The sequence below is a fragment of the Neolamprologus multifasciatus genome, chromosome 1 (genome assembly GCF_963576455.1).
Source record: "Neolamprologus multifasciatus chromosome 1, fNeoMul1.2, whole genome shotgun sequence".
In the NCBI taxonomy this organism is placed as follows: Eukaryota; Metazoa; Chordata; class Actinopteri; order Cichliformes; family Cichlidae; genus Neolamprologus; species Neolamprologus multifasciatus.
Genome location: NC_140439.1, coordinates 11,383,606 through 11,455,694, shown reverse-complemented (window position 1 = coordinate 11,455,694; position 72,089 = coordinate 11,383,606). Strand labels below are relative to the sequence as shown.

Below are 72,089 nucleotides of genomic sequence, written 5' to 3'. Positions count from 1 at the left end.
CTGTAATGAAGCCTCAGTGAAGGTCTACCAAGGAGGCTGGAGCAGTCAGCCAAGTCGGCCTGCGGTCTCATTCAGACAACCACCTCGCCTTCGCCAGCTACCCAAGCCTCAGTCACTGGGTGGGATGGTCAGGAGATCTAATCCAGCAAAGCGGAGGTTGGAGGTTTGAGGAGGACTGCGCTAGATGTGGTTAGTGTGGGACACCAAGTAGGGCCATCACTTATTTGGTGCCACAAAAGGGCAAAGGCGGCCTTTCCTGTTCTTTCACGCTGGTCTCCTGGCTTGCTGATGAGTGGAGCTCGCCACAAACAAGACAACTCCAAAAAAGCCCAGACGAAAACTTTACAAATACTGTGTTTCCAGAAAAACAAACACTCCTAAATTGTTTCAAAGTGGAGCTTGGACTATTAACATACGTGAATTCCTCTCACTTTCCATTGGCACGGCACACTTCTTTGCAAATATACAAACACACACAGACTTGCTTAACCACTGCGGCTTCCTCCATACACACAATACACCCACCACAATGACCTGGCGAGGCCTACACTGAGCTGGAGCGTATATTTACTCCACAGCAATTTACCCTTGGGCTTTGACAGCTCATCGTTTATGCCACTGTGGCGTTGCAGGGGCACCACTCCCTGTCTGCCTGTCCATCTGTCCATCTGCCTGTCAGAGTGGCAGACCGGCGACCGAACGATGATCCTGGATCACAGCCTGAAACGGAGTCAGAGGCGTTGTGAGGTCACAAGAGAAGCTGGCATATATTCACGCTGCTCTCTGGCAAAAGCAGTTTCGAATGTTTTAACAAAAACCCTACGAAGCACAGCTGTCTCTAATGGTCGATTGAAGTTCATTATAAACATGCTGCTCTTTTCTTAATGGACTTTTTAGCTTACATTAGCTGCGTCACTCTGGATATTAGTGTTGATCTGTCAGTGGGTTGCTCGACTGGTGCAAAGCGTTGACCCAGACTAAATTATCTGAGTAACTATTAACTCAATTGCCATGCATTTGTTTGTACAGACATTAATGGTCCCCAGAGGAGAAAACCTACTGACTTTGGCATTTTTCTATCTTATTTTGCATCTACAGTGAATTATCTCAATGACTATTGAGTGAATTGTAATGAAATGTGGTACAGCACTTCATTTCCCTCTGGGGAAGAATTAATTGTGACTTTTCGTAGCGGCATAATAAATTAAAAGAATTAATTGGTACATTTTTTTTCACTTTGTGCAGTTATGACATCCTCATCAGCCTTTGCTGTTTTTTCAGTTAGTGTGCTCAAATGCTAAAGTGAGATGATAAATATGCTGATACGCTACACCCGATATACATCAGCACGTTAGCATTGTCACTGTGACCATGCAAAACAGTCTCTAAGCAGTTAGTGCAAAAGTTGCCACACAGTTTAAGGAGATATCATGAAATTCTTATCTAAATAACTCATTAAAATACAAAATCGTATCTAATAATTCATGTTAATGAACATGTCACTTGTCCTTGTCATTATTAAGAGAGAATATTTCGAAAACCCACACGAAGCAGTGTTTTGTTTTCTACTTATTCTTTGTCATAACTTATTCTTGGCATTCGTTGTTTTCATTTTTTTGGTTTGGTTTAGCCAAGAATAAAACTGCTCTGTTGGTGTTAGGCACCAAAACCACATCATCATGTCATACCGCATTATATTTTAAAATACAGTGATTCCCATTCATTTTAGTTTTGTCTGTTTCCTTCTTTCAATATAAATGGGGGGGGGGGGGGGGGGGGGATTAAGAGGAAGTTTTAAAAATATAAATTAGAACAATGTTGGTTCATGCAAATGTTTATTTTCTGTGCTTCTGGTTACTAGACACAACATTTCGTTGGTAGTGTAGGCTGTTGCTGCTTGTGTCTGGTTGGTTGGTAGACTTTTCTTAGCTTAAATTTGGGACTTAATTGTGTTATCCTGTTAAATTAACACTGTCTATTAACTATAGGTGGGACTGATAACCAGAGATGGGCAGTAACACGTTACTGTAATCTGATTACCTTTTTTAAGTAACGAGTAAAGTAAGCGATTACTATTGCAAAAACGGTAATTAGATTACCGTTACTTTCCCGTAGGAACGCTGCGTTACTGCGTTACTAAAACCGTGATTTTTTTTGGCGAGAATGTCTCATGACAGTGACGTAAGCGAGTGCGACGTTCGTGACAACAGCTGTGTGCAGAGCAACAATGGATAATATATCGAGTGCGGGAGAGAGTATGAGCATGCAGCGTTTAAAGCGTGAAAGCACTGACCTTACTTTAAGTTTGATTCCATAAAAAGTGACAAAAACATTAGTGTCCGTTGTGCGTGGGAAGAAAACTTCTTTTTACACCGAAAAAAACCCTAAACAAGCTCCGAGTGCGCAACGATGTAATGGGAAATTCACAGAGAAACCCGCGGATTCTTCCACTGACCGCTGCGGCACACCTGCACCAGAGCACAACTCCGCCTACCGCACTCCTGCTTTACAGGTGAAAATAGAGCAACAGGACCGCTTGTCTTTGACTTTATTTATTTTCTGCTGTGTTTTACTTGCATCAATTTGAAAGAGTGAGTGTTAACACACACAAAAAAATATTTTATGTGCTGGAATGTGCAGAAAATAGGTTTACATATTAAACAAATTTCTTCCAGTCAGAGAATGTTGCATATAATTAAATTTTTGCTTGATGCATAAAGTTAAAAGATTAAAACTAATAAAACAAGTTTTAAAAAAAGGGACTTTTCCATTTGATTACATTTTGTATGATGGATTATGCAGAAAAAGTAGAATTGGACTGACAGATCTATCGCTTTATCACCTATTCAGGTTGTAAATCGTGTTTTTAAAAAGTAACTAAGTAACTAAGTATTTAATTACTTTTGAAAATGAATAATCAGTAAAGTAACGGGATTACTTTTTGGGGGAAGTAATCAGTAATTAGTTCCTGCTTACTTTTTTCAAGTAACTTGACCAACACTGCTGATAACACTTTATTAGCCTATAGCTGCTACCATTACCTTGATGATAACTTAACAGGTGGCTAATGTGAGTAATTGCTAATAGTTAAGTGGCTAACATAGCCAGGTTCATGAAAACTGTTCAATAGTTGAATTTTGTTGAATCTCCAGCTTTACTGACCTTCTTCATAAAGACTGGGCTGTCAATCTTGAAGATGCTTCAGCAAATGTGTTATAGTACTGTTCAGCTGCTAGTGGTGGGAGGGGCCTGTGCCTGCCTGTCTAGGTGCTGTGTTGAGTTGTGTGTCAGAGGAGGCAAAGAAGGTGCCTTTAGTATTGATAATGAAGCAAACGAGTATCTAATCACTTAATGATTTTTAGTACTCTTTTTTCCCCCCACAACAATACTGTATATACATCCTGTCTGCACTAACAAATAAACTAAAAAAAATAAACAAAGGTTTGCTGCATTTTCAGAATTTTGGCATCTAAAGGTTTGGTGACATTCCTGCTCTGAGCTGCTGCAAGTACTTTTCTTTATACTTTAAAGCTCAATACATGAGGCCCTGTCGTGCTGACTGTCACGAAGAAAAATGAGAATTTGTATTATTGTAAACAAATAAATGAATTGCACTTTGTGATAGTTTTACCATTTCTTGTGAGCCCACTGAACTACTGGCAAGTATTATTTTCCTAATATGCAGTTTGATGTCGACAGTATACAGCACTTCTGACATATCGACATATCCACTTTTTGTGCTTTGAATTTTCCTCAAACATAATACAATATTTACATTTTTCAGAATATTTCACAAAAATGTGATCTTTTGGTTTTACAGAGAGACATGTGACCCTAAAAGCTCCTACCTAAAACGTTTGACTTCAAAAGCTTGAATATGATGTTGTCAACGAGTTTGCAACACTTCCTTCTCTTATTCCTTCTTCTTTTGTGAGCCGCAGTTTTAAATTCATCATCTGTACCGCTACATTGTAGGTTGATGTAACAACAGCACTGAACATGCCTGAATGTCTTATTGAAGTAATTAGGCTGCCTTAACCTTTAATCTCACTAAATTCCTCCACCTCACTAGATGAAACGCCCTTGGCCTAGCTCAAAATTGTCAATTACGCCTGTCAGATGGAGAATGGTAACCAAGCCAATTTCCTCTCTCCCTCTCTTTCTTCTCCTGAATTACTTTGTCTTTCTTTTCACTCTGATGTTGTTCTGCCCTCTTTTCATTCTCCCGCTGCTAGAGCCGAAACAGCATAGAAGGCTGCTGCTTTTGTGTGACTATAATTGCACATTTCATAATGACACTAAGCAGACATAGACACAGATAAAGAGAGACGGATAAGAGGGAGAGCTGTAGAGCGGGAGATTGTGTCCCCAGAGTACCCTGTGTTTCCAGCTTAATTGATGACAACCACAAGTGAAGTTTGGAACCTCTGAGCTCCTTTCTGTCAACATTTCAAGGAAGTGAGAGAGCACGGACTCCATTGTATTGGGATGATGTTAAAGTAGAAGCTATGTTTTGTCCCAATCCCTGCAGTTGTGGGGCTGGAATGTTTTCCGCATAGCAATCTGCGAGAAGCTAATTTAAAGACGCCCGTTTCACATAGTAAACAAGGCATTTACAGCCTGTGTGGTAGCGTTCAACAAGTTGATCCCAGTGCCAGTTACAGTGCTTAAGATTTAAAGGCGGCACATTACGACGGTATAATCACACAACAGGTACCCAGTCTTTCATATGGTCAGAAGTGGAGGGTAAAGTGCATTTCGACAGCAAGTGCTCCCAGCTATGAATTAAAAAGGGAGGGGAAAAATGAGTGCTCTTTGACTGCATGTTGCTTCTCTCCTTTCTCTCTCTCGCTCTCTCTGGGATCTGGCAAGCCAAGCCCGATGTTAAGTGGCTTCTTGAGTTTATCCAGTGAGGTCAGAGGGAAAATAAAAACATCACGCGAGAGCTACAATTACAGCCCTCGAACATGACAAGCGTCTGTTTTTGTGCTTTTGACTAAGGGCCCACTTTTAATGGTTGGTTCTGACTGCAAGATAAACAAACAGTCAAAGGGTTAGCACAACCCCCGTCTACAGGCGCTAGCCAACCCCAGCCAGCGAGAGAGCCAGAGAAGCTAAACTCTGCCGCAGCGCTAGGCAGCAACAGCAGAAGCAGCAGTGGTTTTGGCGGCAGGGTAAATTACAGCATGGAGCAAAGCTGTGGTTTGTATACAGCATACTAACACACTCACTCGCTTTTCCTTTCACTCTTTCTCTGTCTCACACACGCTCAGAGCCGCTCTGCTCCTCAGTCCTCTCTGAGTCTTTTACACAACCCTTCAGATTAGACGCGCACACACGCATGCAGTCACTTGGGTGGGCTCTTCCCACAGGTGTCTCCGAAGCAAGGCCGGCAATCAACATTGCCTCTGGCAAGACATCCAGCCTACAACCCTACTGATCTCATCAAGAGACCAGTAATCTCCTAAATTAGTGGTTCCAAATCCAGTGGGAAACTCTAAGCTAATGGGATCTCATTATACGGAGAATAAAAAGAATCCCATCAGGTGACATTTACATGTTGCATCATTCTGTATTCTCAGCCAGGAAGGCCCGAGGGACTAATCAGAGATCAGTTCAGCTAGGTTTCCTCTTAGACCGACACCCCATTTGGAACAATGAGATAAATTATGGCAAATGTTGTTTGTAGGGTTACAGCGGTGTCATTACAGCTCAAGTTCTAGGTGATCACATTGTGAATAACAGACTGGTGCACTTGGTGCTCACCCAGGCCAGCTCTATTTATTAGTGGAGGTGGTTAATGTGCACATTATGCTAGTATAATCTTCTGTGGGTTTTACAATAACAAACTGATTAATTTCATTCCACAAAATGTTCTCTTAGGACACACTCTAGCATGTTTAAACCTTTGCTCGAATTGGATCAAATATGCCAACCAACATTGACGGTGATCTGCTTGAGTAGCTATGCTGCTTCAGCTTGCTATAGGCACCAGGATGGAGGGTGGCTGGAAGGAAGTTTGTAAAAGTGTGAAAACAGAGCTAGGCTAAGAAAAAACCCTGCTTGCTTGTAACGAGCTTCAGCCACTGTTGCATTTACCGTGTTGTTATAAATGCTTTACCTCGACATGCGCGATACAGCATGTTTCCATTCAAATAATTGGTTTAGTACATACTGTGTACCTACTAGTGGAAGTGAATAAATTTTGACAGGGTCAAATGAAACATTTACTGGAAGTAGTATTTGCAGTGTTGGACTTGGAGACAAGATGGCAATCACTAAAGGTAGCTAGTATCTAGTGTTCCATTTTAAATACACTATTCAGGTATTCTTAGTACACATTATGTTGCTGTTCTTGATGGCATGAATATGCTCAGAGTGGCTTGTTTAAGTTTGGAAGTGTATGGTTTGAGACACAGGAATAGACTGTAGGACATCATCTATCTCTCATATCAGACTGGATGTGACAGGGGCTTAACCCTTAGATGCACACGTGGTGTCAAAAATGACCCCATGGGTTGTTTTTCTTCAAAATCTTTAAAATGCAAAGTTGTAATATATTCATATTCCAGGTATTCCTCATAAAATATGTTTGTAACATGAGGCCATTTGCATTTTTATTTATTTTTTCATTAATTTAAAAAAAATGCAGTTTTTGTATCACTACCCCACTCTTCCACAAGTGGGGTCCTAAATGACCCCAAGCAGTTCCTATGGAATCTTCTATGAAACTTTCATTCTTAGCAACTCTGACTGACCCACTTACACTTCTGATGGATCAAGAATTAATTTTTACACAGTAACATGCATGATTTATAGTCAGGGCTGCACATAAGTGGTCTGCAGGTGCGCATTGGCTGTCAAAATAAAAGTATTCCCGGAAATTCAGAGAATACGCGCTTCTTTTGCGGTGGAGGAACACCAAACTTCTTATCTGGTGCGCGTCTTTTATTTTGACAGCAAATGTGCACCTGCAGACCATTTATGTGCAGCCCTGTTTATAGTTTCCTGTGCATTTCAAACATTGTCCTTTCTGATGTTTTAAATATTATATTTTGAATATTAATATTTAAAGTAACATGGCTGCTATGAGGCCAGCTAGGATCCCCGTGGACCTACAAATGATCTAGGACTGATGGGATGAAGAGCCCATTGGAGGCTTTGACTCAGAACCTGATATCGCAGATATAGAGGACCCAGACTATTGTCCCCTCCCACTGAAAAAAGGCCAGTCAGATACAGAGGAGTCCTCTGATGAGTCCTCTGAAGAGGAAATGGATATTGAGTCTAACAGAATGAGCCCCTCTTACTGTTCTAGCCACAATATTCTGAATTAGTCGGCCAGGGCTTGCACCTGGGTTTAGTACTGTCTCCCCAATAGATGCATGGAAGATGTTCATGTCTGTTAATATAATAGAAGAGGTGCTGACATGCACAAACATGGAGGCACGAAGAGTAGCCACAGACAGGGGAAAAGAGTGGAAAAATGTAATCAAACATAAGCTCCTGGCCTTCATTTGATTGACTATTCTTGCAGGAAGTGAGAAGAACTGGGATGTACCAGTTGGTGTGTTTTTGGGAGTCCTCTGCATAACCCATTGTACAAGGCCACTATGTCAATTCAAAGATTTGAAGATATTCGCCATTTCTTGCACTTTGATGACAAGAGGACCAGAGCCTACCGACTGAAAACAAACCACATGGCAGCTTTCCGCTACATATGGGGCCTGTTCCTGGTCAACTGCAGGCAGAAATTCATCCTCAGTGATTGTGTTACAGTGGATGAACAACTTGTGCCTTTCATATGCAGAGCAAGCATACAAAAGTGATACAAGTGATACAAAAACTGCAATTTCTTAAAATTAATGAAAAAATAAATAAAAATGCAAAGGGCCTCATGTCACAAACATGTTTTATGAGGAATACCTCAAATATGAGAATGTTACAAGTCTTAGTTTTAAAGATTTTGAAGAATAACAACCGAGTTTATACCAAAATGCATTGTTTCTATTTGGGGTCATTTTTGACCCCACTCGTGGAAGAGTGTAGGTATTGGTAGGTTGTGCATCCAAGGGTTAAACATACCCTTCATGTATAGGGTGGTAATAGGTGAAGGTATTAGGGCTGGGTATCGTCACTGATTTCTAGAATCGATTCAATTCCGATTCACAGGGTCCCGAATCGATTCGATCCACGATTCGATTTAATTCGATTCGATTCGATTTAATTCGATTCGATTCACTTTGATTTGAATCTGGGAAATTTTGACAGTCAGAAATATTATAATTCAGATCAGTACATTTACATATTTTTGTATCTATAAAAAGGAAGCTGACACACCAAGACTTTATCAAAGGTGTGAGCATCACAGCAGAGGCCTTTGTGTCAAAGTAGCTGAAGATAAAACACAGAAAAACATGAAGGTGATTTTCCTGTTCTGGGATTTTATAAAAATTTTCTGCAGTAGATCAAAAACGAAAGAAAACCATTAATCAACACATGAACATTACCTCTGAAGTTACAGCGGTTTTATTAGAGACAAGGCTGAGCGTTTTGCATTTTGCATAATTTTAAAAAGTTTAAATTTGTTCGGTATTGAACGGCAGAAATTAGGTTTTATTTTCGGAAGTATATAAAACGAAAAAAAAAAAAACGTCGGCCGACAGCGCTGTAAACAACGGTAGACTTGTGCATAACAAGCAAGCGAATAATGCAGAAAACAGTACAGAGAGAGAGAGCGCGCAAGAGAGCGAGCATGCGAGAGAGAGCTGTGCATCGTGGTCGAAGCAAAACAATAAAAGTCAGAGTGAATTCATGACGTTGTTTATGTGAAGCCTAGTTTGGATCTTCTTTTGCTGCTGGTTCGGTCAATATTGTTTGGAGAGAGATAAAACTAACAGCTTTAGAATCAGCGCATAAAGGGCGTGAACACAAAGCGCTGACCGCCGACAGATCAGAATCAGCGCGCTGTCGGCTTTCAGCCCCGACTGTGAGAAAGGCAACATCTCACTGATTCTGATCCGCGGTTGGGCTGTGTGTTTAAGTCTTTGTGCAGAATCCATGTTCCTGCTCTCATTTACTGTCTTAGCTGTTTGGTGGTTGTTGAAATTTTGTGAGATTTCACCAGAGATTCTGGCATTTCGGGCAAAATAAATTTATATTAAAAAATCGATTCAGGATTTTAATGAATCGATTTTACGTTATCCAAGCCAGAATCGATTTTAATCGATAAATCGATTATAAAAACCCACCCCTAGAAGGTATAGTCTGATGCTAGCTGGTTAGCATGCTAACAATATCTCTTCAATACAATACCCTCTGAGGAACCAAGGAAAAATGGTCTTTTAGTTTAACTTTTTCTACACTGTCCACTACAGAGGACACAATGAATAGGCTCTGAGACAAAGTTGTAGTTTTAACATCTTCACATTTTGTTGATTGCTTTTCCTAATTTTTGAAAATTTTAAACTGTTTTAAAAATAATAGGTGAACTTCAATTTGATCTACCAAAACAGAACACAACTAAAAAGATCATTTTACAGTATTTGACAGTAGCTAGAATTATCTTTGAACTACAAAATCACTGCATTCAAAAGTGACACTAAGTAGTGTTATATTACAAATGTTGAGGTGGGTTCTGTTGCAGACTAAGCTGAAGACATCAACTATCACCCAATTTGATCCTATTGGGAGAACTCAGTCTTCCCTTTGCCTGTTGACAGTGACATTAGATCACAGACAGAACTACACAGAGAGGTATTTCTCTCTCCACAGTGATTCAACTGAGTCATTTCGTTGTGTAGGTAAGGTTAAGTCACAATACAGCTGAAAAATTCTGAAAATTAGAAGCCTGCTGAGAGCATCGATCGTGTCTCACACCCTGTACTCCATAATCCACAATTAACGCGTGTCCCTTTAACGGTAACATTATATTATTACAACCTTACATTGTTGAGCAGCAGTGCAATGCCCGACATGGAGAACATACAAAGAATTCATTTAGAAGTGTGGCTGATAGAAGTGAAAATGGCTAACCCATAGTGTACTGAGGAAACGCTGCAGTTTGAGCTTCTCCTCCCCTGTGCCTCATTGACTTTGAATGTGTAAACAAACTCGTCTTTGAACACGCTTTCTCTGTCTTTGTGCTGTGTTCACACCTGCTGCCGAGTTCCTGTAACAGATGCATCCATACTTTAGGGTCATTGTGCACACTCCTGCACAGTGTCGTTAGCACACAGCTACATATGCACGGGCATGCTGTATATTCTCACACACACACACACACACACACACACACACACACACACACACACACACACACACACACACACACACACACACAGTCACCGCAATTAACCGTGTGTTATTGTGTACATGTGCACACAGCAAAAACACAGATACACACAAGTACGCGCTGGCAGAAACACACCCAAACACCCACACACCTGCTGCTTATCCTCCTCCACAGCCCCTTGTGTTAATGGATGGGAGTCTAATTACTACTCGCACACTAGGACTACTTTCTCCACACTTGTCTCCCAGGACATGTGTGCATGTTCGTGTGTGTATGTGTGTACGAGTGTGTCTGAGAGAGCGGTGGGGTTAGCTGCTGTCAGCACGGAGCTCTCACACACACTGCTCATTAGCAGACTTTCTCTCTTCTTCTCATTTCACACAGAAACACTCTAGACTTCATACAAAACCCTGTTAAACATGGCGCAGTGCTCAGCTGAGCATCAAAACACGTAGTAGCAGCTTGGCTTTGCATACACATTTTTATTTTAAGATGCAGTTTATTTCCTCTCTCCCCTTCTGCCTTATTCTCTCACAGAGATAGCTGGAGAAAAGAGGCAGAAAGAGATGATTGGTGTGCCTAAAGCAAGACACAAAACCAGACAGACACTTCCTCATTCAACCACCACAGCACTGGTTAAAAATAACGACAAGGAACTGTGAGCTGCTGACTCCCTCTCTCACGGTACTAATGCACATATCTGCATGTGCACACACACACACAGCGCTGGTGGTGGCTGAGGTATTCTGAGTCTGTGTTTTGACACGGTCTCGTCTGTGACGCAGTCTGTGTTGTACCATAAACTGTCTCTGTACTAGAGTGACCTCCCCCACCACTTCCTCTGTGCCTCTGTGTGTTTCATCTCCCCTGTGGCTTTCAGGCTCGAGGTCTAAGTGGAGCACAGAGAGCAGATAGGTCTTCAGAGGAAAGACTGCTATTGAGAACGTCTGTTCTCAATAGCAGTCTCACAAAAACAAAAGCCACCTGGCTCCTAGCAGCAGGACGGCATCACAGTCGGTGCAAAAGATTCCGAAGCGAGACGCACTGGGAAAAAAAGTTCAAAGACTTCAAACAATTAACACTTTTTCATTCACAACAGATTCGAATTTGCAGCTTTTTAGTATGTTAGCAAAGTTGGTGTTCAAATAGTGGTTTAAGTCTCAAGTCCACGTGGTCATATGACATAAGGGTTCACTAAGGTCACAGGTTGCAGGCATTGGTTGGTGGTGGTTACTTTTATGGGTAAAATCGCAGGTAAGACACGTGTATTTACTGGGAGGGATTCTCTTCTTCTGTGCAGGCTCTCGTGCTGGTAAGGTCTCTTGAAATCCACAGGCGAGTATTTCTTTGTGAGCTAGAGTGGGTCAGGCAGGTTTCGTCAGAATCTTTAATGAAGGAGAATAAGTTGGGTCAACTGGTTAGCAAGTAAACCAAGAAGGCTAACTTACACTACCACACCAAGCAGCTTCACAGTCCCGTGAGGAATGGAGAGGAGAACCACAGGCCCAGTGCCGGTGGAAACTGGGCCTGCAATGCCCACTTGCGGGAGGGTTACGCAGAGTTCATACTCTACACATGTGCACATGATGGAGAGAGTAGAGATAGAGGTAGAAGTTAAGAAGGTTAGGGGTGACCATGACAGACAGAAATCTGCATATGCTCTGTGCTACGTTGCCAAGCACCTGCTCATAAAAAGGTCCACACTGGAGGCCTAATTATCCTTTCAACTAATGCAGTTCTAATCAATTATGAATACTGAGAAACTCTGATGTTTATATTTTTGGTAAATGGGTATGACCTGTGTTTTCAGTCTGCCACGCCGCATGGTGACGGACGCATTAATGCAGCTCGTATTAATAACTGTTGTAATAGCAGGCTTGACTCCAAGTGATCCTACTAAAAAATAATAGTTATTATTATATCAACTTCACTTTCAAATGCTCCCATTTTGCAGCTTAATGACCGAACACTTCAAATGAGATTCTGTCAGAACTAATTTTCTCATCCTCCACGGTCGTTAGCGGGTTGTTTTTTGTTTTTTTTTACACCTGTACCTTTTCTCTTTATTTTTGTGTGAAATACCCAATGCGTCATGTATTCCAGCCAAGAAAATAAGAGTTATTTTCATGTACATAATTTACTTACGCCCCATTACTAAAACGTATACTTCGTGCTTTCAATTCACTGCCGTAGAGGAGGCAGTTGTGGCGAGCAGCAGGTTTACACTGAAGACGGCTTTGTAAATTCAGTGTTGCCCAGAAACGTCCCAGTCAGAGTTCTTGAATTCTCCATTTAGCATTTATATACTGGAAGTTTGTCATCGGTGGAACTTTGGGTAGTGACTGAAAGAATGAGACTAGTGGTAGGAAGTGGTGGGAATAAGCCTTCTCCAAAAGAGTGGTTGGCCTCTCTCTTAGGGTGAAGAGTGCAGTGATTTGAGGGGGGCTCAGAGTACAGCCGCTTCTCCTCCACATTGAGAGGAGCCAGTCTAGGTGGTTCAGGGATGTCTTCTGGACGCCCTACTGGGTGAGGTGTTCTGGGGGTGTCCTACTGGGAAGAGGCCCTGGGGTTTACCAGCTCCACCCAAGAGATTACATGTCTCTTGGTGTTCCCCCAGGTAAGCTGGAGAAGGTGTTTGGGGAGAGGTCTGAGTTTCTCTGCTTAGACTCATGCCCCATGACTTGGGCCAAGAAAAGCGCAAGAAGATAGATGGATGGTACTTGCCAGTTGAGGTGGTTTAGAGATCTGGCAAGGATGCCTCCTGGGTTTTCATTTAGTCTACTTAGTACAGAATAATCAGCCATTTTTGCACAGGCAGCAGTCAAGTTTTCAGCTTTAACTATTTATGGTGTAAATGTTGTTCTCCCACTGGTTACAGGATAATGACACATCTGCATTTAGATTGGCTCCCTATAAGCCTCGCTTTCACTGTGCCACTCTGTCTGCCACTGAGTACCAAATCTCCCTGAAAAAGAAGGCTGGTTGTGCAACCAAGACAGGAAGATGACAGTGCTTTTGTTTTCCCTGGTAGCTACTGGTAGCTGGGATGGTGGATGAAACAATTTAAATAATTGTGGGAAGCAGGAAAAGAAAAAGAGTCCGAGGAAGCGAGGAAGGCAAGGAGGAGGAACAATAAAAACTGACCTCAGGCAGGCATTCAGTCAATAAAGAGAGCTCTCGAAACTATTCAAACACTGGATTTGATTAGATCACTAACTTAGTCTCTTTATTACTGTAGTACGGATTGTTCTTATACGGGATGCCATCCAGTCTTTGGGACAGAGGCAGAAGGAGTGCCACTTTAATAATGATAACATGGTATTCTTGTGTTTGTAGAGGTTTGTTGATGGGACTACACATTTGATCAAATTTGAATCTCAAGTCACAGCTTTAAGTACTTCACTACTTACTTGAATAACTCTTCCTTTACTGCTTCCTTTCTGCTGTCTCATACGCGGAGCTGCAGCTTAGCTTTAGCATCTCTTAAGGATCCCTCAAGTGAACAAAAAGCTGCCAAAGTCGCAACCTCTGAATGAGTCGGTGGTACAAAAAGCAGCAGTGGCAGTGCACAGTTAAAGACTAAAACACAGGGATTGAGTCTTACAGATGGCTGTGCCAGCAGAGTATAGATTCATCTCTGTCTGACTGACCTCATCAGCTACTCGCTGTTGATCGGCGATGCAGAAGGAGGGGCAGACGGAGGGTGGGCAGAGACCAGCACCCGAGTGGACCCCCGGACCGCTCGATTGCTCAGCCAAGTCGAAAATGTGTTCTCAGATCTTTGCCTGACATGTTGTCCTCCGGGGTTAGGCCTCTGCGTTTGTGCGTTTGGTGTGTTTTTGTGCGAGTGTGTGTGTGTACATCACAGAAGAGAGGAAGCTGTGTTTGGCAGGGATTCACACTGATCATCTTTGACTGCTCTGTGATCGTGTGTGTGTGTGTGTGTCTGTGGTTTAAAGGGCACAGAGGTTTGTTTGTATAAAGCAGAGCAATTTGACAGTTTTACACAGGCCCGCTGCAGACATGAACTATCAGATTAAAGGGTCACGTGACCATCATACCTAACATCATAGGCACTTTCATATTTGCACACAAGTAAGACATTTAAAGCACGCTCAGCTCGTGTTCACATGTGAAAATCTGACCACTTTAATTGGTGATGACAGGAATAGAGACCATGTGATTACACTAACGTGCTTAAATAAGTGTGTGTGAAAGGTAGGAAATAGCTCAGGTGCGTGTGTGTGTTTCAAGTCAGCGTGGAGGCAGCGAAAGCATGATGCCTCCCTTGGCCTGTTTCCAGCTGGAACACTGTGTCAGATTGAGCGACCTTCGGCTGACAGGCCCAGGAGTTCACTGGACCGTGCATGTGTGCGGCAGAATCCGCGATTGTACAGTCATGCATGTGTGCGATTGTGTGTTGCGAATATGGGTGAATGCACCCACGTGTGATTCTGCCTGTGTGTTTGTGTGTCACACATCCATTGTGTGTGCATGTGTGCGCGCGAGTCTCCCAAGGTAGCAATCCATCTTGACAGTCTGCGTAGCCCCATCACATCACTGTCACGCCACTCTCTCACTCAGACAAGTGATGGAAGGAGTCCAGAGGGAGAGAGGGGGGGGGGATGGAGTGAATGACGGAGATGGACGACAGATCACATCGGACTCATCGGGAAAAAGTGCTGTGACACACAAACACTCCTCTATGTAGAGAGAGAGGAGGGGGGCGCGTGGCCGTCAAGGCGAAACAAAACAAAAGCGAGTCAGCCTCCATCTCATCCGTGGATATTGGCTTAATTGGAAGCCTCCGTTGATTGGATTTCCTCAGAGGCAAGTGGCATGCAGCTTCAATTTCCTCGGGTTTCAGCGGTGAGGAAAGATGAACTTGTGCATCGAAGTGATGACAGATTTCCCCCCTCTCTTTTTTTTTCTCTGCAGAGACAAAGCTTTTTGCTGAAGAGACCGCCAACAAAAGCTTCATGTTAGATGTCATTTGCAATCTCAAGAAGCCCTTCACACCAAATTATTTCTGCTGACTGCAAAGTTAGCTTCAGGATAATCTATAAAACATGATGTGGATTTTTCTGCATTGCTTTGTCTGTAATGCTGTCAAACATACCTGCACGCAGTTTAGTAGATTACCTTTTGTCCATAGCGATGAATGTTTTAAAAATCGGTTTTGCGGAAAGTGTGCACCAAAGTTGACCCTGTGAAGCAGAGCGACTCAAGCTAGAGGGGGGAAACACTTGTCTGAAGACGGCAGCTTTCGGATAACCCCAGCGGGGTTGCTGTCAGAAGAATGAGGCTGCCAGATCCTGGGCTCCGTCAGCTCGGCCTGGCTCGAACTTGTCATGTTAGAGGCTGTTTTGCTTACCTATTTGCTTGAAAATCAAGTTTTAGTTCACTGTACACCCTTATGAAATGGGATGATATGTTGACTGTCTGGACAAATTTCTGAGGTTTTATCTAGTTGACCTACTAATAACCTTTGATAATGTTGGGAAAGTTGATTCCAGCCATGATACCGGTTCCTCACATAAATTGTTTTGTATTGATTGAGACGAGGTTGAATCTGGGAGATGATGAAATGACATAACATGAGAAATCGTATTAAAATAAATATCAACGACTTATCTTGGGATTTAACAGCAGACATATGCCAGCACGCCAGAAGAATATCCAATTAGTTTTCTCTTAAAGAATTAATTAACAATTAACTTTGTTGAAAAACGCACAGTGTGCAGGCTGGCTTTGTGCTGAATACCCAGCGTAGTTTATAATTCTCCAACTGATGCCGTTTTGCTGCTACATGTAGCGATAAGCTTCAGCTGTTTACAAAGACTGAATGGTTTGTCTATTGGATTAGTATGGTATTAGTCTCAGAGTACCATTCTCGACTATTCAAGAGTTATAGATCATTTTCTTTTTAAGGGAGATAAATAAATGTAAAATTAGACTGCCACTGTGCCGTAGTTGTTATTCGAGTACTTTGAAGTGCTTGTTAGAGTCTTCATTACAGCCTGTAAACTTTGAGGAAAAGATACAGTGTAGTTTTTGAAACTGTTTGTCTTTATGTTTTAATGAGCTTTGGCTGCATAATTGTAATCTGTATAATTATATGGTTGTCATGAAATTTTGACTGTTTGAACTGTTGTTGAGCGAGGACAGACAGACACTTAACAGAAAGATATTGAAATTAAATCACTTTGGTTTTAAATTTGGTTTTAAATCTGTAAAATTTGCTTACTTACTTGTGAATTATCTTAGCAACATCGCTCCATTCCAGTGATGGGTTGTAATAACTTCCCTGACCTTTTATCATATGACTCGTATTGCAATCACACTAAGTATAACACTTGCTAAACACCAGCATGCTAGCACGGTGACATTGATCCTTGGCATGGCTGTATGCACCGAGCTCTGCTGATTCTCAGAGGTGGTCTGTCTGTTCAGATCAGTCACGGGGTCGTACAGGAGGAGGTATTCCCTAAGCCTGTGCTATTTCCTGATCTGTTCACTGTTGGGTGAACTATCTGCGCTGATATTGTTTTCCTCCTTTGTGCATTGTGTTTTTGTGTCAAAGCCTCCAGACAGCTGTGAAACTATGGTGACACCTGTGCAGATCTCAACGGGGACCCTGCTCGCTCAGCCTTGGCAACAGGGCTAAGCACCGTAGCTCTCAGAGGAAACCAAATTAAAGTATCGGTGAGGACTTCTGAAGGGAAGTTAGCAACTTGCGCCGTTTAAGCTCCCAGTATCCCGATGCTGAAGAATTTCTGCCATGCTGGGATTGTTTTTTTTTTTTCGTCACCGCTCGGGAAATTCAGTCTCATAACAAACTCCACAATCATTTGACGAAATCCAGCCACGCTCACTAATATGAATTCCTTGTATCGGAGATTGAGGTTTATGTTCCCCAAACGTGGTGTTTGGCCCGGCCTGCTCAGCGCTGTGCCAGAAAATGTGATCTTGCTTGTGTTTCAGAGTAATGATTTACGAAATTGCACGGTCTAAACTTTCATGACTTCATTTCCTCTCCTGGTGTGTTGTCACTCAGCTGTAAATGTAATCAGTTCGTTGTCCAATTATATTCAAACCCAGCCTGTCAGTGTCGTTCAGAAGAGCAGGACTGCAGTTAACGGAGACAGTGGGGAGACTTGGCTTGTTCGCCTTGTGAGCTGCTGCTTTTAATCGAATATCTTCTGAATAGCATCCAGATTGCGCCTGCACTTCTTCATCCAATCCTTTCATGTGTTTAGCTGCTTACGGCGCGCAAGCAAAATCTCCTTGATACCCTTGGCTTTTTCAACCTTTGCTCAAAATGTGGAGCACAGATGGTCAATCCTGGAACCACGTGTGAAAAGGCTTCCCCCCCCCCCTTTTTTTTTTTTAATGCTAGTATCATCCAGAAGTGCAAGAGAAATAAAAGAGAATGAGAGGAACTCAGCATGAAATCTTAATACGCCATAAATTATTCCCATCGGCCAGAGGACTATATTTAAGTGGTCTTTGCAGCCTTCCTTTCATCATAATTGCTTTTGTTTGTTTGGTGTGTGAAAGCGTCGCGGTGAAGCTGTTTAACAGAAATCTAGCGGCGCAGGCGCATAATTCAAGCACTGTGGGGAAAACGTATTTGAGATCTTCATCAGCGTAGACAAGCAGGAAAATTGCAATCGCACGCCGTGATTTATTAGTTTCATTAATTTATGTTGATTTGCTTAATCACTTTCAGAGTGTGTCAAGCCCATATCACACTGATGTTTACAGCCCTGGCACTCGGCAAGGCGAGGTGTTATAATACTGATGTCAGATAATTAAACTGGAGTGCTGAATGTGTAATGAGGTTTAATTGGAAACAATGAAGCACTGCAATCAACATTTTATCAATCAGGAATCGGAATGCATCGTGAATTGATCCAAGGAGAAGAGCGCCGGCTGCCCTTCTTTCATGTGGGCGCGAGCAGAGACGTGAGGAAAGCAGCCTCTTCCTCTCTGTCTTCCTCACCAGACAAATTTCCATTTGCTCCTGATTAAATTTGCCACTCTTTGAGTTTTAATGTATTTACTCTTTCTCTCCTCCCATCAGCTGTCTCCTTCCACTTGTATTTGTTAGTGCGGCAGCTGGAACAAGATGCTGTTCTTACACTACATGCTGCTAAAGAAGTGAGGGTATTTTTAACTAGAAGCTCTGTGTCAGTTGCCAAGCACTGAGGGGCTTGTGTGAAGTCTTGTGCCCGGAGGGGCTTTGGTTGTATCTCTGTGTGGCAAAAACAAGTAGAGAAATAGTGGAGTAGTCAAAGGGAGATGACTTTTTTTCTAGCAAGGTTCTAGAGTTGACACTTAGAAATGTATCACAGGGGTGCCTCCAGAGACACCTGGCTTTTTTCTTCTTCTTCTTTTTCTTTGCTCTATAGGCAGATGTGGGATGGATCGACGTGTGGGTTTACTGCTACTGTTGCCACAAGAAATGTTCCCCCCACCAACCTTGACAACAGCTCAGCATATTAAACATCTGGAATCCCTGCAGCATGTTCACACTCGCTCCTTCTCCATTTCTTAGTGTGTTTTAAAGGTTTTTTCTGTCCAGCAGCATGCCCGTGTTCATGTGAGATATACACCCACCAGACACTTTATTAAGTACACCTTGCTAATATTGCGTTGGACCCAGTTTTTCCTTCAGAGCTGCTTTAATTCTTTGTAGGGTAGATTAAAGAAGCTGCTGGAAACATTGCTCAGTGATTTTGGCCTATAATGACATCATAGCATCGCACAGTTGTGACATCCCAGATCTCAAATCTATTGGATTGAGACTGTGGAAACCAACAAGAAACCAGTTTAAGATTATTTAAGTTTTGTTGAGTTTTGTGCCGCTCAAACAAGTAAATTTAGATCATGCAACATTTTTCCAGTCTTCTGTTGTCCACTTTTGGGGAACTGTAGCATCAATTTCCTGTTCCTAGCTGATAGAAGTGGCACCTGGTGTGGTCTTCTGCTGTGTCAAGGTTTGATGTGCTGTGCAGAGATCCTCTTCTGCATACCTTGGTCATAACAAGCGCTTATTTGAGTTACTCCTGGTTTTCTATTAGCCCGAAGCTTCTCCTGTGACATCTGCCATCAAAGAGGGATTTTCACCAAGAGAACTGGATATTGGATGTTTTTTGCTTATTCAGACCATTCTCTGTAAGCTTTGAGATTATTATGTAGGAAAATTCCAGCAGAACAGCATGTTCTGAAATATTCAGACCATCTTATTTGGCAACAACAACAACAATGCTACGTTCAAAATCAGTTAAATCACCTTTCCTCCTCATTCTGAGTCTCACTTTAAGCTTCATTGCTTTGAGTTACTGCCATGTGATGGGTTGATGAGATAGTTGCACGAAAGAGCAGCAGAACAGGCGTTCCCAATAAAGTGCTCATGAGTGAGTATTGAATCAATTTTACATTTGCTGTTTTTTGGTGAATGTTAATATTCTCCCTATTATGTAGACACTGATTCGACATTTTCAAAACTCTCTACTTGCCTGACTAAATCAGATCACATTAATGGCTTCAGAATGCTTGGGCTTTCTATTTTGCTAATGGTTTCATGAGAAACATATGGTCCCACAAATGTATCTTTAGCTGCGTCATTTTATCATATTGAAACATCTGCATTCAAATATTGAGGATCGCTTTGTTTGCATAAATAACGGGGGTGGCATCTACAGTCATTTTCAGTATCCATTCATTTTCCAATTACCTTTTGCATTTATTAAATAATTAATATATATGAATGAATGATGATTTATTCTGAATCAGTGATGGCATATTCTTAACAACTATTCAATACCTTGACATTCTGTTTATTTTCATATGAAACAAAGAAAAGAAACACAATTGTTGCTACTCCACTACCATTTCAATTAACCACCTAGCTTATTGGCTACTGTAAGGTCCTTCTGGAAGATGTTTTGATGTTGGAAGTTGTTTTTCATAATAAAACTGAAATGAGTGGCTGAATCTTTAATGATTTTGTGTATTTCACTGAGGTTAAGATGAAAACTAAAATAGCATTTTAAAGAAAGTGTGTGGGTTAGTAAACAAAATGAGGAGCTTTAGTGATTAATAACATTGTTTTTCTTGAGAGGACTATGTCATTTTGACCGTGTCGTCTTACCTCCGAGCATATAAATCTAAACCATTTAAAAGAAAAACACAGTCATCTTCAGCTTTTTTTAACCACGCAACCTGATATAAGGAAGCCAATGAATGCTCTATTCATTTTAGTATATGACTAATTCTGACATGTGTGTTTTCACATACACCGAAATCACTGACACAAAAGCATCACCCAACACTAATTCTGTTTTCAGTCAGAGCTGGTGCAGCGTGTCTTCAGCTCTATCCGCCTACTTCAGCTGGCTACTCACAGCTTGATCGCAGTTCTTTAATCTCATTAACCGCTATCGCTGGGAGCACATCTAAATGACTTTAAGGCAGATGATGCGGTTTAATAGAGATTGAATAGTTGTAACCTCTCTCACCCCCCCAGCTATTGTAACTGCTGTCTTAGCTAAGAGCTTGGCAGTAGGGCCAAATCTTCCTTCTCTTGCTGCTGTCTCTTTATTCAGTCTTCAACTGAGGCCTTTGGTATGTGTCACTGTATGAATATAAATGAGGTTTATGTGGATCTGTTTGACCTTCTTTAGCCAAACTCGAAATGTGACTGTAGGACTGATCTTCATGGTCTCAGTCAAAACTGAGACATGCAAATAATGATAAATTCAATTTAGAGCAATTATTAGCATCCTACACTAAACTACTATTGTGAACATGGTTGTAATTATACCTCCTGAGTGCAACAATGAAATTAATGTGGGACTCTTAACCAACTGTTCAGGCTATTGTGGACTCTTTGTTGGCACCTTTCTGCATCATCAGCATACATGTGGCACGCTGCTTCTTTACAGCTATCTGGCGTCTCACTAATATATAGACAAAAAAGTAGTGGTCCCAACATTGAACCTTGTGGAATAACCATTTTGCAATTCTTATGTTACACTTAGTATTTATGAAGTGTACTGTGTACATCTACAGTACTCACCTGCAAATCTCAGGCACACATCTTCTGCACATTGTAAAGATGTCAACTGCTAAAGCCACTTAAAAACAGGCTGACCCTGGATAATACAGTGCTCTGTGTGTGTGTATGGCTCTTTGAATGACAGAAATATCTGTTGTTGGAGAGGCACTTCAGTTTCTAAAACATATTTGTGGGTGATGCTACAAAGAGCATGGAGTAACGTACATACTCTTGGAGGTGCTAAAGCCCCGCATTGTGACCCCTGAGAGGCTGTTGATCACGTTTTGTAACAATCTCATCTTCTCAGGCCTAGAGGATGGAAAGGCTCAAGTGGTTGCTCTGTCATTCACTAACAACCACTTGAACCTCGCTACCAAGGAGACCCAGGTACTCCCCAAATCCCAATTAATGAGAGAAAAGCTTGAAGAGGGTGTTCTTGACGGTAGCTGTGACAGCTTAATTGTGATTTTGGCAAGGCCCCTCTGGCAACAATCTTCTACACTTGACAGTTCTGTGCTCTTGATTTAACTGAAAGCCCCTTTTTTGCATATTAATTTAGCTTCAACTGAAAACAGTATAATGGTGGAACATATGTCTGATGAGAGGACATGGGCAGGTTATTTGAAAGCAATAGGTTTCATCTACTCAGCATGCTTGCATAGTGCATAATAAGAGAAATCACAAACATGTTTAACTTAGTTGTATTTTTGTCCAAGCTGATTAGTCCTTGTTTATGTATAGACTCCTCATAATCTGCCTGACTCTGTATGTCTCAGTAACAAGTCAGAGTAACACACCAGATATCTGGCAGTTAGTGCACATAGCACAGATATTCCTCAAGTTTCAATAACATGTACACTGCTATCACAGTGATGTGGCTGTGTTAGTTTGAACAAGCTAATGTAGACACTATTAAAATTGTGTCTTAAACAGTATCACAATCGCACAGTTGTAATTTCTTAACTTCAGAATATGAGTGTATTGATATAATAGTATGGTACTATAGGTGCAAGATGATAGTTTTCAGCTTTAAAAGTAGTAATGGAAGAAGGGATTAACACCTCTGTCCATGGATGTGGGGGCTGTGAGAAAAGATTCGCTTGACTGCTGGGCCTTACTCTTCTTGCAATAGCTTTGCACTTAATGGTATGCAAGGTTAATAGAAAAAATAATTATATATATATGAACGTTAGAGATATTTTTTTTTATCTTGAGCAAGATTCAGTTCACCTTGTCAAAGCAGATCTACAAAGAGAGTGAAACAATTAATCATCAGTTGTACTGTTTTCATACAGATACTAATTGTCTGCTAGGGTAAAATTCATATCTGCATGCGATCTACTGACACTGAATGCTCTTTTAATACCGGTGCTCTTTATTCCATTACAAAGAGCATCATTGACTATTGCATATACAAAATCATCTTTATGTCGAGTTAACACTAGGCCATGGATTGCTACGGTGCTAAAACTGTGACTTTGTAAATGATTGTAGTATCCTATGATGGCCAATAAATGATCCACTAAGTAAAGTCATTATCTGCCCTCCTATCTGACATACTGCATCTCTACTGCATATTCTATCTCAATCTTATCATATTAAAACACAGTGTGACAAGTTAAAATATCAGTTTAATCAGCTGAAATAATCAGTAACATTTGGCAGTAAGCCAAAGTGGTAAAGCCAGACGACCATTAATCACATGGCTGATTGTTTAAAACTTTGACTACGCAATGAGAGTGTTGATGAGCTCGACAAGACCAGCATTTCTCTTGATATGTGTGGAGACATTACAATTAAATCGTTGTGTTCATGGAATAAAATGGGTCTTGTGTCTCAGACTGATCTGCTGATGTTAGGCCGGAAACCAAAAGCTGTCCTCCAAGTTTTTTGCTTTTAATATAGGGGAAGTGAATGTGTATTTATGCTTCCTACATGTCTAAGTGTATCTAAGCACGTGCATATAGAGTACAGTCATTGCAATACGGTTATGAGATATTTTGAGAGAATGGCCTCAAAGAAATTGTAGTTTCATTGTAAGCCTTTTGCAATGTAACTACATTTTCTGGATATTTAACTTTAGTGCTGTAAATGCGGAGACTTCTCGGTGGATGGAGCTGTGATAAATGCACAGCTGCTGGGTATTTGATGTGCATAAATGGTTGCAGTGGGTACGTAAATGTGGGATACTACTTTTGAATCAGGCAAACTCGCTTTCTTTGACTCAGATAAAAGCAACCAAATGATCAGGGACATGTATTAAATTAAATCTGGCATTGTTTTTATTACTGAACTCATAAACAACTGACTTTGAGGTCTGTAGATTAACTATGGTAATCATCACAAATAACTGCCTGTTTAGGTTTAGAGTGCCAAAACTCAAAGTTTTATGCACAGATCTATTAAAAGAAGTTTCATATTGTTGCTACTGCAGCTTTATTGTCACATATATTGTCCTTATGTATGATGGTTTACATGAGAGCACTGTGGAACATCCCTTATTTCAGATCAACCCATCAATCCATGGGGAAAGGATACATGATGCATTACCATTTTTTTAATATTTGTGGGCGCTTAATAAAGAGCACTGTAGTCCTTATTAATGTAATATTAGCTTTGAACAGACCGGACCTAAATGCATGCTTCTTTGTGAATAATGTAAGTAAAAGAAACATGCTGTCTTCCACACGTCTTTTGCACACACAGTCCGGCTTTTTGTCTCTGAAGTAGACGCCTCTAAAAGCCTTTCTTGGGAGAGTGCAGTGAAGTGGACAGCAAAGCAGAACAAAAGGTTATTTTGTCGAAAGAGGCAGAATGGTGACAAATTATGAACAACTCATTACACTGAGGTGGCATTTTGTCGAGCGGTGAAACACAATCAGACATGAAGGGTGGATCTCTGGGGGAGTGTTGGAGGGTGCTAATGGCTCTTTGTCAGTGACAACATGAATCACATTAAATTTCCCTAAAGACCAAAAAGCCATTAATACTTTAGTGTTTCAAGTTTTAGGAGTAATTTCTGTGGTAGTTCTACTCCGATAGGTGTGTGGTTTCATAAGTTTGGGAAAACCCTGTGATGGAAGCAAGAGCAGGTTTGTGTTTTTATGTAATATTAGTTCTTATGTACCACTCACTCAATCCTGACAGTTACTGTCTGGACTGTGCTTTTTACTTGAGAAGTTCTTTTCTTTCTTTTTTTTAAGTTTAGAAACATGACAAAACACTGCATCCCAAATGTGAAGGTATTAAATTACATTAAATTACATAACAAAGCAAGACGATGAAAACTTGTTACATTTGCCTGTAACACATTATTCTTCTATTTTTCTTCTTTTTTATTCATATAGCTTTAAATCACAAAACCGGTTGCGTCAGGGCGCTTTATATTGTAAAGTAAAGACCCAATAATAATACAGAGACAACCTCAGCAATCAGACGATCCTCTATAAGCAAGCACTTGGTGACAGTGGGAAGGAAAAACTCAGTTTTAATAGGAAGATACCTTCAGCAGAACCAGGCTCAGAGAAGGGCGGCCATCTGCTGTGACTGGTTGGGGGTGAGGGACAGGACAACAGACACAGTGTGGAAAAGAGCCAGAGATTAATAATAACTGAATATATGCGGGATGGTGAATAAACACAGAGTGAAAAAAGGTGATGAAGAAGAAACACTCAGTGCATCATGGGAAAGCCCCCCCAGGCCAATTGCAGCCTAACGAAGGGAGGATTCGGGGTCACCTGATCCAGCCCTGATTATATGCTTTATCAAAAAGGAAAGTTTTAAACCTAATCTTAAAACTAGTGAGGGTGTCTGTCTCCTGAATCTAAACCAAGAGCAGTTTCCACAAAATAAGGGCTTCAAAGCTGAAGGCATTACTTTTCCTAAATGCGTTAATCACATAATAGTTATTGCTATGATGTGTTCCAGCCTACCCACAACCCTGAATTGGGTAAGTGATAAAGAAAATGGATGGATGGCCGTTATACAGTAGCTACTAATCAAATAATTGCATCACTTATGCTAAGTCCTTCAATTATCTGGATGATGGGCGACATAAAGAAAGTAACTACTTTTGTCCCATCTTCGGACTCAGGACAGAAGATAAGAATGTAACAACATGCCCTCCTTATTAGGAAAGTGATAGGTATAGTCACATGGGTGGTTTAATGTTATATTGTCAAGCAGTAATTATATGACACATCTTAGGCGATTTTGTGGAGTAGTGGAAAGAGTGGTGTAACAAATTACTTTTTAAAGGGAATAAATAGGTGAGGAATGTATTTTTAAAAACAAAATCAGTAAGAAACGGTGTGTAATGTGTACAGGAAACACAGTAACAACTCAACAGGTTATTGTTGGATTATGGTAAAGGTGCTTTATGTTGCCAAAACATAACCATAAAGACTTTAATCGTGTTGTTCTTAATTATGGAACAGCAGGTCAGAGATGCTTAAGTTATGTACAGCCATTAAAGGTGTTTCCAAGTTATGCACAAGACACAAGGCCTTAGAGCTAAAGTCATGAGGTGATAAGCATTACTGAGTTCAAAGATTGGAAAATGGGGACAAAGTTTATAAGATGAGTTAGTCATTTGGCCTAAGATTTTACATAATATGTAAATGAATAATTGTGGTTTCTTTAACCCAAGGACGTGACTGGTGAAGATCAAATTGTATTTAAGCAGCAGGACTGTTTGCAGTTTTGGTAGTTGTGATTGATAGAGGAAAGAACATGAACAGGCCATAAAGAAACAAACAAAACCAAAGAACAGTACAGTGGAAGAGAGCTGACAAACATCGACTGTCTCCATAATTGTCGTGGAGTTAAATCGTTTGCTTCTCACTTGCCTCTGGCGTGGCTGTGGGGTAAAATGGTGCGAGCCACTTCTCATCTCTTGGATATAGTTATCAACTGTTTGGATGCTGTGGTGTTAAAGAGAACCGCTGAGTAGGCCAGCACATGTTTCCCCGGTGGCATCATCAAATCCCTGTGGCTGGACTCCCCACTTCGCTTAATATCCCCTGTCAACAACTGCTTTGGGTTCAGTTCCTGTCACTGGTATTCTAATCAGTCACTTTTACGGGTTAAACAGCTACAGTGGCCCTGAGGCCAGCTGCTGGGCATGTTTGGATGTGTTTGGACGCACGCCTGCATTGCAGCAGCCTGCCAGCTTGGGGGCAGCACTGTTTGATGGACACACATATACACATAGCGCCATGGACATGGAGAAGGAGACCGTCATTAATTATGGAGTTTTCAGTTTTGCTTTTTAATGACAAGTAACATCACACTGCAGTAGGCGGCTTCTAATATCCTCAGACTTGGATAACTGCATGGCTAGGTGAAAATACAAACTCACTATAAATATTTGCTGAGTTTGTGTTAAACATTGGATAGAAATATTATCAAAAGACGATTAAATTTAACAAGCTGTTTTCTTCCACATTTTACATCAGGTTCCTTTATGGTGGCGAAACAGGTGATGAAAAAGCCGGGATTGTAACTGATAGAAGATTTGTCATGATTTAGACCAGGGATGTCAAACATTAGGGTTGGGGACCACAAGTGGCCTGGCAGAGTGTACAATCTGGCCCAGTGGATGGCTTTGGAAAATATGAAGGTGGACATAAAAAAGCACACACACACACACACACATTGCATTTCATACTGCAACAAAATAATTTAGTGATATATACTATAGAAGGGTTTGTCTGTTTGTTTTTTACAGTGCATCCGTGGTTTAAATAAAGACATTTTCTAAGGATTGACAAAAACGTTATATCTTAGAATTACAGGACAGTCTGGTCGAGGAAGTTTTTATATAATTTTACACATTTATCATCAGCAGTTTCACTGGTCGGGCCAACTTCAAATCAAAGTGGACTGCATGTGGCCCATAATGTGAACTGAGTTTGACTAACAAGAACGACTATGTTAATTTTTTTTAAATAGTTTTCAGCACATATAATAACGTTCTCATTCTAAACTGTTGACTTTTAAACCTGCAGTTATATTTTTGGGATATACGTGTGTGGCAGAAACATGAACGGACAAGGGTCAAAGTCTGAGAAGTGCTTTTTTCTGATGACTTTATCGGCTCAGGTGCTACTTTTTTAAACATCAGCTTGGATAAAACGTCAAGTCCATTTTGTAAATTATGGCAGTAGTGAGCAAACATTTTAAAGAATCAGCTTTAAACTTCTTAATAGGGCTTTACTAACCACTGGGAGTGGTGAACTTGTTAGCAAATAGTTAGCAATGTTAGCAATAACGTATTTATTTACCCACAGGTAAATATGGTCAACATGTTAGATAATTTGTGTGATCGTTCAATGAGAAATGTAAGTGCACTGTTCGCTCTTTTTTCAGCTCAGTTTTTATTCCCCTGAAAACCACGACCACAGATAAGGGGCCAAAAAAACAAATTGCTTCAGCTCTATTAGCTAAATCTGCTCCATCTCTCTCTGTTTTTAGAGCATCTCTGATAATAACAATTTGTTCAATTAGTCTGTACTCCAGTTTTTGCAGTGAGTTAAATTCTAGTAGTATTTGATTACTTGTGTCATGCACCCAGCAGGTTGTTGCTAATACAGCTAGCTAGAGGTAGTTTATATCTTAGCATGCCAGCCAAATAAAACAAACAAAAAAACCCTCCAAACTGTAGTTCACAAACTACAGTTTCTGAGTGATGAATTTATTGGTACATTCACAGTTTAGTGTCTCTGCCAAATTTGCAGCTGTTTAGCTGCTAAATGCTTCACTGTGTTCAACAGCTAGTTGCTTACTGTATCTGTCTCTGTTGGCCAGACAGCTGAAAATGAGCTGAAACTCAAGCTGTAGATTCAGGTGATAATTCCTCTTTCATATTCTGACAGTGTTTCACATGGTTATCACAAAAATATATTTTTCCAGAAAAATAAAAATAAAGGTTTTATATGTTCAAAGTTTGGGGAGCTCTCTCATCTTTGTTTAATATTAATATTAATATTACGATCAATATTGCATTGCTGTATAATTTGAACATAACATTAAAGTTAGTAACACTTGTTTTTCTGGTCTGAATAAGAGACTGAAAGACAGAAAGTGATGGGCAGCGGGCAGTGTGCCAGCCTTGGTGATAAGTGGACCACTGCAGCGGTATAGGCATGGAGAAACCTGATAGCAGGATGGCAGCACTCAGCATGTTGGAGGTCAGGGACAAAGGAAGGGAGCGTATAACACTACAACAGCACTGGCTCTTAAGTGGACGGCTTGAAGATATTAACACGAGATGCTGTTGGACCGAGTGGAGTGTGTTAATGTCACATCAAGCCAAAGTGCTGCTGAGAGGAAATCTAAATAGAGCAGTGAGTGAAGGTGAAACTCCATAACAAAGTCCCAGGCTTCCTTTTTTGTGCATTGTGAGAGTTTTTTTGTTTCAAATCCGGTGACGCGTCTGAGAAAACAAAAAACCACATCTGCAGTAGGAGTACTGTATTTATTTTACAGCAACTTTCTGTTCTGTGTCATAACCTGCTTTAAAAGTAGCTTTGATCGGTAAGAATTTAGAAATATCCTGTGATCCTTCTGTCATTGGTGTATTTAGCTGGTAGCTAACCCTCATGTTGGCAAACATACACACATATTGTGTGTTATTTAGCCAGAAAGATGTGTGTCAGTGTGTTTTCAGTTTCCATCCAACTTCCATTTACTGGAACTTGCTCATGTTTGCAGAAATGTTATATTGTGCTAACTGTGCTAAGTCAGAGTCTGGCTGGATCAGCTAGTAGAAACTGGTTGACACCGATATAGATTTGAGTCACAAAGTGCCTGACATTAAGGTAGTAGACTGAAATGACAAAGGATCTGTAAAAGTATACTTCCGCCTGAGACTGTTAATTTAGTGCCGTGCAATCACTGTATTTCCTCATTCCAGTCCTATGAAGATAGTAGGATAGTTTCTGAATTCATTACGGTGGGTGGAGCGGGGTAATTAGAGCTATTGATTTGGCTAAATGATAGCTTTCGCCTCATGCTGAAGGGCATGTGCTCAGCAAGCCCCAGTGTTATCTGATGACCCATAAAATCAATGGCCTGGCTGCAATCTCCCTGGTGATTTAGCTCATTCCATTTATCTCACAGGGCTGACTGGGTTCACACACATGAAAACAGAACAGGAGCCTTTGCACTGGATTGCATGCTCCCCATAAACATCCATAAATGCTACACAGTCCCCCCTGAGGTATACAAGAGTGCCAAACACCAAATCTTGCCTGTAGTCCTAAGGCACTGCCTGTAGGGGCTTGTTTCCTTGAAAAACACATTCTGCTCAGGACATAATGAACTCAGTGCTTTCGCAACCTGCTGAGCGACTGATAAAAAAACATCACAACATGAGGGAGACATTTGAAATGCCACCAAGATGTCAGACTGCTTTCACATAATTTATTCAGCCCTTTTTCCCTTCCTCTGTAAAGTTTAACAAGGAGCGTAGCTCACTGTAAACCTCTGCTGATGATTAACAATGTCTAATTTGCATTGTTAATCATAACCTTGATTTTTTCATAACCAAGTATAAACATTTTATAAGATACAGTATAATAGTAAACAGTGGAGACATATTGTATAAAAACGAGATGTTTTATGTAAAGGATCTTGCAGCTAAATCAAGAGTCTGCCAATTCATTCTCCTACTAATAAGGAAATGAATGGTAAGCAATGGATGCCTGAACAATGCTTTTTCATCCCAAGCCATCAAATCCTGCAGTATTATCATCCAAATCTATCAGGTTGGCTTATAAAAAGGTCCTGGTTTCAATTAAAATGTGTATAAATGGGCACTTCAGATGTTGAAGCGAGACCCGTGTCTCCAAAGGACACATTCTGGATTTTGGAATTATTTTTCTGATGTACACATATATCCATGTGTGACCCTCTACCATATGCCATTTCCTTAATGCGTAATTTATGAAAACTTGTGAAGTGTACAGAGGTGGTTTCCAATCACCACAGTAATGCTCCTGTTCAGTCCCGCATAATCCCAACTGCACTGTCCACCGGGCAAATGCTGACTGGTTAACAAGTGGGCTGAAACAGGGAGGGTCCGACAGCATCAGAGATTTAAAAAAAGAAGAAGAAAACACACTGGATGGAAAGCAGAGCCAGTAGCTAAAGTGGAGACTTTACATTGTTGTAACTTAACTTCCATGTTATAACTTCACTCTTCTCCACAGCTGTCTGGTGGACCAATAACAGCACAACCAGGAGTAGAGTAGCGCATAGACTGGTTGCAATAAATACTTTGTACACTGCCTCCATCGACAGCTTGCTACCACTGCTGAACCATAATTTCAGCACAAGTTGGCAGTGCCTTAGAACAGCGGTCCCCAACCTTTTTTGCGCCACGGACCGGTTTATGCCCAACAATATTTTCACGGACTGGCCTTTAAAGTGTCGCGGATAAATACAACAAAATAAAACTGGTACCGGTACCGAAAAAAAGAAGATTTATTCATAACAAACGTGAAAAGAGTTAATGATAAAAACGATAACAAAATAACGCTAAAAACCCTGAAAACCATACATTTCACACCCGAGCCTCAACTCTCGCGGCCCGGTACCAAACGATTCACGGACCGGTACTGGTCCGTGGCCCAGGGGTTGGGGAATGCTGCCTTAGAAGTATCCCCCTGTGAAACTTGTTTCATATATTATTAGGCGACATAAGACTTTTAAAAACATACAGTGGTAAAATACATGAATATTTGCTGTGTTATTTTATTCCATCCATACGGATGAATGTCCACCAATTCCCACATTTGAGTTTCTCAACAGTGAGATAGGGACTTACCCAGGTCACTAAAATTGCCATACGATGGCCAAAACCAACACAAAAATGGCATACTTAAAAGCGCGATGAAAACCATGTTATTCATTTCCACGTAATCAGGCTCATTCACTTGCTAAAGGCAAAGTAGGCCTCGCTGTCATCACTAGGTTCTCTTTCACTCTCCAGCTGAAGGACAGGATAAGGTCACTTTGTTGACCTGCTTTTTACAGCAGCCACTTGGATGGTAATCACAAAAAATAACACCAACCCACTAAAGAGCCATACACGGTGCTGGCCTGTAGTCCCGGTCACAATGAGTGCTGTCTAAATGAGCTTATTAATCACAGACCGCACCAGAGGCAGAGCCATTGTGAATTCATTAATGCTCAGCAAAGGAGTGTGAAAAAAAGGCTCAATCATGTTTTCACTATCAACAACCGTGGACCCATTTCAAATTGAAACTGCATGCGTACGGCAAACACTCCAACTGCACGAGCGCTTAACATCACATTCCAGGGCAGTAGGTCCACAGAGCAGCGCTACAGCTAACTTGCATTTGCAAAACTCAACAATTAACGAGTCAAATTCAGTTATTAAAGCAAACCACTGTTAAGCTGTGATTAATATGCAGTATTACTTCAGCCCTTTTAAAACAATTATTCATGAACTCCTCCTCACTAGAAAAATACTTTTCCCAAGCAGTCTCGGAGCTCGGAGTGTTTATTAACTCCAAGCTCCCTGGAAAGACGAGAACAAAAGGAAATTGGTCAAGGCACTACGACGAGCCTCCCGTCTTTCCTCACTTCTTCACCCGTGTTTACCTTGAGTACCTCAACAAATTGCTCTGATAGACAGCTGTGTTTTCAGGAGCCTTTGCAAGTTTTCTGTGCCTGCTTTCAAGGGCCAGTTGCAGCAAATCACCACATCGGATTTTACAAACAAAAAAGAATTCCTCAAGATCCGCTTTATGTATTTGAAGTTCGCCTTTGTTTAACTTAGCTTCTATTCTGTCAACGAATAGAAGAGACTATGGAGAGTATTTTACACCTGTTTTCTGCAAGTATGATGCAAATGTTTTGACTGCTTTCGGCATTTTTTTGTGTGTAGACATATGCAAGAAGCCACTGCTGAAATACCTGAAACCTGCAATCATTTTAGAGGTCAGCAGGGGGCGACTCCTGTGGTTGCGATTTTTATAGACGTCTACAAGAAACTCCCTTGACCTGTGAACTCTGATGATTTCTTATTTTTATGTATTATTTAATACAACATGATGTTCATTTTATAACTTATTGATCTGTTAGAGTTAAAAATGGACCACAAAGGGGGGTATTATTTAGAACGGTCCTCACATGTGATGTCATGTGCTCAGTACATGCAGTTTCAAAATAGAAAGAGGACCCTGACCCTGTGAATGTCTTTACAGTGCCTACATCTATGTTTTCAACACAGTCTGTATCAGATTGAATACCAACAAGATAAAGGTGGGGGGAAAAAGCCTTCGCTGTTTTTTTGTAGGACTGTTCAAGTCTGTGTTTGCCTCTCTTTCTAGTGTCCTCTCATCTTATATGCGTTGATTACAAGCTGACGAGTCACAGCGATACACTTAGGGGCCTATTCATGTTTAGAGCCCCCGCGACACACACTGGATCCTTTATTCTGAGGAATGTCTCCTTTCAAGGCCTGAACTCGCCTGTGAAAGCATGTCAATAATCCAGAGTCAGTGGGTGCTTCACAATAGTGCCGTGACCACCCCACCAACCAGCCCACTGCAGAAATGGGCCGCAATTCTGCATTCTACCAGTGGAAAGAGACCCGGGTGGTTCAAAGAGGGAGCAGTTGAATGGATGAAGTCATTAATCTGATGGATGCTGATAAATACACAGCTTCACAAAGGTGAGGCCACTCTTGCGGGGAGAAAAGCACTAATCAGCGTTGAGCGTGTGTGCAGTCTTTATTCATTTATAATGTCACGCAACCACACCAAGTATCTTGAGAATAGCATCCTTGTTTTCGCCCGCCAGACCCCCGAACGCTAAGTTGAACGTAGTTAGTCCTCTCAGGAAGTATCGGGGTGTTGGTGTACGGCAGAAGCAGAAACCAAGCATTGGTTTTCTGTAGAAACTGTGGTTTTGGTACTGAGTATTTGTTTGAGCAGAGAATCTGATATCATAAGCAGAATAATTGGGATTTGAGTCTTTAGTGGTCACTAAAGCCATAAAAATATACATCTGTGATATTTATTCTAGAGCTGGTGTGAGTTGGCCGGTGGGGGGGTTTGCAGCAAAGGCTTAAGGAATCCATTGGCGAAGCTCTTGCAGAGATGGTAGTGGAAAGAGCCAATCATTGCTCTGTAAAGAATTAAAACCACCTCTGCAAATAGCCTCAATATTTGTGCAGCGCCTCAGAGTGGGAGTTTCACAGCGTCTGGGTTTCCAGTGCAAATAAACAGTGCGGAGGTCTACAAGGGCGGACTCCCCCCCTCTTATCCCAGAGGTGAAGCCTGCTCCTTTGTTGCTGCTTAATCTAGGCCACTCTCTCTTGAGCGGGATGAAAAGTGAATCTTTGTGTGAGTGTTTGTGTGTCACTGTGAGTGTGTGAGAGAGACACGTCCGGGGTCCTTGATGTGTCAGATGAAGCTGTACGATAATGTCTGTTTGTATGTGGTTCTTGAATCAGAGTCCCGGGCCTGTGGAGACCACCACTGTGTTTGCCAGTTCCCAGATAACCCACATCCTTACACCGGGCCTACACATACCGATCCCAGGATGCTCAGCGCAGAGCAAACTGACAAATATCAGCACGCCTGACCAGCAGCTCTGCTTAAATCAACAGTACATGCCCACTTGAGTACAGCTATGATGAATAGGGGATGATGCAGATATGCTAGCAGTTGGTTTTGGACTGTTTAAAATTCTGGCTGTTGCTGCAAAGCTCGTACACTTGGTCCACTCAGTTCCTTCATACTGAGATCACACCCAGGATCTAAACTGGGAAGCATCTACATTAAATTAAATGCAATTAGCATTCAATTGGACAGTAGTTAATGCTTTTGGGGATTCTGGGTTAAATACCAAAGCATGTTGGAGTACACTGCCCGGTGATTTGGTATGTAAGAGTCACAGAAGAGAAATTAGTTTTGATGTAAAATAATGCACATGAAACTGCTTCCTGTGTTGGTGTTTGTTGTATGAAATACCAAACTAACAGCAGGTTATCTATAGTGTTCATACACCATCTCTTAGGTTCTGTTTGTTGTGGATTTGACTCTTCTTGGGTTTTTTGTTGCTAAATTATCAAATTTTTATAGGTTTTTTATTATTATTTAGACCTACTGTAAAAGCATTATAGGACATAAGACCATGTAGATAAAATGTAATAAAACAGTTTTTCTACAAGGAATGTCTTGAGTAAAACCTGAAACACAGTGAGCCCTTTATCTGAAAGCAAAAGCTATTCAGAGAAGTCGTTTCTGAACGTGAAACAAACTTACCCAAACTGTCACGCTCCTGTTTTTAATGTAGACTTGATGAAAATGATGAGGCGCAAACAGTGCCTTTGGGAGGCAACTTACACATCAATTTGCTGTTCTTATTTCTGAAGTGGATTAGAGTAATACTTATTTTCTTGAGCACTTTACTTAGACTTTTGAGAAGACTGTGCTTTAACACCCTACATAATAACAGTGGGTAATTTAATCAATTTAAGAGTCACAGTAATTCGTATTTTCTTGCAGAGCACGTTAAGATTTACCTTAACAGCCTTACCTATGGGGAGGGGGGCGTAAGTCTCTAATACACCTGGTTGGCTTGTTTCTAGGATGTACTTAGAAACTGCAGTAAGCAGTGCAAATACACACAGAGCCTGTGAGGTGAAGCCACTCGTGCCGGCATGCTTTTAAACTAAATAACAGGGCTTACTCAGAGTTGGAGGCTAAATGAAACCTGAACTTGTGTATCTGCTCTTGTCTGGATGCGTTTGTTCTGAAACATGCAGAATGCACTGGTACAGCCCGCAAGTTTGTGTGATTAAGGTCAAAGGTCAAAAGAGAGGAGAGGCAGAGAGGAAATTGCTCCAGTGGGTTTTTTTCTGTTCTTTTGCAGAAAGATTAGTTGATAATTAGAATATTTCCATAACTCAATAATGAACTTTTAATGCTTTTTATTAAATCATATCCAGCAGATTAAAGATTAGAACCCATCACGTCACTTAAACTGTTTCAACAAAACTTTAGGAAGCTTACTTGTGATTATGTGCAGCACTTTTTAAAATGTAAGACATTGTATGTTTCAGACTTTTGTTTTTCCTCATCAGCCTACACTCAGTACATGATGACCATGCTAAAAACATTTTTTTTAATATGTTTTCATGATTTAGTCAAAATAAAAGGCTGAAATATCTCTTTTATGAAGGACACCCCTCACAACTACTTAATTTAAGTACCTTTGTGTGCAGTGTTTTTGTGAATGGTCCTAAAGGTTGGGTACATTTAAGCACAAGCAGGTTGCAGCCATTTCCAGGTCCTTCCAGAAATGATTCTCTGTTGGCTCCAGATGTTGACAGATGAGGTTTCTTGACGTTGTGCTTTGGGTTTTTGTCTTGTTGAAATGTAAACCTTCACCCAAACCTGAGGTCCTGAGCTTCCTGGAAAAGGTTTTCAGTCAGAATGGATTCATATTTCTCTGCATGCATCTTTCCCTCTGCCCTGATTGGTCCCTTGTTTTAGGGACTGTCGCTGAAAGGCATGATGCACAGTCTGATGCTGCCACCACCATGTTTGACTGCAGGGACGGAGTTAATGAGGCTGGTACTTTTCAGCGCTGCAGAAATGGTTCCCCCACAGGTCTGTGCACTGACACAATGCTTTCTCGCAGGTCTGTGGAGCTTATAGCTTATTTTTTTTTATCCAGCCTCGATATGACCCAATTTCCAAGTGTACAGGTGTCTCAGATAAACACCTACCTGTAACCGGCTATGCTTTGCATTCTGGGATGTACCACAAATGTGTAGATAAATAAATAGATTATAGCAGGCCGAGCTGAAGATGCTCAGGTTTTGAGTGAGTGATCAGGATGGACAGGAAATGAGTACATCAGAGGGACAGCACAGGTTGAGCAGTTTGGAAAGAAAGTTAGAGAAACAAGGCTGAGGTGGTTCGGACATGTGCAGAGGAGGAATAAGTGGATATATTGGACAAAGGATCTTGAAGATAGAGGTAACAGGCATGAGGAAAAGAAGCTGAGCACAGAAGAGGTTTGTGGATGTAGTGAAGGAGGACATCCAGTGGGGTTGGCATGACAGAAGAGGGTAGGGTGAGATGGAGACAGATGATTCCCTAAAGGGAGCAGCCGACAGAATATCTATTAGTCCAGAACATAGCACCTTCTTCCTGTTTTTACTTTTTGTTACCGAGACACATCCATCCAGTAAGTGGACTGAACGTCCTGATGCGGTTTGTAGAGACAACTTTTGGATCACCTCGAGGTCACTTAGAGCATTCTCTGTGCAAAAAGAAACCAAACCAACAGGAAAAAGCTACAAGTTTACAAGCTCGTCGGCTAATTCAGACCAGAGTAGCTAGAAAATTGATGACCCTCGGATAGCTGTGGACTCGGGTGAATTTTTAGAGGCAGCCTTAAGGACCACTGACAGAAACAGGATGCATGACAGCTCAATTCAGAATTTATTTTTTTTATTTTTATTTTTTACACATTTGATTGATATTCTGTATTTGTGTGGTTGTCAAATTCTTTGAAACATAACAAAATGAAAGGGCCTGAAAACTTGCAAGGAAATTGGCACAATTATTAAGTCAGATTGGAAAACATGACAGAAATGGTCTTTTCCAAGAGTGACTTTTTCTTTCTTTTTAAATAGAATAATGCGAGGCCGTTGGTATTACCTGTTAATGGGTTACGAGTCAAAGTGTCTGTCAGAAACACAAAGCCAGACAGCGGTTGTTCCTGGCTGAGAACTAACAGTTCCCTCAGGAAGCTCAGATTTGGAGAAGTGCAAAGAGTTTGCATGTAGTTTAAGTGCGTTCCCACTCTGAGTGCCATGATTACAGCGAGGACTACAGATAATTCATCATTAGGAGAAGTTCTGTGCAGGAGGGAAAAAAAGGGCCTTCTTTAAAGTCTGCCAGTGTGTTGCTCACTGACATGCCCTCAGTGCATGAGTTATTATCCCAACTGATGTCACCACATCTGCAGGAGGGATACATTTGTTGCTTAGCAACAGCTAAAGCTCTCAGCATGCTAGCTGCAGTTCAAATTTGATATACTTCTTGACTTTTGGCACTTAGTTATGCTACAAATAACATAGAGTATTTCTCACTGTGGTCACCGCAAAGTATTATTCTGAAACAGTTCACATTTTCCCCCCTTTCTCATTTGTTGTCGCAGCAGTTTCCTCTTAAATTTGCTCTCGACATGTGGTTAAGTGTCATACATGCTATCACCATTATTAATGCTAGGATGCATTAATTTAAAGTGTAATATATACATACACACACACACACATATGTATGTATATGTGTGTATATATATATATATATATATATATATATATATATATATATATATATAGGACTACTAAATCTAGGTGAAATGAAACAGTGGGGAAGACATTTCACCGCATGCTAATATATCAGTCAAAGCATAAATGTCATGTGGGTCAGGTAAAGCCAGGCCACAAGCAAAAAAGAAAAATCTGGTCCCTAAATTTAAACATGCAAGGGCTAAATGGACACCCAGGTAAACAAATGAATCCAGTTTTAGAAGAAAATGAGAGCAGAAGCAGATGAGTGAGAGAATCCAGTGTTTGAGCGAGGTAAAAGCTTTGTTTTGCAGCAAATGTTTTCATGGAGGGGTTGAAGAGGAGAGGGAGGGGGGGGGGGGAGAATCAAACTGATATTTAGCCCCTACTGGCTTTTTTTTTCTCCTGCTTTTGTTTTATGCAGGGCTCTTTTTACCACATGGTAGTGACAGATTGTTTGAGCTGAAAGGAAAAGCCATTCGAAGCTAATTAAGCAGCCATTCCAGGCACTGTTCGCAGGCAGGAGGGAGAGTAGCACAGGCATTTGTCAGCGCCGTACCCAACGTGGGTTTAATTGACAACTAGGACTCCTGACTGACAGCTTTTCCAGCCCCTAGCCAATGGTGAGCCGCGCAGGAAGACAGCTGCGAGATCATTGGATGAAAGGCGGTGAAGTGGAGGGAGAGGGGGTGGAGGGAAAGAGGGGACCCACGTGGGGCAGGGCATAGTGAGAAACACGTGATAGGCTGAGGCGCAGACGTGTTGTAGCCTACCTAGTGCTGCTGATAGGAAAGCTTGTAGATGCTTGAGGTCTCGTTAGAAATAGGTCGATCAATTCAAGTCACTCAAAGGACACTCTGCTGTAGATGAAGGGGTATTCACATCTGCGCACTTCGAGTCTTGAATGAAATTCTATGAGCTCGTATTATTCTTGGCACAGAAATAGGACGTATTTCTTTTTCTTGGCATCTCTAGCTCTCTTTTTCAACCGAGAGCGCAGTGAAATAGTCAAGCTTCAAACTATAACCTTTTTTTCAGGGTCACGCCAGCTTCAGTTATAATTGCTCATATAGTGAGCAGATTTTGAAGGCGAAAGCTTTTATTAAAATGATCCCTTCTATTTACGGGGTGGATTATTTTCTCTATTTGAGAACGAGACTCTTTTTAAATTGTACAGCTCGTTGGTACATACCGTGTAGTGTTGTGAAACACTCGGGCACCCGCTGCAGTGCACGGACATATAAATTATTACCTTTGTTTTGAACAAGTTGTTGAACGCACCGAATGTCACTTCAAATCCAAAATGGCGAACATGCGAGGTCACATATCGTGGCCCAATCAGAACGCGACAGTGCTGTGTACCCCACGTGGGACTGACGCGCCGTGATTGGTCTTTGGCGCTAAACTCCTCCGGAGAACCCAATTGGTTAGCGCGAGGCCCCTCTCTCGGCAGTCGGGTCCTCGTGTCAGTGCACAGTCTGTGTGTGGTACAGCGCGCGGCAGAGGAACTGGGTACCCAACTGCAGGCTGGCGGTGCGTTTCACAACGGCCGACATTTTAAACAAGAAAAAAAAATAACCGCTTGAGTCGCAAAATAATAATCCCTGGACTTACTGGAAGAGTTTCGAGCTGCTACTGGATCTAACAGAGGCTTTCTTTGAAGTTGTCTGCGGTCAAAAACTCGTCCCAGTCGAGGGGTTTCCAGCGTCCGAGCGGACTGAGCGACGCTCTCAGTCTCGGAAATCACCGGGGCTTTTAAAGGACTCTCAAGGGGGCAAAGAAGAGCAAAGAAGTGTATGAAAAACAGAAACGACGACGGACAATTGTCCGCCCTCTTATCAAATCTGCGGTGAACGTTACAGATTACCGGATATTAAGCTTCGTGTGGATAATATTTTTTTCATATATATTCTTCTTACCTGTGCAGAGGAGAGGAGGAGAGGAATCAGTCGAGACAAAGGTAAAAAAAAGAAAAAAAGAGGGGGGTTACATGAAGAGAGCCGCTAACAAGACGGGTGGTAGTAGTGGTGGCGGTGGCTTTATGGCAGCCGACTTTGAAAGCAGCAGCTCCTTGTTTTCTGATCTTCCAGGACCACCAAAAACAACAGTTGCGTGTTTTCTTTACCCTCTAGTGGAAGACGACTCGTTAGATTTACGAGGAAACCCCCCCAAAAAAGCGCATCGTGTCGTTGCGGGTGTGATCAAAAGTCTAAACTTTGGGATTTATTTGATCCGTGGCATCAAACGCATTTTGCTGCCACTCTTGTTTTTTTTTCTTTTCCCTTTCTTTTCTTTTGCACATCTAGACGACAGATTTATGTTTTGTGGTTCACACGTTCAGAGAATTAGTGGGTAAAAAAAAAACAAAACTACTTTATTCTGCATTTTGCACAAGGTGTATCGGAGAGTTCGTAAAGCTCTACGTTCGTGTTGCTTTCAGGCGCTGTGAACGTGATCCAGCTGTTTTCTGTTTGTTTAGGTACAAAAGAAAGGAGCTGATCCATCCGCTGGGCTGGCTCTGAGTGTGCGCCTCGCAGCCGAGAACGAGGCTTTGTCCGCCGCCATCCTGCGCATATCGGGGAGGGGGTGGCGGGGATTTACCGCACCTTCGCTGGGATTACGGAAAGAAAGCACGAGAAAAACAACACACCGACTCCCGTGTGGAAAAAAGACTCGACATGTATCCACAAGGCCGGCATCCGGTAAGTCCCCCGTCTGTAGTCGCTGTTTGTAAATTGATGCAGAAGCGCTGCCCTTCAAAATGGCCTAATTAGCTCGTCAGAGTGGAGCTGCTGATCCACACCTTACTATTTATGGTCTGCATCAGTGCTGCTGAGGGCTTCACTGTAGCAAGGAGAGGCACCGAGAGGTGGTGTTTATTGGAAACAAGATCTGAGATTGTGTTGAACTCGGTAAAGTAGATCATCAGGGTTTTTTTTCTTTTTACAGTCCTGAAAGTTAATTGTGCAATAAAAAAAACAGCACTGTGTGATTTAGAGACTCTACATGGCAAACGGATAAAGTCACACCTCTGTCACTGCACAAGTTGAGTGAAAGCAGCTCCCTCTGCCAGTCCAAGACTCAAGGGAAATGAGAAGACAAACCATTAAAAAAGGACTGGGGGTGTTATCAAAAAAATAAAATAAAGGAGAGGAGGAGGTGGCAAGAGAGAACTCAGCTATGTGATGATGTTATTTACACCTGTGGTATCTCCAATCTCACACTTTTCAGGCTCCTCACCAGCCAGGGCAGCCTGGCTTCAAGTTCACAGTAGCAGAGTCCTGCGATAGGATCAAAGATGAATTTCAGTTCCTGCAGGCCCAGTACCACAGGTAATGACTAGACTACTACTGTAAAAACCAACGGCTTCCTGGAAACGTGAAGCAGAAGCTGTTGATGTTTTGTTCCCTTACTGTAGCTTTGTGCAATCATAACGTGGCACACAAAAACCAAACGTTTTGCATCGGTGTACCGATCCTTTTTACAAACGCAATGCTTTTTCTTCTCCACCCAGCCTTAAAGTAGAATACGACAAACTGGCCAACGAAAAGACGGAGATGCAGCGTCACTACGTCATGGTGAGTACTACAGCTATTAAGCCGAGAACAGGATTTGAATGGCGTTTCCTCCCTTTCGCCTCAGGTGGTGAACAGTCACAGGTGCTGAAAAGAACCTGGTTGTTTTTGTAGAGCCTGTGTTAAGACTGTTGACTCACGTCTGAGTTTTCATGGGATAAGAAGGGAGGAGGGGTGAAACTCTAGCCGAGGTCAAACGTCCAACTATTGATCGTGGGGTGTGACCACCCCCCCACCCCTCCTCTCAGTGGCTCTGGGGTCCTCTTTATGACCCTCCACCACCCCTCCCTAACACACCCAGCATGGCTCACTGGGGGTTAATGACTGGTCTGCTGGCTGTGTGTGTGTGAGAATCAGACAGCTTCCTGTGTGTGTGTGAAAGTTTTAAATCTTAACTCTCCCATAGTGAGCCATGTGGTCACACCCAGAGATTTCTCACATATTGGGAGACTTTGTGTGTGTTTTTCCTCCCAGCTGCAACGATAATGAACTACTTGTTGGATAATTACTTGTCATTGAAATATCAGTAAAAATCTATCTCTCTATTAGTAAAAAATGGATGGAAAATGGAAAAAAAACTTACATTTGATAATCAAAGTAAGTAATGGATTTAAGTCTTTTTTTCCCCCCTTCATTCAAAAATGTTAAAGATGTGCCGATCACAGTTTGTCAGATGAGAAATGTTCTCATGTTTCTGTATCGTTTCTGATTATAAACTCAAAAGCATGCAAGTTCATAATGTGTCTGTAAGGGTTTCACATCACCAAAAACACCCAGGGGCATTTACTAGATGAGTAGCTTTTTGTCGCAGCTTAAATCACGTTCGAAGTCAGAGAGCAGGAAGTTAAAAATCTGACCCTGCTACTTGCTGCATGTCATTTTGCTTGCTTTGTGCACTACATGTGTCAGAGCTTTCACCTTTTAATGGAAACCACACTTGAGAAGTGATATAATACTTGATGCTTATCAAAGTGCTGCAAAGGGTTAAATGTAAAACAGTTCCAATAGTGCAGTTAAATCTTATTATAGTCAGTTCAGAGCTCTCTGATGATCAAATGGGAGACAAAGAAATCTGTGCCTCTGTAAAGACAAGCCAGCTCAAAGCTTCTTGCTAATACAGGAAAGGCTTCATTGTGTGCATGGCAAGAAAAAAAAGGAGAAAAAAGAACAATCTTTATCTGACAAGTTGTGTAACTTAGACCTCACACTTGTGTATGTGCGTGCTTATCTTGTTTGTACATGAAAGGAATGACTTTAACCAAACGCAGCAGTACGTTTGTTAAATATTATTTTCCCTGTGAGGAACCAGAAGGTGGTGGGAGTAGCTACAATAAATGGAAGCTGTTTGCTGTGTGTTTGATAAACAAGGCAGACAAACTACTAGGCTTTAGTTTGTATCTGTTGGTGGGCTCGCAAGCTTTTTTGGCAATCAGCAGCAGATAATGTTGTTTTCAATAATAGTATTGGCTTTCTCCTTGCTGTCTGGACGGGGTTTGCGCTCAAAGACGAGGCTGTGCCAAGTAGAAGTAAACAGGCGCTGCAGCCAGGCGAGCGTCTGCCGCGGCTGAAAAATGTGCGTTGAGATGTCAGCCTCGTCGGCTAATGTCAGTTCGCCCGCGCTTCAGTTGTTATTCTACATGTGATTGACTTCTTTTATTCTTGTTTGGGTGCTTGAGGGGACCGATAAGATGTCACACCAGTTAACCACTGTTTGTCTTGTTGCACGAGTTCTCTGTGCGTTCAGAGAAAAGTCGAGAGCAGTTTGGACTGTCTTGCGTTTTGCTCAATTAAGAATGGTGTCATTATGGATAAACATCTGTCTCTAATTAATTCAACATATGAATTCATTTAAGTTTCTAATGTCTTTTTCTGCTCTCTCTCTGTTCTTTTACAGTACTATGAGATGTCCTACGGGCTTAACATTGAGATGCACAAACAGGTATGTAGCCATATCAGAGATGCTTTGTGTACAGCCAAAACACCCCCCCCCCCCCCCCCCCCGCCCATCCCTTCCTAGTGATTAAGAATATAAACACATACACATGCATACCTGATCTTCGTTTCTACCCTCATCCCTAAATGCTTCTGGGAGCGTACACATACTGGCTTCCTGTAGTGAAAACGCTGACAGGCTAAACAACACGAAGGGCACGCTGCCTGATGTGGATGGTTTGATAAGATTAAAGTGAAGTATTTGGCACAAATTCTGAGAAGATGGTGTGTTTGTGTGCATGTGTGCGGTTTGCCTTTCTGAGTGTGTGAGTGAGCACATACGTTGCCTGCTTTATTCTCCAAGCCTCCAAAGTGCCATTTGAGCTAAAAGCTCATTAGTTCAGCTGCCACCCAGTACTGGGCATCATGCTGTATCAAAAATGTCCACAGTTCACTCCATGTCACGTTACCGTCGAGTTAGGTTTAGAAGCGCTGGCCACATTTGTTGGTGTACTTCCAGTTGATCTTTGGTCTGTCATGGCCAGACTGTTTGAAGCAGGTTGGTGTTTTTTGTTTTTTTGCTTTTTTGTTTTGTTTTGTGGAAACCGTCCCAATAGTGGGATAGTAGCGAAGTAGTCAATAGTGAATTGACTTACTGAACAGTCCTCTAGCAAGAAACAAAAAGTTGAGTAGCTCCAGCAGTGCTTTGACCTTGTTTTTTTTTTGTTTTTTTTTAAATCTATAATACTATAGAGTTGCAAATCTAGAAAATTAACATGAATAATGTTTTCAGTGGGGTTGGGGTGTTTTGGACTGACTATTGGACACATTTTATTCCCTCAGGATGTTAGTTTGGGCTCTAGGTTTTTTTTTTGTTTGTTTGTTTTTTTTACATGAATCCAGAGAATAAAAATAGCTGTAAGTTGTGACTTCTACCTGTAAGATGTCTGTACTTGTTCTGAGAAATCTCACCTGATGAGTTTTGATGCATGCACAGGTTGATCTGGACTGTATGCCAGAGAACATTTGGAGTAGTTAGAGTAAGATATCGTAATCACACACATACTGTAGACACCAGAGGCCCAAATAAAGAATCATCCCTCTGTAAAAGTCAGATTGCACCTGAAGACAGCACAGCAAAACCGCTCCGTTTAGCTAACGATGTGACCGGAGGCTGTAGTTAGCTGTGTAAAATCACATCAGCATAATGTTTTTATTCTGTTTACTTTAAAAGGAGAAGAACAAAAGATGAACATAATCTCCAGACTGCCCCCTTTTTATCTTCCTGCACTTACATTTCCATTTTCTCTGATTCACACTTGCTTTCTGTTTCCTTCAGTTGCCTTTGCCTCCCTAATTCTCCTTCTCCACCTCCTCTTGGCGCCCTTATGTCTTTTCATTGCGCCCTCCTCCCTTTTCTGCCCCCGCCGCCCCAACGATGTGATGTGAATGATGGTCCTTGTGTCATTAGCTGTGTGATATGATGTATGAGAGTGGGAGTCTGTCAGAGGGGGAGAGAGAGAGAGAGATGGAGAGGGGTGGGGTGGAGGCTTCATGGCCCTCAGATCCAGAAGGTTAATGGCATCAGTGGGAGGGTAGCCCAGTTGGAACAGCAGCACACTGCGCAATTCATCAAGCGTAGACACTTTCTGTAGGCACGTGGTGTGTGTGTCTCTGTGTGTGCATGCGCGCTTACTAGGTGTGTTTACAGTTTATCGTGGAGCTGCCCACCCCCCTTCCTTCACGTTGCTGAGCATTTCTCTGTAAAGCAACAAGGAGATTGTAGTGATGCAGGGTGGGGGTGGAGCTGGTTGTTGTGGTTAGATGATGGTGGCGGTGGACAAAACAAGTGGGTAACAAAAGGGGTGTGGTGGTGGGGTAAGGGGTGGAGACAGGAAAGAAGTGAGGGCCTTCAGGGTAAATGGGTTAATCGACTTGTCCTCTCCTGTGCATCTCCTTTGTTTATCAATAAGCCCGGTGGAGACGACTGAGATCTCTGAATAATGCATGACCCCCCCAACACTCTCTCTCTCTCTCTTTCTCTTTCTCACTCTCTCTCTCTCACACACACACACACACACACACACACACACACACACACACACACACACACACACACACACAAAATTTCCCATCCCTGGTGAACGAGTGTCTGTGGTGACATCAGCGAGTGGTAAACAGACGCCCCTCAGCTGTCCCCGTTATTGGTGCGACTGGAGGGAGGCTGGATTATTGGATGCAGGCAGGCATATTACTTCGCTTGTGCTGAAGATTTATTGCAGTGTGATAAAGAAATGATAAACTAAGAGCGCGATTGAAAAGAGAGGGGGAATAGGTATAAACACGGGGCGCACATAAATATCTACTCCCCATCCCTTACATGGTAGCACCAGTTGTGTCTTTACACACAAACACTGCAATTCAAGTTCCCGGAGATACACAGTTTCCCCTACTGCTGCTGCCGAGCTGAATAGTTGCTATGAAAGGGATCTGTGCGGCTGCCGGGGGGTAATTTGTTTTGACAGTGTCTCTTATGATGGCAAAGAGTGCAGGGTGGAGGTAATCACCCTCGCTTGCTGTCAATAAGTGATTTTAATTAGCGCAGCTCATTAGGCTGCCTCAGCATCGTGCCCTGCTGACTTTGTGGTGGGGGATGCTTTGTGTTTTTTTTCGCTCCCTCTGTTCTCTGTTGTGGTCCCTGTTTATCTCTCGTACACTTGCCTACATTTTGATTTTTTTTTTATTCTTTTTTTTTTCCTCAAATGCTCTCTCTTTGGCAAAGTGAGTGCCACACGAATAGAAAGCCTGATGAATAAATTCCTCTATTTTCCTACTGTGCTGCTTAACTTAGTTGCACCTTGGGTAGCCATTTTGTGAATTTGCTCCACATATCCATTTCCTCACTTGTTGAATGAATGAGGGAAACAGAGAAAGTGCTTTGTCAAGGAGAGTGAAGTCCGTTTCCTGGAGGAAGAGGGTGAAAGGAGGAGCAGAGGGAGGGAGACGGGAGAGCTTGTGCAAATGAATAATTTATACAGGATTCCTGGAATTGTTTGCCAAGGTGATGATGGCCGATCTTTCTCAAAGCCAAAACAAACTGACTATGAGAACACACACACTGTGTGTGTGTATGTGTTTGTGTGTGTCTCAAGGGAGCTTGACGAGGTTACCGGAGGCTGAGAGACCTGCTTTATTTTGATAGCCAGGCTAGAAGGACTGGAAGAACAGAATTACACAATGAGTGTGTGCGTGCTCGCTCAAACCAGCTGATTACAGGCCTGTCATGAATATGTGTGTACATGTAAACTACATAATTCAGAAATAAGAAGCATAAAAAAATGTGTATTTGATTTGAGCGTTAACAAAATCAGATGTAATCTGTTGGAAAACAACCTGTTTCCATATGCTCCCCCTGCAGAAAAGTGTGTGTGTGTGTGTGTGTGTGTATGAGCTCAAAATAGAATGACATGCACATGCAAAATATTCTTCATGCATTTGTAATGAACAAGATACCTCTAAGTGCCTCTTTCTTTCTCTGCTCTGGCTGAGAAGATAATTCCCAAACAGCCATCTCTGCGCCCCCCCACCCCCCACCATCATATGCCACTTGTTTTCCTCGCCAATTGAATCCTCGTCAGAGACTCAGCTCTCCACTCGGGGGCTAATGCCTGGAGCGACAAACAGCCAAATGGCTTTCAACGCACCATTGACAGGGGGGGGGGAGCAGGCAATGGAGAGAGGGAGAGAGAGAGGGAGGCAGAGAGACTGAGAGCCTCTCCAAACTCTGGTGCTACTAGACAACCCTGAGTACCTGTAATTGTGGAGCTGCAGTGAAAAGCTTCTGCCGGCTCAAAGGCTTCTGTTTTCAGTGGCTTTAAGTGACAGTAAACTCTTTCCAGTGCCCGTCTCTGCCACTAAAAGCACTGTGGAAAATAGTGCCTGCAAAGTAAAGTGGGAATCGTTACGAGCGCTGCAAGTCATTGGATTTGTTATCAATGTGTGCAGGTTTTTTGTTGTTCTTGTTGTTTTTTATTTTAACCCTTTAGAATGGCTGGCTGTCAAAAAGACGTGCAGATATGCCATCTGCCTGTTTTGCTCTCCTTAACGCATGAACTCTGTCTGAACAGAGCTGAGTGACTAAATACGACACGGAAGGATGAGATGTAGCTGACAGCATCAGCGATTCGGTTGAGGGGTTTACAGTCACAGGTTGACATGTGAGCCGTGTTTGCCCTCATGATCTCTTAAATCTACGCTCCTGTGTGACACTGCAATAGATTGGGCCCAGAAAGTACAACAGAAATGGATGCAAAGGAAGTCTGCTCCATTGTTTTATTTCCTGGCTCCAAAGTAATATTTAAAGTCGAGGAGGGGTGGGGGGTATTTCAGAGGAAGCCATGGGTTTTGGGAATATTTAAGTAGCTCAGCTCTCAAAGCACCTGGTGCTTCAACTCATGTTTCAGAATGAATTGTTGAGAGAAATCTGTGTTTTTTAGCACAGTACTAAACAACTCAAAAAAAAAAGAAAAGGTGCACCTGAATTCAGTGAATTTTATTTATTTATTTTTTGCCTTAAAAGTGGTGGCTCTGAAGTGGTGATTTGCACCGAACAAATGGATGCCTTTCTGTGTGAGGGAGGGTTTGTATGGTGGTTGCTCTAATAGCCGAGTGTATCAGCACACCGTCGTTTCTACAGGCCCCATGTTGCTCCCCTTGCAGCCATTTCCAGAGAAGTGGTGTGATACTGAAACACTCTCACCCTACCCATGTGTCATTGTATCCAGCCTCCGCTAATGATGATGGTTTATGAGTCTCCGAAGAACCCCACCACCATCACCACCCCCATTTCCAGTCTCCCAGTTATCCCTCATTAATTTCCCGTGCTGATCAGATCGACAGGCCGAAAATTCAATTTAATGACCTGCCTCTGTGCTGCGCCTAATATGATTTTACAGGCTGTTCTGGTCAGAGCCCCAGCCCAATTTACATAACGATCAGCCGTGCCAGATAGTGTTGCCCCAGCAACAGAAGAGGGGGGAGATGAGAGGAAGAGGAAGGAGGGAGGGCAGAGAGAGTAGTGGAGATTAGCGTGAAGGGGTGCGAAGAAGCGTTTGGAGGAGGAAGGAGGGGAGAAAGCACAGTGCGTCTGAGGTCAGACGGGGGTTGTGAGATAATTCCTGACAGGCCAGCAAAGGTCTCTCTCCTCCTCTTCTCTCCCTCTTTTCCCGTTTCTCCCCCCTCCTCCAGAATGAAAAGAGTGACTCAGAAGCTGTGCAGAAAGCTACTGGCACCTCCTCCCTCCCCCCCTTTCACAGTCAAACAAGGTTAGGGGAGAAAATGAGTGAAGTGCAGCATCGTATAAAACGGCGGGAAGGACCTCTTCAGCCCACACACACCTGCTGGGCCTCCACCCCTAATCTCTCAGAATCAATTAGTTCACCTCCCCCGGTCCAGTCAAACCACATTACCTTAGTGTCACATCAGAGGGTTTCACTTCACCATTCATCACCCCCACACACACCCCACCACTTCTCTTTTATTCTGCTTTCTACTTTTGTGTTCCTCTCCTATGCATCTTCCTCATCTCTTTCTATGGAAAGTACAGTTTCAAAAAAAAAAAAGGAAATGGGCTTGGGCAAAATGTCTAGGGACCTTCAAGTGCGGTAGGCGGGCAGCACAGCATATCCATTTGACCAAATGCAGCACTGTAAAGTGCTCCATGTATGGCGAGCCCTCCAGTATCAGCTTACTCTGCCAGCTAATATTCTGTGGTCGATACCAAAGATGCCTCTGATAGATAGGGCCAGAGTTAACCTGTCTGCTTCAGCACGCCCTACCCCCCTCTGTATGGGCCGTAATTATGAAGTATGGACCTCATTAGGCTTTCTCCAGCCAGATGGTATTAGCATATTTCAGGCCTTAATGAAATAAGGCCTGAGCCTAATGGAGGCAGGAGAAAGGGGGAAGCAAATTTGTTCTAAGGCGGTCCCAGTTTAGTTAAGAAATACATGGTGTGTCCGGATGAACACTGCAACATTTAGTGCTATCTTATTGACTATTCTGTTGTCTGAGGCAGGCAGTATGCTGGAAGGATGTCATTCTAATCAATTCTGTCTCTTCTCCTACAGACTGAGATTGCCAAGCGCCTCAATGCAATTCTGGCTCAGATCATGCCATTCTTGTCACAAGAGGTGAGTGTCAACCCAGCCAGCAGCATTTCAGGGATGAGACTGAGACTCATTTGTTTCACATTCTGCTGTTGCTGTAGTTGTGACGATGACTCTTGTGTAGATAATCTCTGGGGAACAACAGATGATTCACTGCACATAACAATGAGGAAACCCTTTTTCCCCTTCTTTTTTTTAAATTGACAGTTTTAGCCCACTAAATATTGTATTTGACTCAAACTTCAAACAACTACTGACCACTTCTAAAAATATCGCCCCTTTTCGAGCTCATCCTGTCAACATTGAACAAGTAGTCAAACATAAACACATAAATCAGTTCGTCTGAAGGAACTGGCTTTCCTGGAAAACTGAGATGAGAATTAATGCGTAAGGAAATGAAATGAAAGCAAACCTTCAAACGCCTCAAGCGGCAAACCTCCAGACAATAGATTTCAGTTTCAGTGTTCCTTTGATTCACTCTGACCTGCATTTCTATAATACATAAAACACATATAATACAGTATTTTTTATGTCTTGTTTTACCTAACAGAAGATTCTCCTATTATGTTGAGTGCTATGTAGTACATTGATGTGTTGTTTTATTGACGATAAGTGCCATTAAATGACTATCGTGCATTATGGAGGCCCCCCAAGCTTAAGTGTCTACTTGTCTAGATGAACCATCAGGCGGGGAAATATTCTTCTCCATCAGTGATCTAATCTTTGTTTATGTGTCCTGCAGCATCAACAGCAGGTGGCTCAGGCTGTTGAACGGGCCAAGCAGGTGACAATGACTGAGCTGAATGCTATCATCGGGGTACGTGGACTTCCCAATCTGCCTCTGACTGTGTGTATATCCCCTCTTCTTCCTTCATTTGACCCGAGACCAGAGGCAAAACTGCATACGTGAAGGAGGACCAGCATTCAGATAGAGATATGTAGATTATTGAAGTGTGCTACATTTCGCTCTCGGGTGTATTTGACCTTTCTAAGGTTTGGCCGAAGTGTCGCATGTCAAGAATAACCGGGGAAAAGGGCAATAGATTCACAGGGGAAATGGGGGTGAAAAGGGGATAAAAGTAGCTTAGCGTATTAATCTGCAGCAATTTTCTTTCACCCGTCTGTGGCATTTGAGTTTTTAGACTGAATACAAACTAGTAACACCATGTCCTCTTCACTTGTGCAGACTTGCCCTGGTCTCAAGTTGTTTATTCTGTTTTTATTTGAGTTGACAATGTTTGCAATGTGCTGTCAGTATGGCGTTTTTTTTCCGCTGTAATTTCTGATTGTTGGTTAACCATGACCCATCAGCACCCAGGTTGCAGCTCGGCTCTGATTTTTCTCCTCTCAGCCAGAGTCAAAGAACATCTGATATATAGTAACACAGTCCAGACTGGGAGATCAGATCATGGTGTTTCTCAGATTTCACTTTGGCTGCACTTTAATTAGATAAAAGGACCCAGCCAACAGGCTTACCCCTACCTCTGACCCAATAGCTCGAGGAATTAAGAGTGGTCAGGTCAGGACAAGCCATTGTGATTACAACAGAGATTGCATGAACTTAGCAGGTACTAAGCATTTGAAAGGTGTAGTGGATAAAAGATTTGGGCAGTTGTGGAAGAATAGGGAGAACAGGAACATCTTTTTCCCTCCCTACTGTTTACTACATTGTTCCCTGATGGTTGCCACAGCTTCTATAATTAAGTCATGTCATTTAACAAGCTTAAGTTAGCTATTTCTGTTAGCAACAAGTTTGCAACAAGTTTTGTTTGTTTGTTTGTTTATTGTCATCGTAATTCAAAGTTTTCATTTCAGGCATTATTTGTTACAATCCAATATTTAATGGAGCAAATGATTCTGCAACAATGTTTTGCTTTTAATTCTTTAAAAACGTAAGCAGAACTAAATTGTTTATTTGTAAAGCTGTTAATATGAACAGTAGGCGAATAAATCACATTGGTTAACTTAACAGTTGGAGCTTATTTCTTTAAAAAAATCAAATAAAAATCCCAGATGTTTAAATCTAGCAGACAGTACAGGGAAACTCTTTCCCCAAAAAATCCACTCTGAAATATAGCCTGTGCACTGCCCGGATCTTGCATTTGCTTTACTTAAAAACATACACGCGTATTTGGTTTTGATAGTCAGGTTACATAGTGATAGGAGGCTGTCGACTGAGCAGCAGATTTTAAAATTCGGTTTAGCTCAGTGAGCCAGGAGCCGAGGGTAATTACCCACTATTTGCGCTTCTATGTTTTGTTTTTGTTTTTTTCTTTCCACAACAGGAATTGACCCTGCCTTCATTAAAGATAGGCAGGGCTAGCCTGAAACACACACACACACACACACACACACACACACACACACACACACACACACACACACACACACACACAATAATACACACACACAATAATACACTCAGGAAAACAGGCTTAATTATAGGGTTGAAAAGATGGCAGGTGATCAATCTCCATGTCCCCACAGGGTGGGTGAGGCAGTGATGCTCTAGTGTCTCAACATTAGAGCCTCAGAGACATCAAACTCAGGGAGTGTTCACCTCAGTTGGATCAGAAAGTGCATTTGAGACATGCATAAGTTAGAGGTTTGCCCTGCAGGCACCACCTGCTGTACTGTCAGGTTGTCATGTAAAGACAACCTGACTGTAAAGAATCCATACACACATACTGTATGGAGTACGTAACAGAACCACCCCACCCTCTCTTAATAGCTGTTAGTGACTGAGGCCAAAAACAGTTTTTCTTTCAATGTGGGCCTCACTCATAAAAACAAATCTGTTAGGTAACATTATGCCTTAGGAAAGCTGATCGGTCAGTTTTCTAGCTGGTTTGGTAGTGTAGTTTATTAAAAGTTGTTTCTAAATAAAAGGGCTAAAAATAATTAGATTAGCATAATTTTTACAGCATCATAAGGATGCTCTCTACTGGTCTCTCCCCTGTTTTGCATGAGTTTTTGGCCAGAAGCAGCGTATGATTGAGTCTGATTTGACAAGTGTCAGAGGTGCAGACTCATTTCCATGTTCCTACCCTCATTTCCATGAATTTGACACAGGGCGAGATTGTAGTTGGGATAATGGTTAACAAGTCAGTTACAGCCGGTGTGCTCCTTATCACGTATCATGTAAATGCTAATCCGTGGAACACGACATAAACCTTCACAGCGTCAAGTTTTGCTGTTGTCACTCCAGTAACAGCGATCTCCTCTCCTTTGCATGTTTTATTTGGCTATGCGTATGTCTTTTATTACAGAGTAAGAGTGTCTACATTTACATAGTGTGACTACAATGTCCAAATTTACACATGCTTTGACTTAACATCTCACAAAAGCCGGTGATGTCTTTATCCGATTTGAATTCATCACTTGGGGCTTTTTGTCAATTTAATGAGGAAAAATAAATGATTGTATTAAAAATAGCCATCAGGTGCAGCCCTACCTCTGAATCTCTGCTCTCTCCTCTGACCCAGCACCTGCACCCGCCTCGTGGCGTCTACCCAGCCTTCACGGTCAGTGTTGAGAGGAGGGTTTTGAATGATTAGCTTGCAATGAAATGTCTGTTTTTTGTGAAGGGAAATGATGCCTTTTGGAGACAAAGGACAGCTTGGGGCGTGTCGGGTTATTTTTGGTCTCTACTCTGCCCGACTCTGGTGTTGTGCATTTGAGAGAACGTTATCTCTTTATTCGACGACTAACCTCAGAAATGTTACCCCCGTTCTTCCACTGCTGTATTCTGCTTCAAACATAGGTTGTAATCCAAATCTTAGAGTCTTTGTTGTGACGACCGAAGAAGATACGATGAGCTCGAAACTGTTGTAAAGCACAGAATAAGTGGGTAATGTGGCGATCATTGCCAGACTTATTAAGCCAGGGTGCCAGCTGGTTTGTGCTGGTGCTGTTGATGCTTGTTCCACCTGACAGTACTGTTCTGCAGGGAGCCAGCTTCGCCTAGTTAACTTTAATTGCCTGTTTCCTGTGGAAGTTGCCTGAGCTGCTGCGGCATTTACACATAATGAAAAAAGATAAGTGTGAAAGGAAGCCAGCTCTTTATCCATGAATATTGAATTGGAGGCAATTTATTTTCTGAATTTTTTTTTTCCCCCCCTCTTTTTTCTCTCTTCTCTCTCGCTCTCTGCACCTCACGACTCCCTTCCCTCGTCTCTCCTCCTCCTCAGCCATAGCTCGCTAATGAGGCTTCTTGATAATGATCCCTGCACGCTTTTCCTCATTAGGCACACTCAATAGGGACGTCCCTGCCTCAATCCCTCGCTCACTCTCTTTCATTCTCTTGTTATTTTCTGATTCTGCCTCTCCCTCCTTTTCTTGTTCTGGCTGCCCCTTCCGCTCTCTCTCTCGTTTTTTCTTTTCCCCCTTCTCACTTTTTCCCTTTTTTCACAACAAATAGGCTGCTCGGCAAAGCAGTACAATATCGATTAACAATGCCACCCCTCAGTTGCTTATATCCATTGTACGATTTCAGGTCCAGCTCGGCATAATGAGCTGACTGAATAATGGCCAACTGCTAAATAAGCCTTTAAATGTGGGAAGTCACTAGATATACCCTTGTCTAGTTTCTCCATTTTATGTAATGAATGTATGGATGAGCTTATTGAAGTTCTGTCTAGCAAGCAGAATAGCAATCATGTTTTTTTTTCCCTTTTTGGAGAGGCAGTTGATGGATGTGCTAAGTGTTATTTAACCTTGTTTTAAAGCACTTGCTTCCCTCTTGCCTGAGTGGCTATTTAACTCCTGTCTATCTACTCTCTCCTCTCTGGTTGCCTCTCTCACAGACACATTCAGGGCGTCATGGGAGGCGTGTGTGTTCTCCGCCGTCTCTGCTTAACAGCATTTTGCTGAAGGAGTGCATGCTTGCTTGGTTTTCCAGAATGTTGAAAGGTTTTGAGGTTTTCAAGTGTAGACCTATTGATTTTTTTTTTTTAAACTGTCCCGGCTATGATTGAAGCACAGCGGTTTGGGAGTGAACAAAAGCGTATCGTTTTTGGCGACCACAGGTGACGCGTTATTCAGTCAAACACAGTTGTCAGATAAAGGTCACGTACCATCAAACAATGAGCAATTTGTAAAGCTTGCAGTGATAAGCGTATCAGTGTGGTAATGAGTGCAGAGCGTGATTTTTAAAAAGAGAACCAGACGTGTAGAACAAACGTGAGGTCGGGGTCCTTTCAGAGGAGGAACATTATGAGTCATCTGTGTGCAAACTCTGCACGGGTTTGCTAACTTTTACATCGCTGGTGAAACAGCCTTTTTGGGGCAGTTTGTAATTCAAGTGTTGCTCAAGCCTCAAATGGTAAATATCATGTGGCTGCAGCTCCTCCTTGTTCTGATTTGCTTTCTTTAATAGGAATTTAAATTGAATATCTTTATACTCAAACACCTGTCAGTTTTTCTGGGAAGTAGTGATTGGTATTTCACACTTTCCTGGTGGAGCTGGATCCACATGTTGGCGGAGACTTGCAGGCAGCTATTACGCATAAACTGTTTGGCTTTCAACTGAATGTCGTCAAAGCCAGCTCTAATGCAGCAGAGTGTGTTCGTTCATGATTCCACTTCCCAGCCGACCCACTTGTCCTCTGTCGTGTCTCCCGTCTCTCTGCGTTTGTTTGCAGCAGCAGCAGCTTCAGGCTCAGCACCTCTCTCACGCTGCCCACGGTCCCCCGGTCCAACTGCCCCCTCACCCTTCAGGCCTGCAGCCGCCCGGCATCCCCCCCGTGACGGGCGCTGGCTCCGGCCTGCTGGCTCTAGGCGCTCTTGGCAGCCAAGCCCACCTGCCTGTGAAGGATGAGAAGAACCACCACGACCTGGAGCACCGAGGTGAGGAGCAAAGCCTGCCACACACAAACAAACACGCTGCCTATGGCATTTTAGGGATGATGGCTAACTGTAGCTGCCAAGCACTGCTTTCTCCAGCCAAATATATTAATGAGTGAAACACATCAATATGGGTTTTTAAATGTTTTTGTACCAAATGCTTGTGTGACAAAGTTTTTTTTATATTAGATTTTAGATGTTGTTCTTGTCAATCCCTTGATATGTCAGCATGAAAATAGTTTATTCTGACACAAGACAACATAAGTTGTAATCATTCCTTTACCATTAGTATTAAGGCTTTAAAAGCCATTAACATATCAGCAATTGAGGTATCAGGTTAATAATTGTTGATCTTAAATATGAAAATTAAACGTGTTTTCCAAGTGGTATCAAAATCAATACTGCTGAGTTGCTGATATGAGTAATCCTGGTGACACCCATACTAATTTGTGTTTTGCTTTTCTCTCTCCTGGCCCCTCATCTTTTCACTCGCCCCTGGCCATTCCTCTGAAAGAACGCGAGTCGAGCACGGTACGTTGACTCTCCGTCTCCTGTGTGTCGCTCTCTTGCTTACTGTGTTTGGTGATTAGGTGTCTTTACATAGACGACAGCCCTTTGTTCAATAGAAACTCATGTGCGGACACACACACACACACACACACACACACACACTGCTGTGGTCACAGGGGTATAAGCTGACTGAATCAAATAATTACGTCTGGCCAAATAAGCCAGTGCCATCTAATCCAGGTGGAAAATGACTCCAATCACTGGGCAAGGATTAGTAGTCAGCAACCTCCTTTAATTTCAGCACAATTAAAAGCGACTTTGACTCTCCTTCTCTTCATCCCTAACCACCTTAAAGGATTTACTGGTTGCATGTGTCCCCTACCTGGCTCTTTACATCCCCTCTTATCTACCTGTCTCCTTTTCTTTTGCTAATTCTATTATTTTTCTGCTCTGTATTCTTATCTTAGTCATTCATTCCTTTCCAGCGCTTTTTTTGATTCACCCTCCAGTCTCTCGCCGTCACAGTCTCTCTTCCTTCTCATGTTAAGGTCCTTGTTTATTGGGCTAGCTTAAAGCTCTGTTAGCCAGAGTGCAGCGCTCTGTTGGATCTGCTTGGCCAGATTGAGTTCCCATTGACTGACCATCCTGAATGGACCCACTCATGTCTGAAGGGAACCCAAACTCGTCCCTCTTCTCATGTGGTGACAAGCGGCTGCCAACGCCACCTTACCTGATCTCCCCGCCACAGTCTTCTCCCTCTCTTTTCCAGTTTGTGCACACAGTCTTCCTGTCCTTTTGTGTCAGGTCATCTGATACTGGAGTTGGAGGCAAGTGCAGGGTTATTGAGTCTAAGCAATCCTTGAAAGGCTTCAGACTCAGATACACAGACAGGCTGCAGTAGATTTTTATCGGTCTATCTTTGCACCAAACCAGATTAAAACTCTTCCACAACAGCAGCTGAACCTGAGGAGGAGGCCAAAAGCTGCTTGGTTAGCGTAAATGGTTGGGCAACTGTAGTGGAAGTGTATGCTATTAACTCCTCCAGCACACTTTTTTCTCTCACACTCTCCTCAATTTAGGAGGTTTTTATCTCACTAAGTTTTCAAGCTGTTACCTTTCTATGCTGTTCTTTCTTTTTGAGTCAGCCAATATGTCAGAAACCTCCCTACTGCCTCTTTCACCAGGCCTTTCTGTCTCTGATGAAGGCAGGGATTTGTTGAGCTACCTAACAGTGTGGGCTATCTTCAGGGTGTGCTCGCCTACACTTCCTCCCTCCTTCTCCCCCCTGCCTTTCGGCCTGTTTGGCAGTGCCACCCCACCACACCAGCGCCCAGACTACAAAAACCCCGTTTGCGGCTTCTGAGAGAGTGCCAGCCTGTCCGAGCATTCCCACTAGTGGGGAGGACTCATTGCCACACTGCTATGCTCTCATTGCTTGCCAAGTTCCTTTCCTGTTTTGCTCTCTTGTCTGCCTTCATTTTCTTTTCTGTTTTTTTTCTTCCTTTCCCCTTCATTTTCTCACTCTCTCTTTCATGGCTCTTTTCTCTGCTGGCAGCACCCTCTTTCACTTTGCTCTCTGGTCCAGGTTCCCTTAGTGGCCTCTTTCTTTGCTTCCTCTTTTTTAAAAAAAATTAGTTCATTTTCATGAACTTTACAGTCAGTGTTTTTTTTTTGCTGTGACCTGTCACATTACAGAGATAAGCACACATACAGGAACAGCAGCCTTAGACTTGGTTTTTGTGGTCAGTTTTGTTTTTATTTGCATGTACTTACTGTTAGGCAGTACTGTTATGAATGTGGCTTGTTGAGTTGGTAGGGTGTTTCTGGCTTTCTTGTGTGTGTGCATGCTTCAATTTTTTTTCCTCTTTGCCTCTGCTCAATTGTCTTTCATCACCTTGTGTACCAGTCTCCCATTGGTGTTCTCTGTGTTTATGCGTTAGCTGTTTCCTCAGTCTAGGATTGTTGTCCAGTTAGCTTTGCACCCAATAGTGTTACTGGTCTGACAAAGGAAAGGGCACTAGAGTCCTCTCTGGGTGAAAACGCACTGCTCGGTAGCATGCGCCTCTCATCAAGGTTTGTCACCTGCTGCATTTAAACTACAAAACAGTGACTTTGCTGAAGGGCACAATCTGGCAGAAAAGAGTTTGCTCTACATCACAGGCTCCACTCAACCGATAACTCCATTCATTTGCAGTATTGGGTTGCCAAGACAGCAGCTTAAAGTGCTGCAAGATGAGTTTGTTTCAGAGATTTGTTAAAATGCAATTCTACATAATGCAACACACCGTAATGTCCTCATAGCTCTTTAAGCACATATAGTTCAGGATATTTATTGTTTTAAAGAGTCTAAAAGGGAACTGGAGACTGATGTGGTCTGTCTGCATGTTCTTGTTGGCAGAATAACTCAGTTTCGCCATCAGACAGCCTGCGGGCAGCAAGCGAGAAGCACCGCAGCTCATCAGACTATGGTCTCGAGTCCAAGAAACGCAAAGTGGACGACAAAGACAGCATGAGCAGATATGTGAGTGATTGTTTACTTTCCGTCCAAATAATACAAAAATAATGATGTTTGTAGCCTGTTTCGTTTCAAAATTTACCTTTCAATTGCTAATTGCTGTTTTCCTGGAAGGGTATACCTGAGTTTATTCAGTTAGCTTAGTAATGAAACTTACTTAACACTAAATGCAAAGTTTATTACGTGCATACTGTTTCTATCCACAGACTTGTCTTCATATTAGTTAAAATTAATGCCAGGTTGCAAAGTTGTCCCAAAGACACTTCATTGAAAATGTAAATATTAGAAACTGTGGCAAAGTGTTACATTTAGCATTTTGAACTTTTCTCTGTGTGCAGCAAATAATCCTGTAGCTCATTCATTCTCAGTCTTCACATCTGGTCTGGTCAAAAATGTGGACTGCTTTGGTTTATGCTGTAATTTTAGCCGTCCCAGTGAGCTAACCCGTTACTCCGTCATTTCAGGACAGTGATGGAGACAAAAGTGACGACTTGGTGGTGGATGTATCCAATGAGGTAAGACTGCAATTAAACGGAGCTGCTCAGTCACATTTTTCAGTGTGAAGGCTGCACACAAAACTAAACACAGCTCTCTTTTGTCTGCCGAAGCCTCAACACCTTTCCACATTGCTAAAAAGTCTGTCAAAATATTGGTTGTGTGCGATGAGTGTGTGTTTACTTGCTGTATTTCTTTTGCCACTCATGCAGAAAGTGCGACAAAGAATACAAAGAAAAAGGGGGTGACAGGTGAATGAGAAGTGCGTGCATGTGTGTGTGAGAAGGAGAATGTGAACGTGCATGAGTATATTTATCTGTGTTTGCACATGAGGCCCCGGTTTGTTTGACCTACATGTACATGCCAGTGGCTTTCCTCCAGTCTGTTTGCTCAGTCTCGCTCTCTGTCTGTCTCATTTAACTCTCTAGGATCCGGCCACCCCTCGAGTTAGCCCCGCTCACTCCCCTCCTGAAAACGGGCTGGATAAATCACGAGTCCTGAAGAAAGATGCTGCCCCCAACAGCCCCGCCTCTGTCGCCTCTTCAGGCAGCACGCCGTCCTCTAAAGCTAAGGACCACGCCCATGTGAGTGTCAGGGACACGCTGCAAGACTAGAGAGAAGCTGAAATAAGGAGGTTACAGCGGAAGGGCAGGGGAGGCTGAACTGACACGCTAAAGAGCATTTGTCAAGTGAAGTGGATGTCTGTGTGAAACACTAATACGCAGGCTTAGCAGTTAGCTGCTATGCGGGGCTTGCGAGGGCAGAGGGTAGATGCACTCTCAGGAAATCAAACCCTATGGCTCAGCCCTCTCAATCTCCTTTATGGCTTACCCAATAAATGGTCATTTCTCCCTCGGCCTCAGGCTGTAAATAACCCAGAGACACAGCAGCGGGGGAACTGCTGTCTCTGTCTTTTTATGCTGCAACTCATCTTCTCTCCTTCCAACTCCCACTTTCTCTAATACTGAAGTGTTCACTGACACGGCTATGTTAGTGAAATGTTTTTTGTAAAGCTAAGGATTAGGATAGCTTTATAATCCACATCATCTCTCTCCACCTATAATGTCACTAGGCTAAACCCCCACTTCTTCAGCCTCCCATTTGCCAAACATTGAAGGATTTGGATTAATTATAAGAGGTGTTTGGGACATCATCTTGAATGTCTAGCCACTCCTAATAAGCTTGACTTCTAAGCAAAGGTTAATATCCGTACCCCCAAACACACAAACACACACCATGGCTGTAATGGAAGTGTCAGTGTTAGATTGGATTACCTCAAGCCGTCCACTCAGATTGTCACTCTGGATTTTCCTGCCAGTGAGGGTATTTTTGACTCTGTGGGGGATTTTGAACTCTGGTATGGATGCTGTTTGTGTGCCCATGTGTACGTGCATGCACATGTGAACTTACAACTTTCAGTAATAGGATCCAAATCACACTGAGGTTAAAAGTTGAAGACTATCTCTGTTTTTTAGAATGACAAGTCATCTACGCCAAGCTTGAAGTCAAACACGCCTACACCGAGGAACGAGGCGCCGACACCTGGAACAAGCACCACTCCAGGACTGCGGCCTCTAACTATGGGCAAACCGTCCGGCATGATGGAGGCATTGGGTGAGTATCTGCAAGATACTGTTTTTTTTGTTTTTTTCTGGGAGGGGGCGGGGGGGGGGGGGGGTGTTTTTCTGTAATCAAATCATCCATATATCACATCCAGTCATACAGGCCCACAGACAAGCCAGCACCGACTGGGTGTTAGGAAAAATGTGTAGTTCCCAGCACCAACCACCATAACAACTAAGAATTTGAATTTCAACTGAATTTGACTGGGGTCTTATTGGACCAAGGGGAAAAAAAAATCTCCTTCACATTTAAAGTTCATTTTAAAATTTGACAAAAACACCTCACGCAAAGCTGCTCCCAATTCCTAACCCCCTAACCATGTAATGCAATTTTCAATGCAACCCTGCGCTCACCGTAACCAATCACTGTTTGACGCCTAACAGAATGAATGATTCTTTCTTCTATGAGGTTTTTACAAATCGTTTTTTTTGTTTGTTTGTTTTTTCTCTCCGTCAGCCGCACCAGCCCTGCGTACCCCCCTGTCCATCGCCGGTTCTTATGCTACTCCCTTTGCCATGATGGGTCATCACGAGATGAACGGATCCCTGACGAGTCCTGGCGTGTATCCGGGTCTCATTTCCCCACAGATGAGCGCTGCAGCCGCCGCCGCCTACGGACGCTCGCCAATTGTAACCATTCCAGCTTCTATAAAGCATTTATTAGTGAAAATGAGGATTTATCACACACATCTGAATAAATAATGATTTGCGCGTTAGATAACGGCAGCCCTCGCGAACAGCTGTATTTATTATCCGCCGCTACAGTAGGTTGTGTTTGCAAAATGACTTTGAGAAACTTGAGCATTCCTTCTGCATTTCCATAACTCATTGTGAATATTTCTGCTTGGCTGGCTGCAGCTTGTTGTTCGTACATAATGAGAAAGTAGAAAGACGGCCCAGCTCCTTTACTTTGATGTTGGCTAGTTAGCATTCTAAAGACTAGAGAAAAATAAATAAATCTTGGCCTCAAATGCATCTCGATGTTTGAAAATCTCTCAGGCCTTCATTAGCATTAGCATGTGGGATGTTATAGCCTTGTGCAAAGCTCCTCTGTATGCAGTGAAGCTCAGTCTGTGCCTTTTAAGGGATTTGCCTGGAAACAATGGTACAAGGGTTCCCCGAGGCGTAAGCACCTAAAGCAAGGCTGCAATCCGAATGTTAGCTTAGCCTGATTTATCTTTGCAGGTTGTTTGCTAACTGTTCCGCCGTTTTGCTTATGCAGGCGGGCTTCGACCCACATCCTCACATGAGAGCCTCTGGGCTGCCAGGCAGCCTCACTTCCATTTCTGGAGGAAAACCGTGAGTATTTAATTTTTCTTTCTTACTTACAACCCAAAGGTTTTGTGTTTAAACTAGATTTGCATTTAATGGATTGCTTGAACTTCTGATGAGCTTTTCCATTCCTCTCTGTTCTGCAGAGCCTATTCTTTTCACGTAAGTGCAGATGGTCAGATGCAGCCCGTGCCCTTCCCTCCAGATGCACTGATAGGACCAGGCATCCCACGGCACGCTCGCCAGATCAACACACTCAGCCACGGGGAAGTGGTGTGCGCCGTCACCATCAGCAATCCCACACGTCACGTCTACACCGGCGGCAAGGGTTGTGTCAAGATCTGGGACATCAGCCAGCCAGGCAGCAAGAGCCCAGTGTCCCAACTCGACTGCCTGGTAACTTTGTTATTTCGTTAGAAGTCTCAGGAGGAGAAAGTGTGAAATGTGATTTAGATGCGTGCCATTAGACTAGCTGTTGTAAGGCTTCCAACTAGAGCACAGACATAATGCATTCATGTTTCATGAAGTCTGTGTGATTGGTCACTTCATTAAGAGTTTTCTTAAGCATCAAATGTAGCTTGACCCCACATCCCCCAGTAGCTTTCCTCCTGATCCCAGCAGACACAGATGTGAATAATTCAGCATAGTGTCTCACTGCTGTGCTGAAATAATCCTTGGTAAGGGGGGGGAGCCTGCTGAGTAATGATGTTCTGATTGGCCAACCCTGTCTGCCATTACCCAGCTCATTACTTCCTCCCAACTGCCTCCCGTTTCTCATTTTGATACCGTGGCTTCATGCAGTTACACTCGTCTGGCCTCCAACACCCTTAAGGTTCGTCCAGAGTGCAATCGGGTCTTATAAAGTCATCAGGGTGCTGTTTTAATTCCACCAAGAGCTCCCACGGTCCTATTGATCTGTCTTCTTGCTTTCTCAGAGGCTGGCCAACAGCTGCAGCCCCACACGTTCTTTCTGCATCTCTTGTTAACGCTGACATCCACATATTCGCTGTATCAGAAACAAGAGTCGGCTACAGTGTGAAAACTTGTCAAAGAAAAGCTGCTTTTGAGTTTAAAAAAAGGAAGCCTTAAATGAATACACTGATGTGCGTCGCTGATGTCTTTGTTTTTCAGCAGAAATGTAACAGTGTCTTCTTCAAATCACTAATTATGCAGATATTTCACATGTAGGAAAAAAAACACAACACACAGATTACATCCAGTCATTAAGATTGGGGCGATACCCTGTCTTTGTTTATGCTCCAGAACAGAGACAATTACATCCGCTCGTGCAAGCTGTTGCCTGATGGCCGCACCCTAATAGTGGGTGGCGAGGCCAGCACACTGACCATCTGGGACCTGGCCTCACAGACGCCCCGCATAAAGGCTGAGCTCACTTCCTCTGCCCCAGCTTGCTACGCACTGGCTATCAGCCCTGACGCCAAGGTCTGCTTTTCCTGCTGCTCCGATGGAAACATCGCTGTGTGGGACCTCCATAACCAGACCCTGGTCAGGTCAGTGCTTTGGAGCAGGGGATTTGTTTTAAACACTGCATTTAACAAAACGGCCAAACGTCAACATAAGACACCTGCATGGAGAACTTTCTTTGTTCCTGGTCTAAGTTTTGGCATCTTGTTGTTCCAGGCAGTTCCAGGGCCACACGGATGGAGCCAGCTGTATCGACATCTCCCACGACGGGACCAAACTGTGGACCGGAGGTCTCGATAACACGGTCCGCTCCTGGGATTTGAGGGAAGGACGACAGCTCCAGCAGCATGACTTTACCTCACAGGTAAGAAAAAGTGGGGAAAAAATGTTTCTGTTCATCCAGTTATAGTACTGAGTAACCTTTCTGACATGTCTTAGGCATTCAGTTTAGAAGTAGCAGTTAAGGGTTGTTTTAATGATTCTGGTTGGGGGATTCTTGGCTGCTTTGATGTTGTTGCTGATCCTGCTCTGTGCTTGTTGCAGATCTTCTCATTGGGCTACTGTCCCACTGGGGAATGGCTGGCTGTGGGTATGGAGAGCAGCAATGTGGAGGTGCTCCACCACACCAAGCCTGACAAGTACCAGCTGCACCTGCACGAAAGCTGCGTTCTTTCACTCAAGTTCGCCTACTGTGGTAAGTACCAGAGGAAGAGCTGCGTTTATATATTACAGACCTGTGAGCAAGAAAGTTTCATTTCACTTTTATCTGGCAATTATAGTGTAATTGAGTGGTGCCAGATTTTGGCATGAATCCTATACTCCCACACGAAGGACGGCATGACCAAATGAGGGATGTACATGAAGTTGTGTGTTACTCGAGCTAATGACAACAATGCTTCACTACGTGTAACAGAACCTGCAAGCAGATCAAACAGACATGATTATAGTGAAATGTTATGATTGTGCTACAAACAAAAGCTAATCATGCGGTGACTATACTTGTCTTGGCTTATAGTGGACGTGTACTTTCTAACATAAGTACCTGTAGAGCAGCAAGTGTTGTCATAGCAGCAAAGAGGATGAGTAATACCAATGAGCTGCGCTCTCCATCCTTTCTCTTAATGGCTTATCCAGTTAAGGGTCACGTTGGCATGGAGTCTGTCTCAGCTGTCATAGATCCACTTTAGAAATGACCTAGCGTGCATGACTTTGGACTTTGGACAGCACGCAAGCACCTCAAAGAAAAGGCAACTGTTGGATTCAAACCGCAAACTTCCTTTCTTCAAGTGGACAGCTTTCACCACTGGACCATCATGGCATCCAAACAGAGCCAGTTCATTTATATGAAAAAAAAAAAGGAACTGGCTTGTTTTTTGTACAAAAATATGTTAAGCTATTGTAATTTTTTTTGTGTGTGTGGCAGGTATCACATACCTGTCAATGAGAAGATGTGGTCTAGACTGATTCTGCATTCACAATGAGCAACCATTGCTGATAACGGGGTTTTGGTACCAACAACCAGAATTATATAAAGAAAAGAAAAAAGTCAACTTGGGAATGCTTGCTTTAGCATGTATTAGCAATGCTAAGAAAACATAACTGAAAAGTTAGACAAATGCATAAAATGTGAAATATTTAGAGACGCTTGGTGGTTAGTCTGCTACTCTATAGGTTTTTTTGGGGGGTACTGGTGAGAGAATTTGGACTCCTGACCTAACATCCCACTTACTGGCCGCCTGTTAAATGTGGTGAACATGGATTTTTCCGGATCTTTAACTTGTCTCGACAGCCACTTGGGCTCGAAACCACATCTTTACACACTGCCTGGCCAGGGTTTTGCAGTCTCTGTGCAGCTGGTTACTACTTAAAATCCCTGTACTATTAAAAACAAACAGGACCACCATTTGTGTAAATCCAGAAATGACTGAATGTGATTAAAGTGCTGTTTGTTTGCTTTCCAGAATGTTTTTATGAACTCTTAATGAGTGCAGCTTATTTGTAAAAAATTGAAATGTGACACTTATGCAGCTCACATGACTGAGTCTGAATTTCAGGGGGTGAGGACTGTACGCGTGAACATGGGAGAAGTTACTTTACAAACAGGATCATTAGGGAAATTTGTTAATGCTTTTTAGCGAGGATCACTGTGCCTGTTAGGCAGACCAGCTGGTTTCCAGTTTGAGGCTGAGACAAATGAGGTTTTACTGCTGCACTTCTCCTAGAAATGTCCATATTCATTTAGTCTCCGAAGACCCCCCACAGCACCGTCTCATATCTCTGTCGCCACAGAACTAGTTCATTCAAATAAAGCTCACTGCTTCAGAGCTCGCGCTGTCACTAATTAAATCATTAGCCAAATAGTCAATTGGGTAATTAATCATAGGGTGATTAAAATAATTATCTAAGAGGAAGTGGTGCGAGTCTCCTTCATTATGGGCATTTTATGATTGCTGGTGTAGTGGCAATTTTTCCCCTTCAGGTTTTTATGGCCATTGATGATGTTATTACAGTCACATGTTGACTGTGTTCTGCACAGCTCTATTGCAGGACTGAAGGACAGCAGCGACCGTGTTTGTGTGTCTCTCTCAGCACACACACATTGGATTGTACTCTAAAGAGGTGTGTTCTGTGTTTGCAGGTAAATGGTTTGTGAGCACAGGGAAGGACAACCTGCTGAATGCATGGAGGACTCCTTATGGTGCCAGTATATTCCAGGTAACTGGATAACTGCGAATACACAGCTCCAGTCGAAGGTTTGGACATGAAGGAGCGAGTGTGTCCAAACTTTTTAACTGGAGCTGCAGTGCAAAGAGAGGCCGATGGGTCCTAGAATAATTTTGGCTGGAAAAATGGCTAAATTCAGATTGTTTTAATCTCACACTGCACTTGTATACAACTCATTAGTTTTGTTTCTTAATTTTAAAATGCAAGCCGAGGCTTTTCCAGTTCAGATTTCTGGTTTATATTTTGTCCTTGACCTAATGTGACATCAGCAGATTCTACCTGAAGGGCAGTTGGGCAGCTAATTCATGAGTAATCTGACTGAATTAAACAGCTGTGTACCCACATGGTGCTGAACAAATCATAGTTTTCTCTCCTTGTGGTTAAAATATTGAGTCCAAAACTGAGAACCTGAAAACCGACACAAAAGAAATGATGACTTGGAATACTCAGTGGTAATTCTGTTTTCTTTTCTTTCTACAGTCGAAGGAGTCGTCCTCCGTCCTGAGCTGCGACATCTCAGCAGATGACAAATACATCGTGACAGGATCCGGTGACAAGAAGGCCACCGTCTACGAGGTCATCTACTAGAGAGAAAGAGGCTCCGCTCTGCTTCAGCACTTCTACTGAGATTAAAGTTTTCTCCCTGACCAGCCGTCTGCGGGCTGCAGATTTCTCAAAGTGTACTCGTGGAAATCAGAGGCGCTGTCGGCCTGAGGATGCTTGTACTGGAAAGAAATGAACTTTTTTTTTCTTTTTTCGTCCTTTCGTCTTTGGGTTTATTTTTGGGTTGCACTTTTTTGTTTTTTTTCTTTCCTCAAGAATATTTGGATGTAACCTGGTGAAGCAGCGCTTCATTGTGAGAAACTCCTTCCCCAGACATCTTGTGCAAAGTGTACATATTGGAATAAATAAGACATTTTATATATATTATAAAAATATATATATTTTCATGTCCTGGGTGTACTTGTGGTGATTTTTTTTTCTCCCCCTCCCACTCTGTTTGATATTTGAGTGGGACATGAGAACTTTTTAACAGTTTTGTGCTTTGTTTTTCTTAAAGCACATTCTGCAGGCTGATCTTTTTTTGGAAATCAGAGGAGCACCAAACTTGTAGATTTTTTTTTTTTTTTAAAATGGCCTTTTTGTCACAGTGCTCTTACCGGACAAAAAAAATCACGGTTTCTGTGTGAGATGGAGCTTCGGCTGCTTTGGACTACTGTGGGATCGAACGGTGCACTATGATTCGTGAAAAGACATGGATGTAAATTTCATTCATATATATAGAAATTCTTTTTAAAGTGTACTAAGTGTACTGCTCTGTCTGTGCTATCTCTCCCCTGTTTGTTTTACCTTGTTAGTTTAAGGGAGATGGGGAAACATTTAAGCTTAGCCTAACCCTTGGACCTCAGTTGGCAGCAGAAGCACAGCGACAGGCACAAACTGAATGACAATGTGCTTTTTGCTAACTTGACGTAATGTGGATGTTGAATTGCTCCATTGATTTCCTGGCTACAGACCAAACTCAAACAGTCCAATCTGTGCTATTGGAATTACTCTGCCCTTTGTATCTTATCAATATTCCTGGAACGTGTTTGTTTGGCCGTGACGGGGAGACAGGCAGACATTTGACCCAACTGACTGCTCGGATCGGTCCGTCTCTACAGACGTGCTCGATGCCTGTAGATGCTTGTTAATAATAAAAAGAAGGAGAATGAGGAGGTGGTAATGGCACTTAAATATAAACAACAGAAAAACTCAAGTTAGTGAATCAAGGTGGTGTAAAATTCAAACTGTGCTCCTGGTTCTTGTCAGCATTTCCCACAAGAAAGTATGAATGGGGTGAAATGCACCAGTCCCCTCTGAGTAACACCAAAGTATGTAGCAAATGCTGTCGGCACTGAAAAGAAATGTACAGTTGTTAATAAAATCAATAAAACTGTTTTTCTAGACTGGCCCATTTCATATTGTTTGACCCAACGGTGTTCATCAGGTGTTCCCGACAAGCACCCGTGCATTGCGAAGGACTGCTCTGACACGCAAGCTAGCATCGTGGGGATGGAACTTTAAAGGAATGCTTTGACATTTTGGGGAATTCTGCTTCCTGACAGCACTCTTACATAAATATGTTACAACCCGCAGACTGTTAGCTTAGCAAGCTGAGTGTAAACAGGGAAACGGCGTAGCTCTGATCAAAGGTAACTCGGTACGCTTTGTTTGCTTTACCTGTACAAAAGGCCAAGTTTAAGAACAACTCGCGTGGATTGTGGTTTTCATGGAGGTCTGTAGGCTGAAGGTTACTTTTCTCACTGGGACTTTGTGGAGTCTTATTAGCTTTTAAAGTTGTGTTCAGCCGAAAATGATCCTTCCAGAAAACACTAGCATGTTATTTTTACATTTAAGAAAAAAAACATTTTAAACTGATTTCTAAAGTTTTAGATTTGGTAAAATAATCTTTGGCTACTTTTGGGATCTTTTTTTTTTTCTAGACCTTTTTTCCCTGTAAGTATGTAGTGGAAAAGGACTACCGAGCCGTCATTATAATTATTATATTATTCTGGCATCTTTAAGCTCAGGCATTAGAAAGTTAACCCGTGTCTAATAGTAATTCTAATGATACAGTCCAACCACAAGTTCAAATCATGGAAGTGGATAACGAGAATACTGCTTCCCTTTTTCATGTTCAAAAATTACTTCTTAGGCATCAAACCTGACGTGAATAGATGAAAATCACAAAATATGTTAATGTTTCAAACCCAGTTTTCATTTAATTCAGCTGATTACTGCCCTCTTTTTTTTTAACATTCAGACTACGGTGGTTAGAAGTATAAATAATAATAAAGGGGCATATTGACTTACTGAATGCAAATGATATAGCAGCTAGCAACATGATCTAAAGTATAACAAAAATGTTATTTAATCTGATTACTGCAAAATCCAAATTTGAAAAGACTACATGTTATGCTATATGTTTCTTCTTTGAACTCTGTCAGTGCAAACAAAAATGCTTTTTTGATATTCAGCACTGGAACAAATGTGACAAACCTTCAGCACAGCACAAGCTCATGCCACCTACAGAAATACTGGCACGGTTCTGCAGTGGTTGGATGTATTGGTGTGGGGCTGGAGGAGGACGCTGCACCAGCGGATGATTTTGTGGAGTGCTCTGGAAACAATCATCTATGTTTGAATGTAAATGAGACCAGTTAGATGACGATCAACTTTAGATGTAAGAGGACAGCTACATGGTCAGGATGTTGATGTGGCGGAGAAACACAAGTCTGGGAGCACCAACATCAACAACAGGCTGAACTGGAAGCCCAGCAACGAGGCTGTATACTAGAAGGGGAAGAGCATTTCATACTTCCTAAGGATGCTGAAACCGTTGAACGTGCATCAAAATGATGGGGGGTGCTTTGCTGCGGTCTGCTGGGAGGGCAGCATGGGAGCTGGTGACACCCAGCAAATGGGATAAACTGATCGGGAAGGCTGGCTCTGTGATTGGCTGCACACTGGATACTTTTGAAGCAGTGATGGAGAGGAGGTCACTAAACAAGCAGATAATCCTCTGCACCGCTTACTGGACAGGCAGCAGAGCACCTTCTCTAACACACTGATGGAGCTGTGCAGCCATGACGACAGATACAGGACAGCTTTCATATCACATCAGTTATCGGTTTTTGTTTTTTTTTAAGATTCGGTTGCCATCTGAAATTCTGCAATGCTTTCTTGATTTTAAAATATACCACTTGTTATATATTATTATGATTTTTTACTTTAAGGCAAAGGATAAAGAAACGCCTCAATTTTTCCTTTGCTGTCAGGAAAAACAGTTGACGTTGCTCATTAATCATCGGCTAATAGAAACAGCTCGGTTGTTCTTCTTCTGCCCTGTGCAAAGAAAAAATCAGAAGTACATGCGCTTATAGAGATGTGCAGTGATTACTGCAGGTGTAATTTTTGCTCACAGAAACAGTTCAGTGTCGGCTGTTCCTTTGAATATGATTGTCGACGCACACTTTGATATGAAACGGTGGAGTGCGGTGGAGCGAGGACTTGTGAACTGAAGCAAAGGGCGTGGGAGAGACAGAGACGGTTGTTGTGACTTAATGGCTTTGTTTCCAGACAGGATGGTTTGTGGTTTCGGGCCTGCTGACAGGAGTAATGGTGGGAGGGATGAGACATGGAGCTTTGGATCAGTGTGGCTCACCAAACCACACACATGCACAGACATGCACGTACACACACGGGTAGAGAGTGACTACTCGGTGGCTTCACATGAGACACATTCAGTCGCACTCGCATTTCACACACTCCCACACACACACACACACACCTAAGAAAAAGACAAGCTACTCTGGGAATTTGTGGCTTTGTGCTGATATCTGAAATGATTGTTGGGCAGCATTTCTGGATAAAATGTCTCACAAATGAATATCACGCAAACACCAACAGCTATATAGACTGTCAAACTGCAACTTTTCTCTTTTTTTTTTCATTACGCATTTTTGTCAAGTACAGGCCACAGGAGATGATTCATGATACATACTATTAATGTCAGCATCTGAATCCTGTTGTACTGACTCACTGCCATGAACACTTGCCATGTCTTTTCTTTTTCTCCTCTCTTTCTTCCTCTCCCACTCTCTTGTTCTGCTCCCACCACAGGTGGCGAGTACATTCATTTTCACTTTTGTGGGGGTGCTGGCTGTAAGGCTGTGATTTCTGACTGTGCATGTGAGAGAAGGGGGAGACGGGGTGCTTAGGGATGCAATATGGGGTGATTTTAGCTGCGCGTGTGGGCTGAAGGCGCTGTGCATATGGCTGAGCTCATGCATACATGGACATATTTTGTACATATGTCCATGTTTATACTTCCACATCAATTACCAGCTCAAGGACCTGAAGCTAACCTCGCGTAACCTTCTGCATAATATGAAAAGTGACTGTCTTTGGCAGTATTTTGTGCAATCTGTAAATGTTACATTAATTGCTGGGTGTAACACACACATGCTGGGAGGTAGGTGAGGATTGTCATGACTGTAGCTGGCAACATCATTTACATTCAGCATCTCTTTTGTGGTTTAGTTGTGGCAACTGGAGGGTTTTCCTGCAGTTGAGGGTGCAGTTGCCACAAATGGCTGCAATTAGTGAAAATCTATTGCTCCACTGTGAGTGATGTTCAGTGAAAGCTTTTCTCTAAGCAAGGTTTATCATCAAGCTAGTGGAGTTTATTATTATGAAAGGTAAATTTTTTCCTGTTAGTTTTTCACAATAAAAGGATCCCGCTTGCTCACCAATGGAAATATGAAGCTCAGTTAGGCTGCTCAGTTAGGCTGAAGTGACTGATAAAACCCCTCACAATTAAACAACTGCTCACACACTCTCAAATATTTAATTTTCATTTCTAGAAAGAGCTCTGACTCCTGCACATAAGCATAAATGTCCAAAAAGCAGATAATTTAAGGCAAGTGAAATTCCCCCTAAAAATGAAACAAACAAAAGACAAAACAAACAAAAAACATTGTGATAGACAACTTAAAGGTCAAGATGAGTATTTACAGAGCTGATTTAAATGTGTGCACGTCACATATTTTAAGCATATGTACAGCCACATATCATCAGCATAGAATGACTAGAGGGAAGAGAATGGGGCCTAGAATGCAGCCTTGGGGTACACCACAGAGAACTGAAATGACAACTAAAATCAATTTGTTGCAATTGAGAAATTAACCACACTACTACGCAATTAAAAAGTAAACGAACAGCTTTAATTAAGACAATGTGATTACTGTCTATATTTAATACTAAATATGGGCGATCGTGGCTCCAAGAGTTGGCAGTTCGTCCTGTAATCGGAAGGTTGCCGGTTCGAGCCCCGGCTCGGACAGTCTTGGTCGTTGTGTCCTTGGGCAAGACACTTCACCTACTGCCTACTGGTGATGGCCAGAGGGGCCAATGGCGCGATATGGCAGCCTTGCGTCTGTCAGTCTGCCCCAGGGCAGCTGTGGCTACAACTGTAGCTTGCCTCCACCAGTGTGTGAATGTGAGAGTGAATAAATAGTGGAATTGTAAAGTGCTTTGAGGGCCCCAAAAAGCGCTATATAAATGCAATCCATTATTATTATTATTATTAAAGGATTTCTTGCTCTTATACTGACACAGAAAAGCAGTGTAACAAGCTGTGAGAGTATAAGATCCTCCATGTTCAAAGCATGGATGGGCAATTTATTTTCCCAAGGGGTCATATGGCAAACTAGGACTGTTGAGGAGGGCTGCATAAGCTTATTGGCATGGCGCTCCACAA

General features: G+C 42.4%; 1 protein-coding gene across 12 annotated transcripts; it reads left to right on the top strand.

The window, feature by feature from the left end:
* The first annotated feature begins 38,481 nt into the window (after positions 1-38,481).
* tle3b (TLE family member 3, transcriptional corepressor b) lies at positions 38,482-67,734 on the top strand. 12 transcript variants are annotated; one of them, XM_085155366.1, is made up of 22 exons: positions 38,482-38,578; positions 40,184-40,406; positions 40,936-41,036; positions 41,219-41,282; positions 43,174-43,218; positions 49,340-49,402; positions 50,121-50,225; positions 52,864-52,902; positions 55,021-55,226; positions 55,696-55,753; positions 58,131-58,253; positions 58,712-58,762; positions 59,171-59,326; positions 60,218-60,356; positions 60,822-60,994; positions 61,587-61,663; positions 61,783-62,032; positions 62,900-63,147; positions 63,278-63,425; positions 63,605-63,755; positions 65,700-65,776; positions 66,266-67,734. In XM_085155366.1, exons 2-22 carry the CDS (start codon positions 40,383-40,385, stop codon positions 66,371-66,373), a joined length of 2,406 nt encoding a protein of 801 aa, XP_085011492.1. In that variant the 5' UTR covers positions 38,482-38,578; positions 40,184-40,382; the 3' UTR covers positions 66,374-67,734. The 12 variants fall into 12 exon arrangements, with proteins under 12 accessions (XP_085011492.1, XP_085011512.1, XP_085011504.1 ...); XM_085155386.1 differs by lacking the exon at positions 38,482-38,578 and adding an exon at positions 39,123-39,664 and having other exon boundaries at positions 50,121-50,195; positions 55,024-55,226; XM_085155378.1 differs by lacking the exon at positions 38,482-38,578 and adding an exon at positions 39,123-39,664 and having other exon boundaries at positions 50,121-50,195.
* Positions 67,735-72,089: the final 4,355 nt, after the last annotated feature.

Excerpts from the sequence above, each read along its gene's own strand:
- tle3b (XM_085155366.1), top strand. The coding sequence starts at position 40,383 with ATGTATCCACAAGGCCGGCATCCG. Across the intron at positions 60,357-60,821 it reads CGGCATGATGGAGGCATTGG|CCGCACCAGCCCTGCGTACC; the intron begins GTGAGTATCTGC and ends TCTCTCCGTCAG. Across the intron at positions 63,756-65,699 it reads ACTCAAGTTCGCCTACTGTG|GTAAATGGTTTGTGAGCACA; the intron begins GTAAGTACCAGA and ends CTGTGTTTGCAG.